The sequence below is a fragment of the Lepidochelys kempii genome, chromosome 16 (assembly GCF_965140285.1).
Source record: "Lepidochelys kempii isolate rLepKem1 chromosome 16, rLepKem1.hap1, whole genome shotgun sequence".
In the NCBI taxonomy this organism is placed as follows: Eukaryota; Metazoa; Chordata; order Testudines; family Cheloniidae; genus Lepidochelys; species Lepidochelys kempii.
Window position 1 is genome coordinate 1,988,120 of NC_136395.1, and position 72,089 is coordinate 2,060,208.

The following is a 72,089-nucleotide window of genomic DNA, read 5'->3' on the forward strand; positions in this document are numbered from 1 at the left end:
ATAGGACCCCTAGTCAGTGAAGCCCCGCCCCCTAATCAGGGCTCAGCTTCTCTCCAAGCACAAAGCCCCGCCAAACCCCTACACATACAGATACTACCAATACAAAACCATACACACACAAATACCATATCCTCCAACAGAAATCCCACTCAAACTCCCCTGTTTACAGCTCTGTTTGCTAGCTCCTGTGCCGCTGCAGCTGTCTGTGCCGCTGCCTGACTGGCTGCTACCTTTACAGGACCCCTAGTCAGTGAAGCCCCGCCCCCTAATCAGGGCTCAGCTTCTCTCCCAGCACAAAGCCCCTCCAAGCCTCTACACATATAGATACTACCAATACAAAACCAAACACACACAAATACCTTCTCCTCCAACAGAACTCCCACTCAAACTCCCCTGTTCACAGCTCTGTTTGCTAGCTCCTGTGCCGCTGCCTGACTGGCTGCTACCTTTATAGGACCCCTAGTCAGGGAAGCCCCGCCCCCTAATCAGGGCTCAGCTTCTCTCCCAGCACAAAGCCCCTGCACATACAGATACTGACAATACAAAACCAAACACACACAAATACCTTCTCCTCCAACAGAACTCCCACTCAAACTCCCCTGTTCACAGCTCTGTTTGCTACCTCCTGTGCCGCTGCCTGACTGGCTGCTACCTTTATAGGACCCCTAGTCAGTGAAGCCCCGCCCCCTAATCAGGGCTCAGCTTCTCTCCCAGCACAAAGCCCCTACACATACAGATACTACCAATACAAAACCAAACACACACAAATACCTTCTCCTCCAACAGAACTCCCACTCCAACTCCCCTGTTTACAGCTCTGTTTGCTAGCTCCTGTGCCGCTGCAGCTGTCTTAGCCGCTGCCTGACTGGCTGCTACCTTTATAGGACCCCTAGTCAGTGAAGCCCCGCCCCCTAATCAGGGCTCAGCTTCTCTCCAAGCACAAAGCCCCTACACATACAGATACTACCAATACAAAGCCAAACACACACAAATACCTTCTCCTCCAACAGAACTCCCACTCAAACTCCCCTGTTTACAGCTCTGTTTGCTAGGTCCTGTGCCGCTGCAGCTGTCTGTGCCGCTGCCTGACTGGCTCCTACCTTTATAGGACCCCTAGGCAGTGAAGCCCCGCCCCCTAATCAGGGCTCAGCTTCTCTCCCAGCACAAAGCCCCTGCACATACAGACACTGACAATACAAAACCAAACACACACAAATACCTTCTCCTCTAACAGAACTCCCACTCAAACTCCCCTGTTTACAGCTCTGTTTGCTAGCTCCTGTGCCGCTGCAGCTGTCTTAGCCGCTGCCTGACTGGCTGCTACCTTCATAGGACCCCTAGTCAGTGAAGCCCCGCCCCCTAATCAGGGCTCAGCTTCTCTCCCAGCACAAAGCCCCTACACATACAGATACTGACAATACAAAACCAAAAACACACAAATACCTTCTCCTCCAACAGAACTCCCAATCAAACTGCCCTGTTTACAGGTCTGTTTGCTAGCTCCTGTGCCGCTGCCTGACTGGCTACTACCTTTATAGGACCCCTAGTCAGTGAAGCCCCGCACCCTAATCAGGGCTCAGCTTCTCTCCCAGCACAAAGCCCCTCCAAGCCTCTACACATACAGATACTAGCAATACAAAACCAAACACACACAAATACCTTCTCCTCCAACAGAACTCCCACTCAAACTCCCCTGTTTAGAGCTCTGTTTGCAAGCTCCTGTGCCGCTGCAGCTGTCTGTGCCGCTGCCTGACTGGCTGCTACCTTTATAGGACCCTTTGTCAGTGAAGCCCCGCCCCCTAATCAGGGCTCAGCTTCTCTCCCAGCACAAAGCCCCTTCAAACCTCTACACATACAGATACTACCAATACAAAAACACACACAAATACCTTCTCCTCCAACAGAACTCCCACTCAAACTCCCCTGTTTAGAGCTCTGTTTGCTAGCTCCTGTGCCGCTGCAGCTGTCTGTGCCGCTGCCTGACTGGCTCCTACCTTTATAAGACCCTTTGTCAGTGAAGCCCCGCCCCCTAATCAGGGCTCAGCTTCTCTCCCAGCACAAAGCCCCTTCAAACCTCTACACATACAGATACTACCAATACAAAAACACACACAAATACCTTCTCCTCCAACAGAACTCCCACTCAAACTCCCCTGTTTACAGCTCTGTTTGCTAGCTCCTGTGCCACTGCAGCTGTCTGTTCCGATGCCTGACTGGCTGCTACCTTTATAGGAGCCCTAGTCAGTGATGCCCCGCCCCCTAATCAGGGCTCAGCTTCTCTCCCAGCACAAAGCCCCTACACATACAGATACTACCAATACAAAACAAACACACACAAATACCTTCTCCTCCAGCAGAACTCCCACTCCAACTCCCCTGTTTACAGCTCTGTTTGCTAGCTCCTGTGCCGCTGCAGCTGTCTGTGCCGCTGCCTGACTGGCTGCTACCTTTATAGGACGCCTAGTCAGTTAAGCCCCGCCCCCTAATCAGGGCTCAGCTTCTCTCGCAGCACCTAGCCCCTCCAAGCCTCTACACATACAGATACTACCAATACAAAAACACACACAAATACCTTCTCCTCCAACAGAACTCCCACTCAAACTCCCCTGTTTACAGCTCTGTTCGCTAGCTCCTGTGCCGCTGCCTGACTGGCTGCCAGTTTTATAGGACCCCTAGTCAGTGAAGCCCCGCCCCCTAATCAGGGCTCAGCTTCTCTCCAAGCACAAAGCCCCGCCAAACCCCTACACATACAGATACTACCAATACAAAACCATACACACACAAATACCATATCCTCCAACAGAAATCCCACTCAAACTCCCCTGTTTACAGCTCTGTTTGCTAGCTCCTGTGCCGCTGCAGCTGTCTGTGCCGCTGCCTGACTGGCTGCTACCTTTACAGGACCCCTAGTCAGTGAAGCCCCGCCCCCTAATCAGGGCTCAGCTTCTCTCCCAGCACAAAGCCCCTCCAAGCCTCTACACATACAGATACTACCAATACAAAACCAAACACACACAAATACCTTCTCCTCCAACAGAACTCCCACTCAAACTCCCCTGTTCACAGCTCTGTTTGCTAGCTCCTGTGCCGCTGCCTGACTGGCTGCTACCTTTATAGGACCCCTAGTCAGGGAAGCCCCGCCCCCTAATCAGGGCTCAGCTTCTCTCCCAGCTCAAAGCCCCTGCACATACAGATACTGACAATACAAAACCAAACACACACAAATACCTTCTCCTCCAACAGAACTCCCACTCAAACTCCCCTGTTCACAGCTCTGTTTGCTAGCTCCTGTGCCGCTGCCTGACTGGCTGCTACCTTTATAGGACCCCTAGTCAGTGAAGCCCCGCCCCCTAATCAGGGCTCAGCTTCTCTCCCAGCACAAAGCCCCTACACATACAGATACTACCAATACAAAACCAAACACACACAAATACCTTCTCCTCCAACAGAACTCCCACTCACACTCCCCTGTTTACAGCTCTGTTTGCTAGCTCCTGTGCCGCTGCAGCTGTCTTAGCCGCTGCCTGACTGGCTGCTACCTTTATAGGACCCCTAGTCAGTGAAGCCCCGCCCCCTAATCAGGGCTCAGCTTCTCTCCCACCACAAAGCCCCTTCAAACCTCTACACATTCAGATACTACCAATACAAAACCAAACACACACAAATACCTTCTCTTCCAACAGAACTCCCACTCAAACTCCCCTGTTTACAGCTCTGTTTGCTAGCTCCTGTGCCGCTGCCTGACTGGCTGCTACCTTTATAGGACCCCTAGTCAGTGAAGCCCCGCCCCCTAATCAGGGCTCAGCTTCTCTCACAGCACCTAGCCCCTCCAAGACTCTACACATACAGATACTACCAATACAAAACCAAACACACACAAATACCTTCTCCTCCAACAGTACTCCCACTCAAACTCCCCTGCTTACAGCTCTGTTTGCTAGCTCCTGTGCCGCTGTCTGACTGGCTGCTACCTTTATAGGACCCCTAGTCAGTGAAGCCCCGCCCCCTAATCAGGGCTCAGCTTCTCTCCAAGCACAAAGCCCCTACACATACAGATACTACCAATAGAAAGCCAAACACACACAAATACCTTCTCCTCCAACAGAACTCCCACTCAAACTCCCCTGTTTACAGCTCTGTTTGCTAGCTCCTTTGTCGCTGCAGCTGTCTGTGCTGCTGCCTGACTGGCTGCTACCTTTATAGGACCCCTAGTCAGTGAAGCCCCGCTCCCTAATCAGGGCTCAGCTTCTCTCCCAGCACAAAGCCTCTACACATACAGATACTCCCAATACAAAACCAAACACACACAAATACCTTCTCCTCCAACAGAACTCCCACTCAAACTCCCCTGTTTACAGGTCTGTTTGCTAGCTCCTGTTCCGCTGCCTGACTGGCTGCTACCTTTATAGGACCCCTAGTCAGTGAAGCCCCGCCCCCTAATCAGGGCTCAGCTTGTCTCCAAGCACAAAGCCCCGCCAAACCCCTACACATACAGATACTACCAATACAAAACCATACACACACAAATACCATCTCCTCCAGCAGAAATCCCACTCAAACTCCCCTGTTTACAGCTCTGTTTGCTAGCTCCTGTGCCGCTGCAGCTGTCTGTGCCGCTGCCTGACTGGCTGCTACCTTTATAGGACACCTAGTCAGTTAAGCCCCGCCCCCTAATCAGGGCGCAGCTTCTCTCGCAGCACAAAGCCCCGCCAAACCCCTACATATACAGATACTACCAATACAAGAACACACACAAATATCTTCTCCTCCAACAGAACTCCCACTCAAACTCCCCTGTTTACAGCTCTGTTTGCTAGCTCCTGTGCCGCTGCCTGACTGGCTGCTACCTTTATAGGACCCCTCGTCAGTGAAGCCCCGCCCCCTAATCAGGGCTCAGCTTCTCTCCCAGCACAAAGCCCGTACACATACAGATACTACCAATACAAAACCAAACACACACAAATACCTTCTCCTCCAGCGGAACTCCCACTCCAACTCCCCTGTTTACAGCTCTGTTTGCTAGCTCCTGTGCCGCTGCAGCTGTCTTAGCAGCTGCCTGACTGGCTGCTACCTTTATAGGACCCCTAGTCAGTGAAGCCCCGCCCCCTAATCAGGGCTCAGCTTCTCTCCCAGCACAAAGCCCCTACACATACAGATACTGACAATACAAAACCAAACACACACAAATACCTTCTCCTCCAACAGAACTCCCAATCAAACTGCCCTGTTTACAGGTCTGTTTGCTAGCTCCTGTGCCGCTGCCTGACTGTCTGCTACCTTTATAGGACCCCTAGTCAGTGAAGCCCCGCCCCCTAATCAGGGCTCAGCTTCTCTCCCAGCACAAAGCCCCTCCAAGCCTCTAAACATACAGATACTACCAATACAAAACCATACACACACAAATAACTTCTCCTCCAACAGAACTCCCACACAAACTCCCCTGTTTACAGCTCTGTTTGCTAGCTCCTGTGTCGCTGCAGCTGTCTGTGCTGCTGCCTGACTGGCTGCTACCTTTATAGGACCCCTAGTCAGTGAAGCCCCGCCCCCTAATCAGGGCCAGCTTCTCTCCCAGCACAAAGCCTTTACACATACAGATACTACCAATACAAAACCAAACACACACACAAAGACGTTCTCCTCCAACTGAACTCCCACTCAAACTCTCCTGTTTACAGCTCTGTTTGCTAGTTCCTGTGCCTCTGCAGCTGTCTGTGCCGCTACCTTTATAGGACCCCTAGTCAGTGAAGCCCCGCCCCCTAATCAGGGCTCAGCTTCTCTCCCAACACAAAGCCCCTACAAGCCTCTACACAAACAGATACCACCAATACAAAGCCAAACACGGACAAATACCTTCTCCTCCAACAGAAAACCCACTCAAACTCCCCTGTTTACAGCTTTGTTTGCTAGCTCCTGTGCCACTGCCTGACTGTCTGCTACCTTTATAGGACCCCTAGTCAGTGAAGCCCCGCCCCCTAATCAGGGCTCAGCTTCTCTCCCAGCACAAAGCCCCTCCAAGCCTCTAAACATACAGGTACTACCAATAGAAAACCAAACACACACAAATACCTTCTCCTCCAACAGAACTCCCACTCAAACTCCCCTGTTTACAGCTCTGTTTGCTAGCTCCTGTGCCGCTGCAGCTGTCTGTGCCCCTGCCTGACTGGCTGCTACCTTCATAGGACCCCTAGTCAGTGAAGCCCCGCCCCCTAATCAGGGCTCAGCTTCTCTCCCAGCACAAAGCCCCTACACGTACAGATACTACCAGTACAAAACCAAACACACACACAAATACCTTCTCCTCCAACAGAACTCCCACTCAAACTCCCCTGTTTACAGCTCTGTTTGCTAGCTACTGTGCCGCTGCAGCTGTCTGTGCTGCTGCCTGACTGGCTGCTACCTTTATAGGACCCCTAGTCAGTGAAGTCCCGCCCCCTAACCAGGGCTCAGCTTCTCTCCCAGCACAAATCCCCTCCAAGCCCTTACACATACAGATACTACCAATACAAAACCAAACACACACAAATAACTTCTCCTCCAACAGAACTCTAACACAAACTCCCCTGTTTACAGCTCTGTTTGCTAGCTCCTGTGCCGCTGCCTGACTGGCTGCTACCTTTATAGGACCCCTAGTCAGAGAAGCCCCGCCCCCTAATCACGGCTCAGCTTCTCTCCCAGCACAAAGCCCCTACATATAAAGATACCACCAATACAAAACCGAACACACACAAATACCTTCTCCTACAACAGAACACCCAATCAAACTCCCCAGTTTACAGATCTGTTTGCTAGCTCCTGTGCCGCTGCAGTTGTCTGTGCCGCTGCCTGACTGGCTGCTACCTTTATAGGACCCCTAGTCAGTGAAGCCCCACCCCCTAATCGGGGCTCAGCTTGTCTCCCAGCACAAAGCCCCTCCAAGCCTTTACACATACAGATACTACCAATACAAAACCAAACACACACAAATACCTTCTCCTCCAACAGAACTCACACTCAAACTGCCCTGTTTACAGCTCTGTTTGCCAGCTCCTCTGCCGCTGCAGCTGACTGTGCCGCTGCCTGACTGGCTGCTCCCTTTATAGGACCCCTAGTCAGTGAAGCCCCGCCCCCTAATCAGGGCTCAGCTTCTAACCCGGCACAAAGCCCCTACACATAGAGATACTACCAATACAAAACCAAACACACACAAATACCTTCTCCTCCAACAGAACTCCCACTCAAACTCCCCTGTTTACAGCTCTGTTTGCTAGCTCCTGTGCCACTGCCTGACTGGCTGCTACCTTTATAGGACCCCTAGTCAGTGAAGCCCCGCCCCCTAATCAGTGCTCAGCTTCTCTCCCAGCACAAAGCCCCTCCAAGCCTCTACACATACAGATACTGACAATACAAATCCAAACACACACAAATACCTTCTCCTCCAACAGAACTCCAACTCCCCTGTTTACAGCTCTGTTTGCTAGCTCCTGTGCCGCTGCAGCTGTCTTAGCCGCTGCCTGACTGGCTGCTACCTTTATAGGACCCCTAGTCAGTGAAGCCCCGCCCCCTAATCAGGGCTCAGCTTCTCTCCCAGCACCTAGTCCCTCCAAACATCTACACATACTGACACTACCAATACAAAAACAGGCACAAATACCTTCTCCTCCATCAGAACTCCCACTGAAACTACGCTGTTCACAGCTCTGTTTGCTAGCTCCTGTGCCGCTGCCTGACTGGCTGCTACCTTTATAGGACCCCTAGTCTGTGAAGCCCCGCCCCCTGATCAGGGCTCAGCTTCTCTCCCAGCACAAAGCCCCTCCAAGCCTCTACACATACAGATACCACCAATACAAAACCAAACACACACAAATACCTTCTCCTCAAGCAGAACTCCCACTCCAACTCCCCTGCTTACAGCTCTGTTTGCTAGCTCCTGTGCCGCTGCAGCTGTCTTAGCCGCTGCCTGACTGGCTGCTACCTTTATAGGACCCCTAGTCAGTGAAGCCCCGCCCCCTAATCAGGGCTCAGCTTCTCTCCCAGCACAAAGCCCCTTCAAACCTCTACACATTCAGATACTACCAATACAAAACCAAACACACACAAATACCTTCTCTTCCAACAGAACTCCCACTCAAACTCCCCTGTTTACAGCTCTGTTTGCTAGCTCCTGTGCCGCTGCCTGACTGGCTGCTACCTTTATAGGACCCCTAGTCAGTGAAGCCCCGCCCCCTAATCAGGGCTCAGCTTCTCTCACAGCAGCTAGCCCCTCCAAGCCTCTACACAGATACTACCAATACAAAACCAAACACACACAAATACCTTCTCCACCAACAGTACTCCCACTCAAACTCCCCTGCTTACAGCTCTGTTTGCTAGCTCCTGTGCCGCTGTGTGACTGGCTGCTACCTTTATAGGACCCCTAGTCAGTGAAGCCCCGCCCCCTAATCAGGGCTCAGCTTCTCTCCAAGCACAAAGCCCCTACACATACAGATACTACCAATACAAAGCCAAACACACACAAATACCTTCTCCTCCAACAGAACTCCCACTCAAACTCCCCTGTTTACAGCTCTGTTTGCTAGGTCCTGTGCCGCTGCAGCTGTCTGTGCCGCTGCCTGACTGGCTCCTACCTTTATAGGACCACTAGGCAGTGAAGCCCCGCCCCCTAATCAGGGCTCAGCTTCTCTCCCAGCACAAAGCCCCTGCACATACAGACACTGACAATACAAAACCAAACACACACAAATACCTTCTCCTCTAACAGAACTCCCACTCAAACTCCCCTGTTTACAGCTCTGTTTGCTAGCTCCTGTGCCGCTGCAGCTGTCTTAGCCGCTGCCTGACTGGCTGCTACCTTCATAGGACCCCTAGTCAGTGAAGCCCCGCCCCCTAATCAGGGCTCAGCTTCTCTCCCAGCACAAAGCCCCTACACATACAGATACTACCAATACAAAAACACACACAAATACCTTCTCCTCCAACAGAACTCCCAATCAAACTGCCCTGTTTACAGGTCTGTTTGCTAGCTCCTGTGCCGCTGCCTGACTGGCTGCCAGTTTTATAGGACCCCTAGTCAGTGAAGCCCCGCCCCCTAATCAGGGCTCAGCTTCTCTCCAAGCACAAAGCCCCGCCAAACCCCTACACATACAGATACTACCAATACAAAACCATACACACACAAATACCATATCCTCCAACAGAAATCCCACTCAAACTCCCCTGTTTACAGCTCTGTTTGCTAGCTCCTGTGCCGCTGCAGCTGTCTGTGCCGCTGCCTGACTGGCTGCTACCTTTACAGGACCCCTAGTCAGTGAAGCCCCGCCCCCTAATCAGGGCTCAGCTTCTCTCCCAGCACAAAGCCCCTCCAAGCCTCTACACATATAGATACTACCAATACAAAACCAAACACACACAAATACCTTCTCCTCCAACAGAACTCCCACTCAAACTCCCCTGTTCACAGCTCTGTTTGCTAGCTCCTGTGCCGCTGCCTGACTGGCTGCTACCTTTATAGGACCCCTAGTCAGGGAAGCCCCGCCCCCTAATCAGGGCTCAGCTTCTCTCCCAGCACAAAGCCCCTGCACATACAGATACTGACAATACAAAACCAAACACACACAAATACCTTCTCCTCCAACAGAACTCCCACTCAAACTCCCCTGTTCACAGCTCTGTTTGCTACCTCCTGTGCCGCTGCCTGACTGGCTGCTACCTTTATAGGACCCCTAGTCAGTGAAGCCCCGCCCCCTAATCAGGGCTCAGCTTCTCTCCCAGCACAAAGCCCCTACACATACAGATACTACCAATACAAAACCAAACACACACAAATACCTTCTCCTCCAACAGAACTCCCACTCCAACTCCCCTGTTTACAGCTCTGTTTGCTAGCTCCTGTGCCGCTGCAGCTGTCTTAGCCGCTGCCTGACTGGCTGCTACCTTTATAGGACCCCTAGTCAGTGAAGCCCCGCCCCCTAATCAGGGCTCAGCTTCTCTCCAAGCACAAAGCCCCTACACATACAGATACTACCAATACAAAGCCAAACACACACAAATACCTTCTCCTCCAACAGAACTCCCACTCAAACTCCCCTGTTTACAGCTCTGTTTGCTAGGTCCTGTGCCGCTGCAGCTGTCTGTGCCGCTGCCTGACTGGCTCCTACCTTTATAGGACCCCTAGGCAGTGAAGCCCCGCCCCCTAATCAGGGCTCAGCTTCTCTCCCAGCACAAAGCCCCTGCACATACAGACACTGACAATACAAAACCAAACACACACAAATACCTTCTCCTCTAACAGAACTCCCACTCAAACTCCCCTGTTTACAGCTCTGTTTGCTAGCTCCTGTGCCGCTGCAGCTGTCTTAGCCGCTGCCTGACTGGCTGCTACCTTCATAGGACCCCTAGTCAGTGAAGCCCCGCCCCCTAATCAGGGCTCAGCTTCTCTCCCAGCACAAAGCCCCTACACATACAGATACTGACAATACAAAACCAAAAACACACAAATACCTTCTCCTCCAACAGAACTCCCAATCAAACTGCCCTGTTTACAGGTCTGTTTGCTAGCTCCTGTGCCGCTGCCTGACTGGCTACTACCTTTATAGGACCCCTAGTCAGTGAAGCCCCGCACCCTAATCAGGGCTCAGCTTCTCTCCCAGCACAAAGCCCCTCCAAGCCTCTACACATACAGATACTAGCAATACAAAACCAAACACACACAAATACCTTCTCCTCCAACAGAACTCCCACTCAAACTCCCCTGTTTAGAGCTCTGTTTGCAAGCTCCTGTGCCGCTGCAGCTGTCTGTGCCGCTGCCTGACTGGCTGCTACCTTTATAGGACCCTTTGTCAGTGAAGCCCCGCCCCCTAATCAGGGCTCAGCTTCTCTCCCAGCACAAAGCCCCTTCAAACCTCTACACATACAGATACTACCAATACAAAAACACACACAAATACCTTCTCCTCCAACAGAACTCCCACTCAAACTCCCCTGTTTAGAGCTCTGTTTGCTAGCTCCTGTGCCGCTGCAGCTGTCTGTGCCGCTGCCTGACTGGCTCCTACCTTTATAAGACCCTTTGTCAGTGAAGCCCCGCCCCCTAATCAGGGCTCAGCTTCTCTCCCAGCACAAAGCCCCTTCAAACCTCTACACATACAGATACTACCAATACAAAAACACACACAAATACCTTCTCCTCCAACAGAACTCCCACTCAAACTCCCCTGTTTACAGCTCTGTTTGCTAGCTCCTGTGCCACTGCAGCTGTCTGTTCCGATGCCTGACTGGCTGCTACCTTTATAGGAGCCCTAGTCAGTGATGCCCCGCCCCCTAATCAGGGCTCAGCTTCTCTCCCAGCACAAAGCCCCTACACATACAGATACTACCAATACAAAACAAACACACACAAATACCTTCTCCTCCAGCAGAACTCCCACTCCAACTCCCCTGTTTACAGCTCTGTTTGCTAGCTCCTGTGCCGCTGCAGCTGTCTGTGCCGCTGCCTGACTGGCTGCTACCTTTATAGGACGCCTAGTCAGTTAAGCCCCGCCCCCTAATCAGGGCTCAGCTTCTCTCGCAGCACCTAGCCCCTCCAAGCCTCTACACATACAGATACTACCAATACAAAAACACACACAAATACCTTCTCCTCCAACAGAACTCCCACTCAAACTCCCCTGTTTACAGCTCTGTTCGCTAGCTCCTGTGCCGCTGCCTGACTGGCTGCCAGTTTTATAGGACCCCTAGTCAGTGAAGCCCCGCCCCCTAATCAGGGCTCAGCTTCTCTCCAAGCACAAAGCCCCGCCAAACCCCTACACATACAGATACTACCAATACAAAACCATACACACACAAATACCATATCCTCCAACAGAAATCCCACTCAAACTCCCCTGTTTACAGCTCTGTTTGCTAGCTCCTGTGCCGCTGCAGCTGTCTGTGCCGCTGCCTGACTGGCTGCTACCTTTACAGGACCCCTAGTCAGTGAAGCCCCGCCCCCTAATCAGGGCTCAGCTTCTCTCCCAGCACAAAGCCCCTCCAAGCCTCTACACATACAGATACTACCAATACAAAACCAAACACACACAAATACCTTCTCCTCCAACAGAACTCCCACTCAAACTCCCCTGTTCACAGCTCTGTTTGCTAGCTCCTGTGCCGCTGCCTGACTGGCTGCTACCTTTATAGGACCCCTAGTCAGGGAAGCCCCGCCCCCTAATCAGGGCTCAGCTTCTCTCCCAGCACAAAGCCCCTGCACATACAGATACTGACAATACAAAACCAAACACACACAAATACCTTCTCCTCCAACAGAACTCCCACTCAAACTCCCCTGTTCACAGCTCTGTTTGCTAGCTCCTGTGCCGCTGCCTGACTGGCTGCTACCTTTATAGGACCCCTAGTCAGTGAAGCCCCGCCCCCTAATCAGGGCTCAGCTTCTCTCCCAGCACAAAGCCCCTACACATACAGATACTACCAATACAAAACCAAACACACACAAATACCTTCTCCTCCAACAGAACTCCCACTCACACTCCCCTGTTTACAGCTCTGTTTGCTAGCTCCTGTGCCGCTGCAGCTGTCTGTGCCGCTGCCTGACTGGCTGCTACCTTTACAGGACCCCTAGTCAGTGAAGCCCCGCCCCCTAATCAGGACTCAGCTTCTCTCCCAGCACAAAGCCCCTACACATACAGATACTACCAAGACAAAACCAAACACACACAAATACCTTCTCCTCCAACAGAACTCCCACTCACACTCCCCTATTTACAGCTCTGTTTGCTAGCTCCTGTGCCGCTGCAGCTGTCTGTGCCGCTGCCTGACTGGCTGCTACCTTTACAGGACCCCTAGTCAGTGAAGCCCCGCCCCCTAATCAGGGCTCAGCTTCTCTCCCAGCACAAAGCCCCGCCAAACCCCTACACATACAGATACTACCAATACAAAACCATACACACACAAATACCATCTCCTCCAGCAGAAATCCCACTCAAACTCCCCTGTTTACAGCTCTGTTTGCTAGCTCCTGTGCCGCTGCAGCTGTCTGTGCCGCTGCCTGACTGGCTGCTACCTTTATAGGACACCTAGTCAGTTAAGCCCCGCCCCCTAATCAGGGCTCAGCTTCTCTCGCAGCACAAAGCCCCGCCAAACCCCTACACATACAGATACTACCAATACAAAACCATACACACACAAATATCTTCTCCTCCAACAGAACTCCCACTCAAACTCCCCTGTTTACAGCTCTGTTTGCTAGCTCCTGTGCCGCTGCCTGACTGGCTGCTACCTTTATAGGACCCCTCGTCAGTGAAGCCCCGCCCCCTAATCAGGGCTCAGCTTCTCTCCCAGCACAAAGCCCGTACACATACAGATACTACCAATACAAAACCAAACACACACAAATACCTTCTCCTCCAGCGGAACTCCCACTCCAACTCCCCTGTTTACAGCTCTGTTTGCTAGCTCCTGTGCCGCTGCAGCTGTCTTAGCAGCTGCCTGACTGGCTGCTACCTTTATAGGACCCCTAGTCAGTGAAGCCCCGCCCCCTAATCAGGGCTCAGCTTCTCTCCCAGCACAAAGCCCCTACACATACAGGTACTACCAATCCAAACCAAACACACACAAATACCTTCTCCTCCAACAGAACTCCCACTCAAACTCCCCTGTTTACAGCTCTCTTTGCTACCTCTTGTGCCGCTGCCTGACTGGCTGCTACCTTTATAGGACCCCTAGTCAGTGAAGCCCCGCCCCCTAATCAGGGCTCAGCTTCTCTCCCAGCACAAAGCCCCTACACATACAGATACTGACAATACAAAACCAAAAACACACAAATACCTTCTCCTCCAACAGAACTCCCAATCAAACTGCCCTGTTTACAGGTCTGTTTGCTAGCTCCTGTGCCGCTGCCTGACTGGCTACTACCTTTATAGGACCCCTAGTCAGTGAAGCCCCGCACCCTAATCAGGGCTCAGCTACTCTCCCAGCACAACGCCCCTCCAAGCCTCTAAACATACACATACTACCAATACAAAACCATACACACACAAATAACTTCTCCTCCAACAGAACTCCCACACAAACTCCCCTGTTTACAGCTCTGTTTGCTAGCTCCTGTGTCGCTGCAGCTGTCTGTGCTGCTGCCTGACTGGCTGCTACCTTTATAGGACCCCTAGTCAGTGAAGCCCCGCCCCCTAATCAGGGCTCAGCTTCTCTCCCAGCACAAAGCCTTTACACATACAGATACTACCAATACAAAACCAAACACACACACAAAGACGTTCTCCTCCAACTGAACTCCCACTCAAACTCTCCTGTTTACAGCTCTGTTTGCTAGTTCCTGTGCCGCTGCAGCTGTCTGTGCCGCTACCTTTATAGGACCCCTAGTCAGTGAAGCCCCGCCCCCTAATCAGGGCTCAGCTTCTCTCCCAACACAAAGCCCCTACAAGCCTCTACACAAACAGATACCACCAATACAAAGCCAAACACGGACAAATACCTTCTCCTCCAACAGAAAACCCACTCAAACTCCCCTGTTTACAGCTTTGTTTGCTAGCTCCTGTGCCACTGCCTGACTGTCTGCTACCGATATAGGACCCCTAGTCAGTGAAGCCCCGCCCCCTAATCAGGGCTCAGCTTCTCTCCCAGCACAAAGCCCCTCCAAGCCTCTAAACATACAGGTACTACCAATAGAAAACCAAACACACACAAATACCTTCTCCTCCAACAGAACTCCCACTCAAACTCCCCTGTTTACAGCTCTGTTTGCTAGCTCCTGTGCCGCTGCAGCTGTCTGTGCCCCTGCCTGACTGGCTGCTACCTTCATAGGACCCCTAGTCAGTGAAGCCCCGCCCCCTAATCAGGGCTCAGCTTCTCTCCCAGCACAAAGCCCCTACACGTACAGATACTACCAGTACAAAACCAAACACACACACAAATACCTTCTCCTCCAACAGAACTCCCACTCAAACTCCCCTGTTTACAGCTCTGTTTGCTAGCTACTGTGCCGCTGCAGCTGTCTGTGCTGCTGCCTGACTGGCTGCTACCTTTATAGGACCCCTAGTCAGTGAAGTCCCGCCCCCTAACCAGGGCTCAGCTTCTCTCCCAGCACAAATCCCCTCCAAGCCCTTACACATACAGATACTACCAATACAAAACCAAACACACACAAATAACTTCTCCTCCAACAGAACTCTGACACAAACTCCCCTGTTTACAGCTCTGTTTGCTAGCTCCTGTGCCGCTGCCTGACTGGCTGCTACCTTTATAGGACCCCTAGTCAGAGAAGCCCCGCCCCCTAATCACGGCTCAGCTTCTCTCCCAGCACAAAGCCCCTACATATAAAGATACCACCAATACAAAACCGAACACACACAAATACCTTCTCCTACAACAGAACACCCAATCAAACTCCCCTGTTTACAGATCTGTTTGCTAGCTCCTGTGCCGCTGCAGTTGTCTGTGCCGCTGCCTGACTGGCTGCTACCTTTATAGGACCCCTAGTCAGTGAAGCCCCACCCCCTAATCGGGGCTCAGCTTGTCTCCCAGCACAAAGCCCCTCCAAGCCTTTACACATACAGATACTACCAATACAAAACCAAACACACACAAATACCTTCTCCTCCAACAGAACTCACACTCAAACTGCCCTGTTTACAGCTCTGTTTGCCAGCTCCTCTGCCGCTGCAGCTGACTGTGCCGCTGCCTGACTGGCTGCTCCCTTTATAGGACCCCTAGTCAGTGAAGCCCCGCCCCCTAATCAGGGCTCAGCTTCTAACCCGGCACAAAGCCCCTACACATAGAGATACTACCAATACAAAACCAAACACACACAAATACCTTCTCCTCCAACAGAACTCCCACTCAAACTCCCCTGTTTACAGCTCTGTTTGCTAGCTCCTGTGCCACTGCCTGACTGGCTGCTACCTTTATAGGACCCCTAGTCAGTGAAGCCCCGCCCCCTAATCAGTGCTCAGCTTCTCTCCCAGCACAAAGCCCCTCCAAGACTCTACACATACAGATACTGACAATACAAATCCAAACACACACAAATACCTTCTCCTCCAACAGAACTCCAACTCCCCTGTTTACAGCTCTGTTTGCTAGCTCCTGTGCCGCTGCAGCTGTCTTAGCCGCTGCCTGACTGGCTGCTACCTTTATAGGACCCCTAGTCAGTGAAGCCCCGCCCCCTAATCAGGGCTCAGCTTCTCTCCCAGCACCTAGTCCCTCCAAACATCTACACATACTGACACTACCAATACAAAAACAGGCACAAATACCTTCTCCTCCATCAGAACTCCCACTGAAACTACGCTGTTCACAGCTCTGTTTGCTAGCTCCTGTGCCGCTGCCTGACTGGCTGCTACCTTTATAGGACCCCTAGTCTGTGAAGCCCCGCCCCCTGATCAGGGCTCAGCTTCTCTCCCAGCACAAAGCCCCTCCAAGCCTCTACACATACAGATACCACCAATACAAAACCAAACACACACAAATACCTTCTCCTCAAGCAGAACTCCCACTCCAACTCCCCTGCTTACAGCTCTGTTTGCTAGCTCCTGTGCCGCTGCAGCTGTCTTAGCCGCTGCCTGACTGGCTGCTACCTTTATAGGACCCCTAGTCAGTGAAGCCCCGCCCCCTAATCAGGGCTCAGCTTCTCTCCCAGCACAAAGCCCCTTCAAACCTCTACACATTCAGATACTACCAATACAAAACCAAACACACACAAATACCTTCTCTTCCAACAGAACTCCCACTCAAACTCCCCTGTTTACAGCTCTGTTTGCTAGCTCCTGTGCCGCTGCCTGACTGGCTGCTACCTTTATAGGACCCCTAGTCAGTGAAGCCCCGCCCCCTAATCAGGGCTCAGCTTCTCTCACAGCAGCTAGCCCCTCCAAGCCTCTACACAGATACTACCAATACAAAACCAAACACACACAAATACCTTCTCCTCCAACAGTACTCCCACTCAAACTCCCCTGCTTACAGCTCTGTTTGCTAGCTCCTGTGCCGCTGTGTGACTGGCTGCTACCTTTATAGGACCCCTAGTCAGTGAAGCCCCGCCCCCTAATCAGGGCTCAGCTTCTCTCCAAGCACAAAGCCCCTACACATACAGATACTACCAATACAAAGCCAAACACACACAAATACCTTCTCCTCCAACAGAACTCCCACTCAAACTCCCCTGTTTACAGCTCTGTTTGCTAGGTCCTGTGCTGCTGCAGCTGTCTGTGCCGCTGCCTGACTGGCTCCTACCTTTATAGGACCCCTAGGCAGTGAAGCCCCGCCCCCTAATCAGGGCTCAGCTTCTCTCCCAGCACAAAGCCCCTGCACATACAGACACTGACAATACAAAACCAAACACACACAAATACCTTCTCCTCTAACAGAACTCCCACTCAAACTCCCCTGTTTACAGCTCTGTTTGCTAGCTCCTGTGCCGCTGCAGCTGTCTTAGCCGCTGCCTGACTGGCTGCTACCTTCATAGGACCCCTAGTCAGTGAAGCCCCGCCCCCTAATCAGGGCTCAGCTTCTCTCCCAGCACAAAGCCCCTTCAAACCTCTACACATTCAGATACTACCAATACAAAACCAAACACACACAAATACCATCTCCTCCAACAGAACTCCCACTCAAACTCCGCTGTTTACAGCTCTGTTTGCTAGCTCCTGTGCCGCTGCCTGACTGGCTGCTACCTTTATAGGACCCCTAGTCAGTGAAGCCCCGCCCCCTAATCAGGGCTCAGCTTCTCTCCCAGCACAAAGCCCCTACACATACAGATACTGACAATACAAAACCAAAAACACACAAATACCTTCCCCTCCAACAGAACTCCCAATCAAACTGCCCTGTTTACAGGTCTGTTTGCTAGCTCCTGTGCCGCTGCCTGACTGGCTACTACCTTTATAGGACCCCTAGTCAGTGAAGCCCCGCCCCCTAATCAGGGCTCAGCTTCTCTCCCAGCACAAAGCCCCTACACATACAGATACTGACAATACAAAACCAAAAACACACAAATACCTTCTCCTCCAACAGAACTCCCAATCAAACTGCCCTGTTTACAGGTCTGTTTGCTAGCTCCTGTGCCGCTGCCTGACTGGCTACTACCTTTATAGGACCCCTAGTCAGTGAAGCCCCGCACCCTAATCAGGGCTCAGCTTCTCTCCCAGCACAAAGCCCCTCCAAGCCTCTACACATACAGATACTAGCAATACAAAAACACACACAAATACCTTCTCCTCCAACAGAACTCCCACTCAAACTCCCCTGTTTAGAGCTCTGTTTGCTAGCTCCTGTGCCGCTGCAGCTGTCTGTGCCGCTGCCTGACTGGCTGCTACCTTTATAGGACCCTTTGTCAGTGAAGCCCCGCCCCCTAATCAGGGCTCAGCTTCTCTCCCAGCACAAAGCCCCTTCAAACCTCTACACATACAGATACTACCAATACAAAAACACACACAAATACCTTCTCCTCCAACAGAACTCCCACTCAAACTCCCCTGTTTAGAGCTCTGTTTGCTAGCTCCTGTGCCGCTGCAGCTGTCTGTGCCGCTGCCTGACTGGCTCCTACCTTTATAGGACCCTTTGTCAGTGAAGCCCCGCCCCCTAATCAGGGCTCAGCTTCTCTCCCAGCACAAAGCCCCTTCAAACCTCTACACATACAGATACTACCAATACAAAAACACACACAAATACCTTCTCCTCCAACAGAACTCCCACTCAAACTCCCCTGTTTAGAGCTCTGTTTGCTAGCTCCTGTGCCGCTGCAGCTGTCTTAGCCGCTGCCTGCCTGGCTGCTACCTTTATAGGACACCTAGTCAGTGATGCCCCGCCCCCTAATCAGGGCTCAGCTTCTCTCCCAGCACAAAGCCCGTACACATACGGACACTACCAATACAAAACCGAACACACACAAATACCTTCTCCTCCAACAGAACTCCCACTCAAACTCCCCTGTTTACAGCTCTGTTTGCTAGCTCCTGTGCCACTGCAGCTGTCTGTTCCGATGCCTGACTGGCTGCTACCTTTATAGGACCCCTAGTCAGTGATGCCCCGCCCCCTAATCAGGGCTCAGCTTCTCTCCCAGCACAAAGCCCCTACACATACAGATACTACCAATACAAAACAAACACACACAAATACCTTCTCCTCCAGCAGAACTCCCACTCCAACTCCCCTGTTTACAGCTCTGTTTGCTAGCTCCTGTGCCGCTGCAGCTGTCTGTGCCGCTGCCTGACTGGCTGCTACCTTTATAGGACGCCTAGTCAGTTAAGCCCCGCCCCCTAATCAGGGCTCAGCTTCTCTCGCAGCACCTAGCCCCTCCAAGCCTCTACACATACAGATACTACCAATACAAAAACACACACAAATACCTTCTCCTCCAACAGAACTCCCACTCAAACTCCCCTGTTTACAGCTCTGTTTGCTAGCTCCTGTGCCGCTGCCTGACTGGCTGCCAGTTTTATAGGACCCCTAGTCAGTGAAGCCCCGCCCCCTAATCAGGGCTCAGCTTCTCTCCAAGCACAAAGCCCCGCCAAACCCCTACACATACAGATACTACCAATACAAAACCATACACACACAAATACCATATCCTCCAACAGAAATCCCACTCAAACTCCCCTGTTTACAGCTCTGTTTGCTAGCTCCTGTGCCGCTGCAGCTGTCTGTGCCGCTGCCTGACTGGCTGCTACCTTTACAGGACCCCTAGTCAGTGAAGCCCCGCCCCCTAATCAGGGCTCAGCTTCTCTCCCAGCACAAAGCCCCTCCAAGCCTCTACACATACAGATACTACCAATACAAAACCAAACACACACAAATACCTTCTCCTCCAACAGAACTCCCACTCAAACTCCCCTGTTCACAGCTCTGTTTGCTAGCTCCTGTGCCGCTGCCTGACTGGCTGCTACCTTTATAGGACCCCTAGTCAGGGAAGCCCCGCCCCCTAATCAGGGCTCAGCTTCTCTCCCAGCACAAAGCCCCTGCACATACAGATACTGACAATACAAAACCAAACACACACAAATACCTTCTCCTCCAACAGAACTCCCACTCAAACTCCCCTGTTCACAGCTCTGTTTGCTAGCTCCTGTGCCGCTGCCTGACTGGCTGCTACCTTTATAGGACCCCTAGTCAGTGAAGCCCCGCCCCCTAATCAGGGCTCAGCTTCTCTCCCAGCACAAAGCCCCTACACATACAGATACTACCAATACAAAACCAAACACACACAAATACCTTCTCCTCCAACAGAACTCCCACTCCAACTCCCCTGTTTACAGCTCTGTTTGCTAGCTCCTGTGCCGCTGCAGCTGTCTTAGCCGCTGCCTGACTGGCTGCTACCTTTATAGGACCCCTAGTCAGTGAAGCCCCGCCCCCTAATCAGGGCTCAGCTTCTCTCCCACCACAAAGCCCCTTCAAACCTCTACACATTCAGATACTACCAATACAAAACCAAACACACACAAATACCTTCTCTTCCAACAGAACTCCCACTCAAACTCCCCTGTTTACAGCTCTGTTTGCTAGCTCCTGTGCCGCTGCCTGACTGGCTGCTACCTTTATAGGACCCCTAGTCAGTGAAGCCCCGCCCCCTAATCAGGGCTCAGCTTCTCTCCAAGCACAAAGCCCCTACACATACAGATACTACCAATAGAAAGCCAAACACACACAAATACCTTCTCCTCCAACAGAACTCCCACTCAAACTCCCCTGTTTACAGCTCTGTTTGCTAGCTCCTTTGTCGCTGCAGCTGTCTGTGCTGCTGCCTGACTGGCTGCTACCTTTATAGGACCCCTAGTCAGTGAAGCCCCGCTCCCTAATCAGGGCTCAGCTTCTCTCCCAGCACAAAGCCTCTACACATACAGATACTCCCAATACAAAACCAAACACACACAAATACCTTCTCCTCCAACAGAACTCCCACTCAAACTCCCCTGTTTACAGGTCTGTTTGCTAGCTCCTGTTCCGCTGCCTGACTGGCTGCTACCTTTATAGGACCCCTAGTCAGTGAAGCCCCGCCCCCTAATCAGGGCTCAGCTTGTCTCCAAGCACAAAGCCCCGCCAAACCCCTACACATACAGATACTACCAATACAAAACCATACACACACAAATACCATCTCCTCCAGCAGAAATCCCACTCAAACTCCCCTGTTTACAGCTCTGTTTGCTAGCTCCTGTGCCGCTGCAGCTGTCTGTGCCGCTGCCTGACTGGCTGCTACCTTTATAGGACACCTAGTCAGTTAAGCCCCGCCCCCTAATCAGGGCTCAGCTTCTCTCGCAGCACAAAGCCCCGCCAAACCCCTACATATACAGATACTACCAATACAAAAACACACACAAATATCTTCTCCTCCAACAGAACTCCCACTCAAACTCCCCTGTTTACAGCTCTGTTTGCTAGCTCCTGTGCCGCTGCCTGACTGGCTGCTACCTTTATAGGACCCCTCGTCAGTGAAGCCCCGCCCCCTAATCAGGGCTCAGCTTCTCTCCCAGCACAAAGCCCGTACACATACAGATACTACCAATACAAAACCAAACACACACAAATACCTTCTCCTCCAGCGGAACTCCCACTCCAATTCCCCTGTTTACAGCTCTGTTTGCTAGCTCCTGTGCCGCTGCAGCTGTCTTAGCAGCTGCCTGACTGGCTGCTACCTTTACAGGACCCCTAGTCAGTGAAGCCCCGCCCCCTAATCAGGGCTCAGCTTCTCTCCCAGCACAAAGCCCCTCCAAGCCTCTACACATATAGATACTACCAATACAAAACCAAACACACACAAATACCTACTCCTCCAACAGAACTCCCACTCAAACTCCCCTGTTCACAGCTCTGTTTGCTAGCTCCTGTGCCGCTGCCTGACTGGCTGCTACCTTTATAGGACCCCTAGTCAGGGAAGCCCCGCCCCCTAATCAGGGCTCAGCTTCTCTCCCAGCACAAAGCCCCTGCACATACAGATACTGACAATACAAAACCAAACACACACAAATACCTTCTCCTCCAACAGAACTCCCACTCAAACTCCCCTGTTCACAGCTCTGTTTGCTACCTCCTGTGCCGCTGCCTGACTGGCTGCTACCTTTATAGGACCCCTAGTCAGTGAAGCCCCGCCCCCTAATCAGGGCTCAGCTTCTCTCCCAGCACAAAGCCCCTACACATACAGATACTACCAATACAAAACCAAACACACACAAATACCTTCTCCTCCAACAGAACTCCCACTCCAACTCCCCTGTTTACAGCTCTGTTTGCTAGCTCCTGTGCCGCTGCAGCTGTCTTAGCCGCTGCCTGACTGGCTGCTACCTTTATAGGACCCCTAGTCAGTGAAGCCCCGCCCCCTAATCAGGGCTCAGCTTCTCTCCCAGCACAAAGCCCCTTCAAACCTCTACACATTCAGATACTACCAATACAAAACCAAACACACACAAATACCTTCTCTTCCAACAGAACTCCCACTCAAACTCCCCTGTTTACAGCTCTGTTTGCTAGCTCCTGTGCCGCTGCCTGACTGGCTGCTACCTTTATAGGACCCCTAGTCAGTGAAGCCCCGCCCCCTAATCAGGGCTCAGCTTCTCTCACAGCAGCTAGCCCCTCCAAGCCTCTACACAGATACTACCAATACAAAACCAAACACACACAAATACCTTCTCCTCCAACAGTACTCCCACTCAAACTCCCCTGCTTACAGCTCTGTTTGCTAGCTCCTGTGCCGCTGTGTGACTGGCTGCTACCTTTATAGGACCCCTAGTCAGTGAAGCCCCGCCCCCTAATCAGGGCTCAGCTTCTCTCCAAGCACAAAGCCCCTACACATACAGATACTACCAATACAAAGCCAAACACACACAAATACCTTCTCCTCCAACAGAACTCCCACTCAAACTCCCCTGTTTACAGCTCTGTTTGCTAGGTCCTGTGCCGCTGCAGCTGTCTGTGCCGCTGCCTGACTGGCTCCTACCTTTATAGGACCCCTAGGCAGTGAAGCCCCGCCCCCTAATCAGGGCTCAGCTTCTCTCCCAGCACAAAGCCCCTGCACATACAGACACTGACAATACAAAACCAAACACACACAAATACCTTCTCCTCTAACAGAACTCCCACTCAAACTCCCCTGTTTACAGCTCTGTTTGCTAGCTCCTGTGCCGCTGCAGCTGTCTTAGCCGCTGCCTGACTGGCTGCTACCTTCATAGGACCCCTAGTCAGTGAAGCCCCGCCCCCTAATCAGGGCTCAGCTTCTCTCCCAGCACAAAGCCCCTACACATACAGATACTGACAATACAAAACCAAAAACACACAAATACCTTCTCCTCCAACAGAACTCCCAATCAAACTGCCCTGTTTACAGGTCTGTTTGCTAGCTCCTGTGCCGCTGCCTGACTGGCTACTACCTTTATAGGACCCCTAGTCAGTGAAGCCCCGCACCCTAATCAGGGCTCAGCTTCTCTCCCAGCACAAAGCCCCTCCAAGCCTCTACACATACAGATACTAGCAATACAAAACCAAACACACACAAATACCTTCTCCTCCAACAGAACTCCCACTCAAACTCCCCTGTTTAGAGCTCTGTTTGCAAGCTCCTGTGCCGCTGCAGCTGTCTGTGCCGCTGCCTGACTGGCTGCTACCTTTATAGGACCCTTTTTCAGTGAAGCCCCGCCCCCTAATCAGGGCTCAGCTTCTCTCCCAGCACAAAGCCCCTTCAAACCTCTACACATACAGATACTACCAATACAAAAACACACACAAATACCTTCTCCTCCAACAGAACTCCCACTCAAACTCCCCTGTTTAGAGCTCTGTTTGCTAGCTCCTGTGCCGCTGCAGCTGTCTGTTCCGATGCCTGACTGGCTGCTACCTTTATAAGACCCTTTGTCAGTGAAGCCCCGCCCCCTAATCAGGGCTCAGCTTCTCTCCCAGCACAAAGCCCCTACACATACAGATACTACCAATACAAAACAAACACACACAAATACCTTCTCCTCCAGCAGAACTCCCACTCCAACTCCCCTGTTTACAGCTCTGTTTGCTAGCTCCTGTGCCGCTGCAGCTGTCTGTGCCGCTGCCTGACTGGCTGCTACCTTTATAGGACGCCTAGTCAGTTAAGCCCCGCCCCCTAATCAGGGCTCAGCTTCTCTCGCAGCACCTAGCCCCTCCAAGCCTCTACACATACAGATACTACCAATACAAAAACACACACAAATACCTTCTCCTCCAACAGAACTCCCACTCAAACTCCCCTGTTTACAGCTCTGTTCGCTAGCTCCTGTGCCGCTGCCTGACTGGCTGCCAGTTTTATAGGACCCCTAGTCAGTGAAGCCCCGCCCCCTAATCAGGGCTCAGCTTCTCTCCAAGCACAAAGCCCCGCCAAACCCCTACACATACAGATACTGCCAATACAAAACCATACACACACAAATACCATATCCTCCAACAGAAATCCCACTCAAACTCCCCTGTTTACAGCTCTGTTTGCTAGCTCCTGTGCCGCTGCAGCTGTCTGTGCCGCTGCCTGACTGGCTGCTACCTTTACAGGACCCCTAGTCAGTGAAGCCCCGCCCCCTAATCAGGGCTCAGCTTCTCTCCCAGCACAAAGCCCCTCCAAGCCTCTACACATACAGATACTACCAATACAAAACCAAACACACACAAATACCTTCTCCTCCAACAGAACTCCCACTCAAACTCCCCTGTTCACAGCTCTGTTTGCTAGCTCCTGTGCCGCTGCCTGACTGGCTGCTACCTTTATAGGACCCCTAGTCAGGGAAGCCCCGCCCCCTAATCAGGGCTCAGCTTCTCTCCCAGCACAAAGCCCCTGCACATACAGATACTGACAATACAAAACCAAACACACACAAATACCTTCTCCTCCAACAGAACTCCCACTCAAACTCCCCTGTTCACAGCTCTGTTTGCTAGCTCCTGTGCCGCTGCCTGACTGGCTGCTACCTTTATAGGACCCCTAGTCAGTGAAGCCCCGCCCCCTAATCAGGGCTCAGCTTCTCTCCCAGCACAAAGCCCCTACACATACAGATACTACCAATACAAAACCAAACACACACAAATACCTTCTCCTCCAACAGAACTCCCACTCACACTCCCCTGTTTACAGCTCTGTTTGCTAGCTCCTGTGCCGCTGCAGCTGTCTGTGCCGCTGCCTGACTGGCTGCTACCTTTACAGGACCCCTAGTCAGTGAAGCCCCGCCCCCTAATCAGGGCTCAGCTTCTCTCCCAGCACAAAGCCCCTCCAAGCCTCTACACATACCGATACTACCAATACAAAACCAAACACACACAAATACCATCTCCTCCAACAGAACTCCCACTCAAACTCCCCTGTTTACAGCTCTGTTTGCTAGCTCCTGTGCCGCTGCCTGACTGGCTGCTACCTTTATAGGACCCCTAGTCAGTGAAGCCCCGCCCCCTAATCAGGGCTCAGCTTCTCTCCAAGCACAAAGCCCCTCCAAGCCTCTACACATACAGATACTACCAATACAAAACCAAACACACACAAATACCTTCTCCTCCAACAGAACTCCCACTCAAACTCCCCTGTTTAGAGCTCTGTTTGCAAGCTCCTGTGCCGCTGCAGCTGTCTGTTCCGCTGCCTGACTGGCTGCTACCTTTATAGGACCCCTTGTCAGTGAAGCCCCGCCCCCTAATCAGGGCTCAGCTTCTCTCCCAGCACAAAGCCCCTTCAAACCTCTACACATACAGATACTACCAATACAAAAACACACACAAATACCTTCTCCTCCAACAGAACTCCCACTCCAACTCCCCTGTTTACAGCTCTGTTTGCTAGTTCCTGTGCCGCTGCAGCTGTCTGTGCCGCTACCTTTATAGGACCCCTAGTCAGTGAAGCCCCGCCCCCTAATCAGGGCTCAGCTTCTCTCCCAACACAAAGCCCCTACAAGCCTCTACACAAACAGATACCACCAATACAAAGCCAAACACACACAAATACCTTCTCCTCCAACAGAAAACCCACTCAAACTCCCCTGTTTACAGCTTTGTTTGCTAGCTCCTGTGCCACTGCCTGACTGTCTGCTACCTTTATAGGACCCCTAGTCAGTGAAGCCCCGCCCCCTAATCAGGGCTCAGCTTCTCTCCCAGCACAAAGCCCCTCCAAGCCTCTAAACATACAGGGACTACCAATAGAAAACCAAACACACACAAATACCTTCTCCTCCAACAGAACTCCCACTCAAACTCCCCTGTTTACAGCTCTGTTTGCTAGCTCCTGTGCCGCTGCAGCTGTCTGTGCCCCTGCCTGACTGGCTGCTACCTTCATAGGACCCCTAGTCAGTGAAGCCCCGCCCCCTAATCAGGGCTCAGCTTCTCTCCCAGCACAAAGCCCCTACACGTACAGGTACTACCAGTACAAAACCAAACACACACACAAATACCTTCTCCTCCAACAGAACTCCCACTCAAACTCCCCTGTTTACAGCTCTGTTTGCTAGCTCCTGTGCCGCTGCAGCTGTCTGTGCCCCTGCCTGACTGGCTGCTACCTTCATAGGACCCCTAGTCAGTGAAGTCCCGCCCCCTAACCAGGGCTCAGCTTCTCTCCCAGCACAAATCCCCTCCAAGCCCTTACACATACAGATACTACCAATACAAAACCAAACACACACAAATAACTTCTCCTCCAACAGAACTCCAACTCCCCTGTTTACAGCTCTGTTTGCTAGCTCCTGTGCCGCTGCAGCTGTCTTAGCAGCTGCCTGACTGGCTGCTACCTTTATAGGACCCCTAGTCAGGGAAGCCCCGCCCCCTAATCAGGGCTCAGCTTCTCTCCCAGCACAAAGCCCCTGCACATACAGATACTGACAATACAAAACCAAACACACACAAATACCTTCTCCTCAAGCAGAACTCCCACTCCAACTCCCCTGTTTACAGCTCTGTTTGCTAGCTCCTGTGCCGCTGTCTGACTGGCTGCTACCTTTATAGGACCCCTAGTCAGTGAAGCCCCGCCCCCTAATCAGGGCTCAGCTTCTCTCCCAGCACAAAGCCGCTACACATACAGATACTACCAATACAAAAACCAACACACACACACAAATACCTTCTCCTCCAGCAGAACTCCCACTCAAACTCCCCTGTTTACAGCTCTGTTTGCTAGCTCCTGTGCCGCTGCAGCTGACTGTGCCGCTGCCTGACTGGCTGCTCCCTTTATAGGACCCCTAGTCAGTGAAGCCCCGCCCCCTAATCAGGGCTCAGCTTCTAACCCGGCACAAAGCCCCTACACATAGAGATACTACCAATACAAAACCAAACACACACAAATAGCTTCTCCTCCAACAGAACTCCCACGCAAACTCCCCTGTTTACAGCTCTGTTTGCTAGCTCCTGTGCCGCTGCCTGACTGGCTGCTCCCTTTATAGGACCCCTAGTCAGTGAAGCCCCGCCCCCTAATCAGGGCTCAGCTTCTCTCCCAGCACAAAGCCCCTACACATACATATACTACCAATACAAAACCAAACACACACAAATAACTTCTCCTCCAACAGAACTCCCACACAAACTCCCCTGTTTACAGCTCTGTTTGCTAGCTCCTGTGTCGCTGCAGCTGTCTGTGCCGCTACCTTTATAGGACCCCTAGTCAGTGAAGCCCCGCCCCCTAATCAGGGCTCAGCTTCTCTCCCAACACAAAGCCCCTGCAAGCCTCTACACAAACAGATACCACCAATACAAAGCCAAACACACACAAATAGCTTCTCCTCCAACAGAAAACCCACTCAAACTCCCCTGTTTACAGCTTTGTTTGCTAGCTCCTGTGCCACTGCCTGACTGTCTGCTACCTTTATAGGACCCCTAGTCAGTGAAGCCCCGCCCCCTAATCAGGGCTCAGCTTCTCTCCCAGCACAAAGCCCCTCCAAGCCTCTAAACATACAGGGACTACCAATAGAAAACCAAACACACACAAATACCTTCTCCTCCAACAGAACTCCCACTCAAACTCCCCTGTTTACAGCTCTGTTTGCTAGCTCCTGTGCCGCTGCAGCTGTCTGTGCCCCTGCCTGACTGGCTGCTACCTTCATAGGACCCCTAGTCAGTGAAGCCCCGCCCCCTAATCAGGGCTCAGCTTCTCTCCCAGCACAAAGCCCCTACACGTACAGATACTACCAGTACAAAACCAAACACACACACAAATACCTTCTCCTCCAACAGAACTCCCACTCAAACTCCCCTGTTTACAGCTCTTTTTGCTAGCTCCTGTGCCACTGCCTGACTGGCTGCTACCTTTATAGGACCCCTAGTCAGTGAAGCCCCGCCCCCTAATCAGGGCTCAGCTTCTCTTCCAACACAAAGCCCCTACAAGCCTCTACACAAACAGATAACACCAATAGAAAACCTAATACACAAAAATACCTTCTCCTACAACAGAACTCCCACTCCAACTCCCCTGTTTACAGCTCTGTTTGCTAGCACCTGTGCTGCTGCAGCTGTCTGTGCCGCTGCATGACTGGCTGCTACCTTCATAGGACCCCTAGTCAGTGAAGCCCCGCCCCCTACTCAGGGCTCAGCTTCTCTCCCAGCACAAAGCCCCTACACATACAGATACTACCAATACAAAACCAAACACACACAAATACCTTCTCCTCCAACAGAACTCCCACTCAAACTCCCCTGTTTACAGCTCTTTTTGCTAGCTCCTGTGCCGCTGCCTGACTGGCTGCTACCTTTATAGGACCCCTAGTCAGGGAAGCCCCGCCCCTAATCAGGGCTCAGCTTTTCTCGCAGCACCTAGCCCCTCCAAGCCTCTACACATACAGATACTACCAATACAAAAACACACACAAATACCTTCTCCTCCAACAGAACTCCCACTCAAACTCCCCTGTTTACAGCTCTGTTTGCTAGCTCCTGTGCCGCTGCCTGACTGGCTGCTACCTTTATAGGACCCCTAGTCAGTGAAGGCCCACCCCCTAATCAGGGCTCAGCTTCTCTCCCAGCACAAAGCCCCTGCACATACAGATACTGACAATACAAATCCAAACACACACAAATACCTTCTCCTCCAACAGAACTCCAACTCCCCTGTTTACAGCTCTGTTTGCTAGCTCCTGTGCCGCTGCAGCTGTCTTAGCCGCTGCCTGACTGGCTGCTACCTTTATAGGACCCCTAGTCAGTGAAGCCCCGCCCCCTAATCAGGGCTCAGCTTCTCTCCCAGCACCTAGTCCCTCCAAGCCTCTACACATACTGACACTACCAATACAAAAACAGACACAAATACCTTCTCCTCCATCAGAACTCCCACTGAAACTACGCTGTTCACAGCTCTGTTTGCTAGCTCCTGTGCCGCTGCCTGACCTGCTGCTACCTTTATAGGACCCCTAGTCAGTGAAGCCCCGCCCCCTGATCAGGGCTCAGCTTCTCTCCCAGCACAAAGCCCCTCCAAGCCTCTACACATACAGATACCACCAATACAAAACCAAACACACACAAATACCTTCTCCTCCAACAGTACTCCCACTCAAACTCCCCTGCTTACAGCTCTGTTTGCTAGCTCCTGTGCCGCTCTCTGACTGGCTGCTACCTTTATAGGACCCCTAGTCAGTGAAGCCCCGCCCCCTAATCAGGGCTCAGCTTCTCTCCAAGCACAAAGCCCCTACACATACAGATACTACCAATACAAAGCCAAACACACACAAATACCTTCTCCTCCAACAGAACTCCCACTCAAACTCCCCTGTTTACAGCTCTGTTTGCTAGCTCCTGTGCCGCTGCAGCTGTCTTAGCAGCTGCCTGACTGGCTGCTACCTTTATAGGACCCCTAGTCAGTGAAGCCCCGCCCCCTAATCAGGGCTCAGCTTCTCTCCCAGCACAAAGCCCCTGCACATACAGATACTGACAATACAAAACCAAACACACACAAATACCTTCTCCTCAAGCAGAACTCCCACTCCAACTCCCCTGTTTACAGCTCTGTTTGCTAGCTCCTGTGCCGCTGTCTGACTGGCTGCTACCTTTATAGGACCCCTAGTCAGTGAAGCCCCGCCCCCTAATCAGGGCTCAGCTTCTCTCCCAGCACAAAGCCGCTACACATACAGATACTACCAATACAAAAACCAACACACACACACAAATACCTTCTCCTCCAACAGAACTCCCACTCAAACTCCCCTGTTTACAGCTCTGTTTGCTAGCTCCTGTGCCGCTGCAGCTGACTGTGCCGCTGCCTGACTGGCTGCTCCCTTTATAGGACCCCTAGTCAGTGAAGCCCCGCCCCCTAATCAGGGCTCAGCTTCTCTCCCAGCACAAAGCCCCTACACATACATATACTACCAATACAAAACCAAACACACACAAATAACTTCTCCTCCAACAGAACTCCCACACAAACTCCCCTGTTTACAGCTCTGTTTGCTAGCTCCTGTGTCGCTGCAGCTGTCTGTGCCGCTACCTTTATAGGACCCCTAGTCAGTGAAGCCCCGCCCCCTAATCAGGGCTCAGCTTCTCTCCCAACACAAAGCCCCTACAAGCCTCTACACAAACAGATACCAACAATACAAAGCCAAACACACACAAATAGCTTCTCCTCCAACAGAAAACCCACTCAAACTCCCCTGTTTACAGCTTTGTTTGCTAGCTCCTGTGCCACTGCCTGACTGTCTGCTACCTTTATAGGACCCCTAGTCAGTGAAGCCCCGCCCCCTAATCAGGGCTCAGCTTCTCTCCCAGCACAAAGCCCCTACACGTACAGATACTACCAGTACAAAACCAAACACACACAAAAATACCTTCTCCTACAACAGAACTCCCACTCCAACTCCCCTGTTTACAGCTCTGTTTGCTAGCACCTGTGCTGCTGCAGCTGTCTGTGCCGCTGCATGACTGGCTGCTACCTTCATAGGACCCCTAGTCAGTGAAGCCCCGCCCCCTACTCAGGGCTCAGCTTCTCTCCCAGCACAAAGCCCCTACACATACAGATACTACCAATACAAAACCAAACACACACAAATAGCTTCTCCTCCAACAGAACTCCCACGCAAACTCCCCTGTTTACAGCTCTGTTTGCTAGCTCCTGTGCCGCTGCCTGACTGGCTGCTACCTTTATAGGACCCCTAGACAGTGAAGCCCCGCCCCCTAATCAGTGCTCAGCTTCTCTCCCAGCACAAAGCCCCTCCAAGCCTCTACACATACAGATACTACCAATACAAAACCCAAAACACACAAATACCTTCTCCTCCAACAGAACTCCCACACAAACTCCCCTGTTTACAGCTCTGTTTGCTAGCTCCTGTGTCGCTGCAGCTGTCTGTGCTGCTGCCTGACTGGCTGCTACCTTTATAGGACCCCTAGTCAGTGAAGCCCCGCCCCCTAATCAGGGCTCAGCTTCTCTCCCAGCACAAAGCCTTTACACATACAGATACTAGCAATACAAAACCAAACACACACACACAAAGACCTTCTCCTCCAACTGAACTCCCACTCAAACTCTCCTGTTTACAGCTCTGTTTGCTAGTTCCTGTGCCGCTGCAGCTGTCTGTGCCGCTACCTTTATAGGACCCCTAGTCAGTGAAGCCCCGCCCCCTAATCAGGGCTCAGCTTCTCTCCCAACACAAAGCCCCTACAAGCCTCTACACAAACAGATACCACCAATACAAAGCCAAACACACACAAATACCTTCTCCTCCAACAGAAAACCCACTCAAACTCCCCTGTTTACAGCTTTGTTTGCTAGCTCCTGTGCCACTGCCTGACTGTCTGCTTCCTTTATAGGACCCCTAGTCAGTGAAGCCCCGCCCCCTAATCAGGGCTCAGCTTCTCTCCCAGCACAAAGCCCCTCCAAGCCTCTAAACATACAGGGACTACCAATAGAAAACCAAACGCACACAAATACCTTCTCCTCCAACAGAACTCCCACTCAAACTCCCCTGTTTACAGCTCTGTTTGCTAGCTCCTGTGCCGCTGCAGCTCTCTGTGCCGCTTCCTGACTGGCTGCTACCTTTATAGGACCCCTAGTCAGTGAAGGCCCACCCCCTAATCAGGGCTCAGCTTCTCTCCCAGCACAAAGCCCCTGCACATACAGATACTGACAATACAAATCCAAACACACACAAATACCTTCTCCTCCAACAGAACTCCAACTCTCCTGTTTACAGCTCTGTTTGCTAGCTCCTGTGCCGCTGCAGCTGTCTTAGCCGCTGCCTGACTGGCTGCTACCTTTATAGGACCCCTAGTCAGTGAAGCCCCGCCCCCTAATCAAAGCTCAGCTTCTCTCCCAGCACCTAGTCCCTCCAAGCCTCTACACATACTGACACTACCAATACAAAAACACACACAAATACCTTCTCCTCCATCAGAACTCCCACTGAAACTACGCTGTTCACAGCTCTGTTTGCTAGCTCCTGTGCCGCTGCCTGACCTGCTGCTACCTTTATAGGACCCCTAGTCAGTGAAGCCCCGCCCCCTGATCAGGGCTCAGCTTCTCTCCCAGCACAAAGCCCCTCCAAGCCTCTACACATACAGATACCACCAATACAAAACCAAACACACACAAATACCTTCTCCTCCAACAGTACTCCCACTCAAACTCCCATGCTTACAGCTCTGTTTGCTAGCTCCTGTGCCGCTGTCTGACTGGCTGCTACCTTTATAGGAACCCTAGTCAGTGAAGCCCCGCCCCCTAATCAGGGCTCAGCTTCTCTCCCAGCACAAAGCCCCTGCACATACAGATACTGACAATACAAAACCAAACACACACAAATACCTTCTCCTCAAGCAGAACTCCCACTCCAACTCCCCTGTTTACAGCTCTGTTTGCTAGCTCCTGTGCCGCTGCCTGACTGGCTGCTACCTTTATAGGACCCCTAGTCAGTGAAGCCCCGCCCCCTAATCAGGGCTCAGCTTCTCTCACAGCACCTAGCCCCTCCAAGACTCTACACATACAGATACTACCAATACAAAACCAAACACACACAAATACCTTCTCCTCCAACAGTACTCCCACTCAAACTCCCCTGCTTACAGCTCTGTTTGCTAGCTCCTGTGCCGCTGTCTGACTGGCTGCTACCTTTATAGGACCCCTAGTCAGTGAAGCCCCGCCCCCTAATCAGGGCTCAGCTTCTCTCCAAGCACAAAGCCCCTACACATACAGATACTACCAATAGAAAGCCAAACACACACAAATAGCTTCTCCTCCAACAGAACTCCCACTCAAACTCCCCTGTTTACAGCTCTGTTTGCTAGCTCCTTTGTCGCTGCAGCTGTCTGTGCTGCTGCCTGACTGGCTGCTACCTTTATAGGACCCCTAGTCAGTGAAGCCCCGCTCCCTAATCAGGGCTCAGCTTCTCTCCCAGCACAAAGCCTCTACACATACAGATACTCCCAATACAAAACCAAACACACACAAATACCTTCTCCTCCAACAGAACTCCCACTCAAACTCCCCTGTTTACAGGTCTGTTTGCTAGCTCCTGTTCCGCTGCCTGACTGGCTGCTACCTTTATAGGACCCCTAGTCAGTGAAGCCCCGCCCCCTAATCAGGGCTCAGCTTGTCTCCAAGCACAAAGCCCCGCCAAACCCCTACACATACAGATACTACCAATACAAAACCATACACACACAAATACCATCTCCTCCAGCAGAAATCCCACTCAAACTCCCCTGTTTACAGCTCTGTTTGCTAGCTCCTGTGCCGCTGCAGCTGTCTGTGCCGCTGCCTGACTGGCTGCTACCTTTATAGGACACCTAGTCAGTTAAGCCCCGCCCCCTAATCAGGGCTCAGCTTCTCTCGCAGCACAAAGCCCCGCCAAACCCCTACATATACAGATACTACCAATACAAAAACACACACAAATATCTTCTCCTCCAACAGAACTCCCACTCACACTCCCCTGTTTACAGCTCTGTTTGCTAGCTCCTGTGCCGCTGCCTGACTGGCTGCTACCTTTATAGGACCCCTCGTCAGTGAAGCCCCGCCCCCTAATCAGGGCTCAGCTTCTCTCCCAGCACAAAGCCCGTACACATACAGATACTACCAATACAAAACCAAACACACACAAATACCTTCTCCTCCAGCGGAACTCCCACTCCAACTCCCCTGTTTACAGCTCTGTTTGCTAGCTCCTGTGCCGCTGCAGCTGTCTTAGCAGCTGCCTGACTGGCTGCTACCTTTATAGGACCCCTAGTCAGTGAAGCCCCGCCCCCTAATCAGGGCTCAGCTTCTCTCCCAGCACAAAGCCCCTACACATACAGGTACTACCAATCCAAACCAAACACACACAAATACCTTCTCCTCCAACAGAACTCCCACTCAAACTCCCCTGTTTACAGCTCTGTTTGCTAGCTCTTGTGCCGCTGCCTGACTGGCTGCTACCTTTATAGGACCCCTAGTCAGTGAAGCCCCGCCCCCTAATCAGGGCTCAGCTTCTCTCCCAGCACAAAGCCCCTACACATACAGATACTGACAATACAAAACCAAAAACACACAAATACCTTCTCCTCCAACAGAACTCCCAATCAAACTGCCCTGTTTACAGGTCTGTTTGCTAGCTCCTGTGCCGCTGCCTGACTGGCTACTACCTTTATAGGACCCCTAGTCAGTGAAGCCCCGCACCCTAATCAGGGCTCAGCTACTCTCCCAGCACAAAGCCCCTCCAAGCCTCTAAACATACAGATACTACCAATACAAAACCATACACACACAAATAACTTCTCCTCCAACAGAACTCCCACACAAACTCCCCTGTTTACAGCTCTGTTTGCTAGCTCCTGTGTCGCTGCAGCTGTCTGTGCTGCTGCCTGACTGGCTGCTACCTTTATAGGACCCCTAGTCAGTGAAGCCCCGCCCCCTAATCAGGGCTCAGCTTCTCTCCCAGCACAAAGCCCCTACACATACAGATACTACCAATACAAACCAAACACACACAAATACCTTCTCCTCCAACAGAACTCCCACTCAAACTCTCCTGTTTACAGCTCTGTTTGCTAGTTCCTGTGCCGCTGCAGCTGTCTGTGCCGCTACCTTTATAGGACCCCTAGTCAGTGAAGCCCCGCCCCCTAATCAGGGCTCAGCTTCTCTCCCAACACAAAGCCCCTACAAGCCTCTACACAAACAGATACCACCAATACAAAGCCAAACACGCACAAATACCTTCTCCTCCAACAGAAAACCCACTCAAACTCCCCTGTTTACAGCTTTGTTTGCTAGCTCCTGTGCCACTGCCTGACTGTCTGCTACCTTTATAGGACCCCTAGTCAGTGAAGCCCCGCCCCCTAATCAGGGCTCAGCTTCTCTCCCAGCACAAAGCCCCTACACGTACAGATACTACCAGTACAAAACCAAACACACACACAAATACCTTCTCCTCCAACAGAACTCCCACTCAAACTCCCCTGTTTACAGCTCTGTTTGCTAGCTCCTGTGCCGCTGCCTGACTGGCTGCTACCTTTATAGGACCCCTAGTCAGTGAAGCCCCGCCCCCTAATCAGGGCTCAGCTTCTCTCCCAGCACCTAGTCCCTCCAAGCCTCTACACATACTGACACTACCAATACAAAAACACACACAAATACCTTCTCCTCCATCAGAACTCCCACTGAAACTACGCTGTTCACAGCTCTGTTTGCTAGCTCCTGTGCCGCTGCCTGACCTGCTGCTACCTTTATAGGACCCCTAGTCAGTGAAGCCCCGCCCCCTGATCAGGGCTCAGCTTCTCTCCCAGCACAAAGCCCCTCCAAGCCTCTACACATACAGATACCACCAATACAAAACCAAACACACACAAATACCTTCTCCTCCAACAGGACTCCCACTCAAACTCCCATGCTTACAGCTCTGTTTGCTAGCTCCTGTGCCGCTGTCTGACTGGCTGCTACCTTTATAGGAACCCTAGTCAGTGAAGCCCCGCCCCCTAATCAGGGCTCAGCTTCTCTCCCAGCACAAAGCCCCTGCACATACAGATACTGACAATACAAAACCAAACACACACAAATACCTTCTCCTCAAGCAGAACTCCCACTCCAACTCCCCTGTTTACAGCTCTGTTTGCTAGCTCCTGTGCCGCTGCCTGACTGGCTGCTACCTTTATAGGACCCCTAGTCAGTGAAGCCCCGCCCCCTAATCAGGGCTCAGCTTCTCTCACAGCACAAAGCCTCTACACATACAGATACTCCCAATACAAAACCAAACACACACAAATACCTTCTCCTCCAACAGAACTCCCACTCAAACTCCCCTGTTTACAGGTCTGTTTGCTAGCTCCTGTTCCGCTGCCTGACTGGCTGCTACCTTTATAGGACCCCTAGTCAGTGAAGCCCCGCCCCCTAATCAGGGCTCAGCTTGTCTCCAAGCACAAAGCCCCGCCAAACCCCTACACATACAGATACTACCAATACAAAACCATACACACACAAATACCATCTCCTCCAGCAGAAATCCCACTCAAACTCCCCTGTTTACAGCTCTGTTTGCTAGCTCCTGTGCCGCTGCAGCTGTCTGTGCCGCTGCCTGACTGGCTGCTACCTTTATAGGACACCTAGTCAGTTAAGCCCCGCCCCCTAATCAGGGCTCAGCTTCTCTCGCAGCACAAAGCCCCGCCAAACCCCTACATATACAGATACTACCAATACAAAAACACACACAAATATCTTCTCCTCCAACAGAACTCCCACTCACACTCCCCTGTTTACAGCTCTGTTTGCTAGCTCCTGTGCCGCTGCCTGACTGGCTGCTACCTTTATAGGACCCCTCGTCAGTGAAGCCCCGCCCCCTAATCAGGGCTCAGCTTCTCTCCCAGCACAAAGCCCGTACACATACAGATACTACCAATACAAAACCAAACACACACAAATACCTTCTCCTCCAGCGGAACTCCCACTCCAACTCCCCTGTTTACAGCTCTGTTTGCTAGCTCCTGTGCCGCTGCAGCTGTCTTAGCAGCTGCCTGACTGGCTGCTACCTTTATAGGACCCTAGTCAGTGAAGCCCCGCCCCCTAATCAGGGCTCAGCTTCTCTCCCAGCACAAAGCCCCTACACATACAGGTACTACCAATCCAAACCAAACACACACAAATACCTTCTCCTCCAACAGAACTCCCACTCAAACTCCCCTGTTTACAGCTCTGTTTGCTAGCTCTTGTGCCGCTGCCTGACTGGCTGCTACCTTTATAGGACCCCTAGTCAGTGAAGCCCCGCCCCCTAATCAGGGCTCAGCTTCTCTCCCAGCACAAAGCCCCTACACATACAGATACTGACAATACAAAACCAAAAACACACAAATACCTTCTCCTCCAACAGAACTCCCAATCAAACTGCCCTGTTTACAGGTCTGTTTGCTAGCTCCTGTGCCGCTGCCTGACTGGCTACTACCTTTATAGGACCCCTAGTCAGTGAAGCCCCGCACCCTAATCAGGGCTCAGCTACTCTCCCAGCACAAAGCCCCTCCAAGCCTCTAAACATACAGATACTACCAATACAAAACCATACACACACAAATAACTTCTCCTCCAACAGAACTCCCACACAAACTCCCCTGTTTACAGCTCTGTTTGCTAGCTCCTGTGTCGCTGCAGCTGTCTGTGCTGCTGCCTGACTGGCTGCTACCTTTATAGGACCCCTAGTCAGTGAAGCCCCGCCCCCTAATCAGGGCTCAGCTTCTCTCCCAGCACAAAGCCCCTACACATACAGATACTACCAATACAAACCAAACACACACAAATACCTTCTCCTCCAACAGAACTCCCACTCAAACTCTCCTGTTTACAGCTCTGTTTGCTAGTTCCTGTGCCGCTGCAGCTGTCTGTGCCGCTACCTTTATAGGACCCCTAGTCAGTGAAGCCCCGCCCCCTAATCAGGGCTCAGCTTCTCTCCCAACACAAAGCCCCTACAAGCCTCTACACAAACAGATACCACCAATACAAAGCCAAACACGCACAAATACCTTCTCCTCCAACAGAAAACCCACTCAAACTCCCCTGTTTACAGCTTTGTTTGCTAGCTCCTGTGCCACTGCCTGACTGTCTGCTACCTTTATAGGACCCCTAGTCAGTGAAGCCCCGCCCCCTAATCAGGGCTCAGCTTCTCTCCCAGCACAAAGCCCCTACACATACAGATACTACCAGTACAAAACCAAACACACACACAAATACCTTCTCCTCCAACAGAACTCCCACTCAAACTCCCCTGTTTACAGCTCTTTTTGCTAGCTCCTGTGCCGCTGCCTGACTGGCTGCTACCTTTATAGGACCCCTAGTCAGGGAAGCCCCGCCCCTAATCAGGGCTCAGCTTTTCTCCCAGCACCTAGCCCCTCCAAGCCTCTACACATACAGATACTACCAATACAAAAACACACACAAATACCTTCTCCTCCAACAGAACTCCCACTCAAACTCCCCTGTTTACAGCTCTGTTTGCTAGCTCCTGTGCCGCTGCCTGACTGGCTGCTACCTTTATAGGACCCCTAGTCAGTGAAGGCCCACCCCCTAATCAGGGCTCAGCTTCTCTCCCAGCACAAAGCCCCTGCACATACAGATACTGACAATACAAATCCAAACACACACAAATACCTTCTCCTCCAACAGAACTCCAACTCCCCTGTTTACAGCTCTGTTTGCTAGCTCCTGTGCCGCTGCAGCTGTCTTAGCCGCTGCCTGACTGGCTGCTACCTTTATAGGACCCCTAGTCAGTGAAGCCCCGCCCCCTAATCAGGGCTCAGCTTCTCTCCCAGCACCTAGTCCCTCCAAGCCTCTACACATACTGACACTACCAATACAAAAACAGACACAAATACCTTCTCCTCCATCAGAACTCCCACTGAAACTACGCTGTTCACAGCTCTGTTTGCTAGCTCCTGTGCCGCTGCCTGACCTGCTGCTACCTTTATAGGACCCCTAGTCAGTGAAGCCCCGCCCCCTGATCAGGGCTCAGCTTCTCTCCCAGCACAAAGCCCCTCCAAGCCTCTACACATACAGATACCACCAATACAAAACCAAACACACACAAATACCTTCTCCTCCAACAGTACTCCCACTCAAACTCCCCTGCTTACAGCTCTGTTTGCTAGCTCCTGTGCCGCTCTCTGACTGGCTGCTACCTTTATAGGACCCCTAGTCAGTGAAGCCCCGCCCCCTAATCAGGGCTCAGCTTCTCTCCAAGCACAAAGCCCCTACACATACAGATACTACCAATACAAAGCCAAACACACACAAATACCTTCTCCTCCAACAGAACTCCCACTCAAACTCCCCTGTTTACAGCTCTGTTTGCTAGCTCCTGTGCCGCTGCAGCTGTCTTAGCAGCTGCCTGACTGGCTGCTACCTTTATAGGACCCCTAGTCAGTGAAGCCCCGCCCCCTAATCAGGGCTCAGCTTCTCTCCCAGCACAAAGCCCCTGCACATACAGATACTGACAATACAAAACCAAACACACACAAATACCTTCTCCTCAAGCAGAACTCCCACTCCAACTCCCCTGTTTACAGCTCTGTTTGCTAGCTCCTGTGCCGCTGCAGCTGACTGTGCCGCTGCCTGACTGGCTGCTCCCTTTATAGGACCCCTAGTCAGTGAAGCCCCGCCCCCTAATCAGGGCTCAGCTTCTCTCCCAGCACAAAGCCGCTACACATACAGATACTACCAATACAAAAACCAACACACACACAAATACCTTCTCCTCCAACAGAACTCCCACTCAAACTCCCCTGTTTACAGCTCTGTTTGCTAGCTCCTGTGCCGCTGCAGCTGACTGTGCCGCTGCCTGACTGGCTGCTCCCTTTATAGGACCCCTAGTCAGTGAAGCCCCGCCCCCTAATCAGGGCTCAGCTTCTCTCCCAGCACAAAGCCCCTACACATACATATACTACCAATACAAAACCAAACACACACAAATAACTTCTCCTCCAACAGAACTCCCACACAAACTCCCCTGTTTACAGCTCTGTTTGCTAGCTCCTGTGTCGCTGCAGCTGTCTGTGCCGCTACCTTTATAGGACCCCTAGTCAGTGAAGCCCCGCCCCCTAATCAGGGCTCAGCTTCTCTCCCAACACAAAGCCCCTACAAGCCTCTACACAAACAGATACCAACAATACAAAGCCAAACACACACAAATAGCTTCTCCTCCAACAGAAAACCCACTCAAACTCCCCTGTTTACAGCTTTGTTTGCTAGCTCCTGTGCCACTGCCTGACTGTCTGCTACCTTTATAGGACCCCTAGTCAGTGAAGCCCCGCCCCCTAATCAGGGCTCAGCTTCTCTCCCAGCACAAAGCCCCTCCAAGCCTCTAAACATACAGGGACTACCAATAGAAAACCAAACACACACAAATACCTTCTCCTCCAACAGAACTCCCACTCAAACTCCCCTGTTTACAGCTTTGTTTGCTAGCTCCTGTGCCACTGCCTGACTGTCTGCTACCTTTATAGGACCCCTAGTCAGTGAAGCCCCGCCCCCTAATCAGGGCTCAGCTTCTCTCCCAGCACAAAGCCCCTACACGTACAGATACTACCAGTACAAAACCAAACACACACAAAAATACCTTCTCCTACAACAGAACTCCCACTCCAACTCCCCTGTTTACAGCTCTGTTTGCTAGCACCTGTGCTGCTGCAGCTGTCTGTGCCGCTGCATGACTGGCTGCTACCTTCATAGGACCCCTAGTCAGTGAAGCCCCGCCCCCTACTCAGGGCTCAGCTTCTCTCCCAGCACAAAGCCCCTACACATACAGATACTACCAATACAAAACCAAACACACACAAATAGCTTCTCCTCCAACAGAACTCCCACGCAAACTCCCCTGTTTACAGCTCTGTTTGCTAGCTCCTGTGCCGCTGCCTGACTGGCTGCTACCTTTATAGGACCCCTAGTCAGTGAAGCCCCGCCCCCTAATCAGTGCTCAGCTTCTCTCCCAGCACAAAGCCCCTCCAAGCCTCTACACATACAGATACTACCAATACAAAACCCAAAACACACAAATACCTTCTCCTCCAACAGAACTCCCACACAAACTCCCCTGTTTACAGCTCTGTTTGCTAGCTCCTGTGTCGCTGCAGCTGTCTGTGCTGCTGCCTGACTGGCTGCTACCTTTATAGGACCCCTAGTCAGTGAAGCCCCGCCCCCTAATCAGGGCTCAGCTTCTCTCCCAGCACAAAGCCTTTACACATACAGATACTAGCAATACAAAACCAAACACACACACACAAAGACCTTCTCCTCCAACTGAACTCCCACTCAAACTCTCCTGTTTACAGCTCTGTTTGCTAGTTCCTGTGCCGCTGCAGCTGTCTGTGCCGCTACCTTTATAGGACCCCTAGTCAGTGAAGCCCCGCCCCCTAATCAGGGCTCAGCTTCTCTCCCAACACAAAGCCCCTACAAGCCTCTACACAAACAGATACCACCAATACAAAGCCAAACACACACAAATACCTTCTCCTCCAACAGAAAACCCACTCAAACTCCCCTGTTTACAGCTTTGTTTGCTAGCTCCTGTGCCACTGCCTGACTGTCTGCTTCCTTTATAGGACCCCTAGTCAGTGAAGCCCCGCCCCCTAATCAGGGCTCAGCTTCTCTCCCAGCACAAAGCCCCTCCAAGCCTCTAAACATACAGGGACTACCAATAGAAAACCAAACGCACACAAATACCTTCTCCTCCAACAGAACTCCCACTCAAACTCCCCTGTTTACAGCTCTGTTTGCTAGCTCCTGTGCCGCTGCAGCTCTCTGTGCCGCTTCCTGACTGGCTGCTACCTTTATAGGACCCCTAGTCAGTGAAGGCCCACCCCCTAATCAGGGCTCAGCTTCTCTCCCAGCACAAAGCCCCTGCACATACAGATACTGACAATACAAATCCAAACACACACAAATACCTTCTCCTCCAACAGAACTCCAACTCTCCTGTTTACAGCTCTGTTTGCTAGCTCCTGTGCCGCTGCAGCTGTCTTAGCCGCTGCCTGACTGGCTGCTACCTTTATAGGACCCCTAGTCAGTGAAGCCCCGCCCCCTAATCAAAGCTCAGCTTCTCTCCCAGCACCTAGTCCCTCCAAGCCTCTACACATACTGACACTACCAATACAAAAACACACACAAATACCTTCTCCTCCATCAGAACTCCCACTGAAACTACGCTGTTCACAGCTCTGTTTGCTAGCTCCTGTGCCGCTGCCTGACCTGCTGCTACCTTTATAGGACCCCTAGTCAGTGAAGCCCCGCCCCCTGATCAGGGCTCAGCTTCTCTCCCAGCACAAAGCCCCTCCAAGCCTCTACACATACAGATACCACCAATACAAAACCAAACACACACAAATACCTTCTCCTCCAACAGTACTCCCACTCAAACTCCCATGCTTACAGCTCTGTTTGCTAGCTCCTGTGCCGCTGTCTGACTGGCTGCTACCTTTATAGGAACCCTAGTCAGTGAAGCCCCGCCCCCTAATCAGGGCTCAGCTTCTCTCCCAGCACAAAGCCCCTGCACATACAGATACTGACAATACAAAACCAAACACACACAAATACCTTCTCCTCAAGCAGAACTCCCACTCCAACTCCCCTGTTTACAGCTCTGTTTGCTAGCTCCTGTGCCGCTGCCTGACTGGCTGCTACCTTTATAGGACCCCTAGTCAGTGAAGCCCCGCCCCCTAATCAGGGCTCAGCTTCTCTCACAGCACCTAGCCCCTCCAAGACTCTACACATACAGATACTACCAATACAAAACCAAACACACACAAATACCTTCTCCTCCAACAGTACTCCCACTCAAACTCCCCTGCTTACAGCTCTGTTTGCTAGCTCCTGTGCCGCTGTCTGACTGGCTGCTACCTTTATAGGACCCCTAGTCAGTGAAGCCCCGCCCCCTAATCAGGGCTCAGCTTCTCTCCAAGCACAAAGCCCCTACACATACAGATACTACCAATAGAAAGCCAAACACACACAAATAGCTTCTCCTCCAACAGAACTCCCACTCAAACTCCCCTGTTTACAGCTCTGTTTGCTAGCTCCTTTGTCGCTGCAGCTGTCTGTGCTGCTGCCTGACTGGCTGCTACCTTTATAGGACCCCTAGTCAGTGAAGCCCCGCTCCCTAATCAGGGCTCAGCTTCTCTCCCAGCACAAAGCCTCTACACATACAGATACTCCCAATACAAAACCAAACACACACAAATACCTTCTCCTCCAACAGAACTCCCACTCAAACTCCCCTGTTTACAGGTCTGTTTGCTAGCTCCTGTTCCGCTGCCTGACTGGCTGCTACCTTTATAGGACCCCTAGTCAGTGAAGCCCCGCCCCCTAATCAGGGCTCAGCTTGTCTCCAAGCACAAAGCCCCGCCAAACCCCTACACATACAGATACTACCAATACAAAACCATACACACACAAATACCATCTCCTCCAGCAGAAATCCCACTCAAACTCCCCTGTTTACAGCTCTGTTTGCTAGCTCCTGTGCCGCTGCAGCTGTCTGTGCCGCTGCCTGACTGGCTGCTACCTTTATAGGACACCTAGTCAGTTAAGCCCCGCCCCCTAATCAGGGCTCAGCTTCTCTCGCAGCACAAAGCCCCGCCAAACCCCTACATATACAGATACTACCAATACAAAAACACACACAAATATCTTCTCCTCCAACAGAACTCCCACTCACACTCCCCTGTTTACAGCTCTGTTTGCTAGCTCCTGTGCCGCTGCCTGACTGGCTGCTACCTTTATAGGACCCCTCGTCAGTGAAGCCCCGCCCCCTAATCAGGGCTCAGCTTCTCTCCCAGCACAAAGCCCGTACACATACAGATACTACCAATACAAAACCAAACACACACAAATACCTTCTCCTCCAGCGGAACTCCCACTCCAACTCCCCTGTTTACAGCTCTGTTTGCTAGCTCCTGTGCCGCTGCAGCTGTCTTAGCAGCTGCCTGACTGGCTGCTACCTTTATAGGACCCCTAGTCAGTGAAGCCCCGCCCCCTAATCAGGGCTCAGCTTCTCTCCCAGCACAAAGCCCCTACACATACAGGTACTACCAATCCAAACCAAACACACACAAATACCTTCTCCTCCAACAGAACTCCCACTCAAACTCCCCTGTTTACAGCTCTGTTTGCTAGCTCTTGTGCCGCTGCCTGACTGGCTGCTACCTTTATAGGACCCCTAGTCAGTGAAGCCCCGCCCCCTAATCAGGGCTCAGCTTCTCTCCCAGCACAAAGCCCCTACACATACAGATACTGACAATACAAAACCAAAAACACACAAATACCTTCTCCTCCAACAGAACTCCCAATCAAACTGCCCTGTTTACAGGTCTGTTTGCTAGCTCCTGTGCCGCTGCCTGACTGGCTACTACCTTTATAGGACCCCTAGTCAGTGAAGCCCCGCACCCTAATCAGGGCTCAGCTACTCTCCCAGCACAAAGCCCCTCCAAGCCTCTAAACATACAGATACTACCAATACAAAACCATACACACACAAATAACTTCTCCTCCAACAGAACTCCCACACAAACTCCCCTGTTTACAGCTCTGTTTGCTAGCTCCTGTGTCGCTGCAGCTGTCTGTGCTGCTGCCTGACTGGCTGCTACCTTTATAGGACCCCTAGTCAGTGAAGCCCCGCCCCCTAATCAGGGCTCAGCTTCTCTCCCAGCACAAAGCCCCTACACATACAGATACTACCAATACAAACCAAACACACACAAATACCTTCTCCTCCAACAGAACTCCCACTCAAACTCTCCTGTTTACAGCTCTGTTTGCTAGTTCCTGTGCCGCTGCAGCTGTCTGTGCCGCTACCTTTATAGGACCCCTAGTCAGTGAAGCCCCGCCCCCTAATCAGGGCTCAGCTTCTCTCCCAACACAAAGCCCCTACAAGCCTCTACACAAACAGATACCACCAATACAAAGCCAAACACGCACAAATACCTTCTCCTCCAACAGAAAACCCACTCAAACTCCCCTGTTTACAGCTTTGTTTGCTAGCTCCTGTGCCACTGCCTGACTGTCTGCTACCTTTATAGGACCCCTAGTCAGTGAAGCCCCGCCCCCTAATCAGGGCTCAGCTTCTCTCCCAGCACAAAGCCCCTACACGTACAGATACTACCAGTACAAAACCAAACACACACACAAATACCTTCTCCTCCAACAGAACTCCCACTCAAACTCCCCTGTTTACAGCTCTGTTTGCTAGCTCCTGTGCCGCTGCCTGACTGGCTGCTACCTTTATAGGACCCCTAGTCAGTGAAGCCCCGCCCCCTAATCAGGGCTCAGCTTCTCTCCCAGCACCTAGTCCCTCCAAGCCTCTACACATACTGACACTACCAATACAAAAACACACACAAATACCTTCTCCTCCATCAGAACTCCCACTGAAACTACGCTGTTCACAGCTCTGTTTGCTAGCTCCTGTGCCGCTGCCTGACCTGCTGCTACCTTTATAGGACCCCTAGTCAGTGAAGCCCCGCCCCCTGATCAGGGCTCAGCTTCTCTCCCAGCACAAAGCCCCTCCAAGCCTCTACACATACAGATACCACCAATACAAAACCAAACACACACAAATACCTTCTCCTCCAACAGGACTCCCACTCAAACTCCCATGCTTACAGCTCTGTTTGCTAGCTCCTGTGCCGCTGTCTGACTGGCTGCTACCTTTATAGGAACCCTAGTCAGTGAAGCCCCGCCCCCTAATCAGGGCTCAGCTTCTCTCCCAGCACAAAGCCCCTGCACATACAGATACTGACAATACAAAACCAAACACACACAAATACCTTCTCCTCAAGCAGAACTCCCACTCCAACTCCCCTGTTTACAGCTCTGTTTGCTAGCTCCTGTGCCGCTGCCTGACTGGCTGCTACCTTTATAGGACCCCTAGTCAGTGAAGCCCCGCCCCCTAATCAGGGCTCAGCTTCTCTCACAGCACCTAGCCCCTCCAAGACTCTACACATACAGATACTACCAATACAAAACCAAACACACACAAATACCTTCTCCTCCAACAGTACTCCCACTCAAACTCCCCTGCTTACAGCTCTGTTTGCTAGCTCCTGTGCCGCTGTCTGACTGGCTGCTACCTTTATAGGACCCCTAGTCAGTGAAGCCCCGCCCCCTAATCAGGGCTCAGCTTCTCTCCAAGCACAAAGCCCCTACACATACAGATACTACCAATAGAAAGCCAAACACACACAAATAGCTTCTCCTCCAACAGAACTCCCACTCAAACTCCCCTGTTTACAGCTCTGTTTGCTAGCTCCTTTGTCGCTGCAGCTGTCTGTGCTGCTGCCTGACTGGCTGCTACCTTTATAGGACCCCTAGTCAGTGAAGCCCCGCTCCCTAATCAGGGCTCAGCTTCTCTCCCAGCACAAAGCCTCTACACATACAGATACTCCCAATACAAAACCAAACACACACAAATACCTTCTCCTCCAACAGAACTCCCACTCAAACTCCCCTGTTTACAGGTCTGTTTGCTAGCTCCTGTTCCGCTGCCTGACTGGCTGCTACCTTTATAGGACCCCTAGTCAGTGAAGCCCCGCCCCCTAATCAGGGCTCAGCTTGTCTCCAAGCACAAAGCCCCGCCAAACCCCTACACATACAGATACTACCAATACAAAACCATACACACACAAATACCATCTCCTCCAGCAGAAATCCCACTCAAACTCCCCTGTTTACAGCTCTGTTTGCTAGCTCCTGTGCCGCTGCAGCTGTCTGTGCCGCTGCCTGACTGGCTGCTACCTTTATAGGACACCTAGTCAGTTAAGCCCCGCCCCCTAATCAGGGCTCAGCTTCTCTCGCAGCACAAAGCCCCGCCAAACCCCTACATATACAGATACTACCAATACAAAAACACACACAAATATCTTCTCCTCCAACAGAACTCCCACTCACACTCCCCTGTTTACAGCTCTGTTTGCTAGCTCCTGTGCCGCTGCCTGACTGGCTGCTACCTTTATAGGACCCCTCGTCAGTGAAGCCCCGCCCCCTAATCAGGGCTCAGCTTCTCTCCCAGCACAAAGCCCGTACACATACAGATACTACCAATACAAAACCAAACACACACAAATACCTTCTCCTCCAGCGGAACTCCCACTCCAACTCCCCTGTTTACAGCTCTGTTTGCTAGCTCCTGTGCCGCTGCAGCTGTCTTAGCAGCTGCCTGACTGGCTGCTACCTTTATAGGACCCCTAGTCAGTGAAGCCCCGCCCCCTAATCAGGGCTCAGCTTCTCTCCCAGCACAAAGCCCCTACACATACAGGTACTACCAATCCAAACCAAACACACACAAATACCTTCTCCTCCAACAGAACTCCCACTCAAACTCCCCTGTTTACAGCTCTGTTTGCTAGCTCTTGTGCCGCTGCCTGACTGGCTGCTACCTTTATAGGACCCCTAGTCAGTGAAGCCCCGCCCCCTAATCAGGGCTCAGCTTCTCTCCCAGCACAAAGCCCCTACACATACAGATACTGACAATACAAAACCAAAAACACACAAATACCTTCTCCTCCAACAGAACTCCCAATCAAACTGCCCTGTTTACAGGTCTGTTTGCTAGCTCCTGTGCCGCTGCCTGACTGGCTACTACCTTTATAGGACCCCTAGTCAGTGAAGCCCCGCACCCTAATCAGGGCTCAGCTACTCTCCCAGCACAAAGCCCCTCCAAGCCTCTAAACATACAGATACTACCAATACAAAACCATACACACACAAATAACTTCTCCTCCAACAGAACTCCCACACAAACTCCCCTGTTTACAGCTCTGTTTGCTAGCTCCTGTGTCGCTGCAGCTGTCTGTGCTGCTGCCTGACTGGCTGCTACCTTTATAGGACCCCTAGTCAGTGAAGCCCCGCCCCCTAATCAGGGCTCAGCTTCTCTCCCAGCACAAAGCCCCTACACATACAGATACTACCAATACAAACCAAACACACACAAATACCTTCTCCTCCAACAGAACTCCCACTCAAACTCTCCTGTTTACAGCTCTGTTTGCTAGTTCCTGTGCCGCTGCAGCTGTCTGTGCCGCTACCTTTATAGGACCCCTAGTCAGTGAAGCCCCGCCCCCTAATCAGGGCTCAGCTTCTCTCCCAACACAAAGCCCCTACAAGCCTCTACACAAACAGATACCACCAATACAAAGCCAAACACGCACAAATACCTTCTCCTCCAACAGAAAACCCACTCAAACTCCCCTGTTTACAGCTTTGTTTGCTAGCTCCTGTGCCACTGCCTGACTGTCTGCTACCTTTATAGGACCCCTAGTCAGTGAAGCCCCGCCCCCTAATCAGGGCTCAGCTTCTCTCCCAGCACAAAGCCCCTACACATACAGATACTACCAGTAAAAAACCAAACACACACACAAATACCTTCTCCTCCAACAGAACTCCCACTCAAACTCCCCTGTTTACAGCTCTGTTTGCTAGCTCCTGTGCCGCTGCCTGACTGGCTGCTACCTTTATAGGACCCCTAGTCAGTGAAGCCCCGCCCCCTAATCAGGGCTCAGCTTCTCTCCCAGCACAAAGCCCCTACACATACAGATACTACCAATACAAACCAAACACACACAAATACCTTCTCCTCCAACAGAACTCCCACTCAAACTCTCCTGTTTACAGCTCTGTTTGCTAGTTCCTGTGCCGCTGCAGCTGTCTGTGCCGCTACCTTTATAGGACCCCTAGTCAGTGAAGCCCCGCCCCCTAATCAGGGCTCAGCTTCTCTCCCAACACAAAGCCCCTACAAGCCTCTACACAAACAGATACCACCAATACAAAGCCAAACACGCACACATACCTTCTCCTCCAACAGAAAACCCACTCAAACTCCCCTGTTTACAGCTTTGTTTGCTAGCTCCTTTGTCGCTGCAGCTGTCTGTGCTGCTGCCTGACTGGCTGCTACCTTTATAGGACCCCTAGTCAGTGAAGCCCCGCTCCCTAATCAGGGCTCAGCTTCTCTCCCAGCACAAAGCCTCTACACATACAGATACTCCCAATACAAAACCAAACACACACAAATACCTTCTCCTCCAACAGAACTCCCACTCAAACTCCCCTGTTTACAGGTCTGTTTGCTAGCTCCTGTTCCGCTGCCTGACTGGCTGCTACCTTTATAGGACCCCTAGTCAGTGAAGCCCCGCCCCCTAATCAGGGCTCAGCTTGTCTCCAAGCACAAAGCCCCGCCAAACCCCTACACATACAGATACTACCAATACAAAACCATACACACACAAATACCATCTCCTCCAGCAGAAATCCCACTCAAACTCCCCTGTTTACAGCTCTGTTTGCTAGCTCCTGTGCCGCTGCAGCTGTCTGTGCCGCTGCCTGACTGGCTGCTACCTTTATAGGACACCTAGTCAGTTAAGCCCCGCCCCCTAATCAGGGCTCAGCTTCTCTCGCAGCACAAAGCCCCGCCAAACCCCTACATATACAGATACTACCAATACAAAAACACACACAAATATCTTCTCCTCCAACAGAACTCCCACTCACACTCCCCTGTTTACAGCTCTGTTTGCTAGCTCCTGTGCCGCTGCCTGACTGGCTGCTACCTTTATAGGACCCCTCGTCAGTGAAGCCCCGCCCCCTAATCAGGGCTCAGCTTCTCTCCCAGCACAAAGCCCGTACACATACAGATACTACCAATACAAAACCAAACACACACAAATACCTTCTCCTCCAGCGGAACTCCCACTCCAACTCCCCTGTTTACAGCTCTGTTTGCTAGCTCCTGTGCCGCTGCAGCTGTCTTAGCAGCTGCCTGACTGGCTGCTACCTTTATAGGACCCCTAGTCAGTGAAGCCCCGCCCCCTAATCAGGGCTCAGCTTCTCTCCCAGCACAAAGCCCCTACACATACAGGTACTACCAATCCAAACCAAACACACACAAATACCTTCTCCTCCAACAGAACTCCCACTCAAACTCCCCTGTTTACAGCTCTGTTTGCTAGCTCTTGTGCCGCTGCCTGACTGGCTGCTACCTTTATAGGACCCCTAGTCAGTGAAGCCCCGCCCCCTAATCAGGGCTCAGCTTCTCTCCCAGCACAAAGCCCCTACACATACAGATACTGACAATACAAAACCAAAAACACACAAATACCTTCTCCTCCAACAGAACTCCCAATCAAACTGCCCTGTTTACAGGTCTGTTTGCTAGCTCCTGTGCCGCTGCCTGACTGGCTACTACCTTTATAGGACCCCTAGTCAGTGAAGCCCCGCACCCTAATCAGGGCTCAGCTACTCTCCCAGCACAAAGCCCCTCCAAGCCTCTAAACATACAGATACTACCAATACAAAACCATACACACACAAATAACTTCTCCTCCAACAGAACTCCCACACAAACTCCCCTGTTTACAGCTCTGTTTGCTAGCTCCTGTGTCGCTGCAGCTGTCTGTGCTGCTGCCTGACTGGCTGCTACCTTTATAGGACCCCTAGTCAGTGAAGCCCCGCCCCCTAATCAGGGCTCAGCTTCTCTCCCAGCACAAAGCCCCTACACATACAGATACTACCAATACAAACCAAACACACACAAATACCTTCTCCTCCAACAGAACTCCCACTCAAACTCTCCTGTTTACAGCTCTGTTTGCTAGTTCCTGTGCCGCTGCAGCTGTCTGTGCCGCTACCTTTATAGGACCCCTAGTCAGTGAAGCCCCGCCCCCTAATCAGGGCTCAGCTTCTCTCCCAACACAAAGCCCCTACAAGCCTCTACACAAACAGATACCACCAATACAAAGCCAAACACGCACAAATACCTTCTCCTCCAACAGAAAACCCACTCAAACTCCCCTGTTTACAGCTTTGTTTGCTAGCTCCTGTGCCACTGCCTGACTGTCTGCTACCTTTATAGGACCCCTAGTCAGTGAAGCCCCGCCCCCTAATCAGGGCTCAGCTTCTCTCCCAGCACAAAGCCCCTACACATACAGATACTACCAGTACAAAACCAAACACACACACAAATACCTTCTCCTCCAACAGAACTCCCACTCAAACTCCCCTGTTTACAGCTCTGTTTGCTAGCTCCTGTGCCGCTGCAGCTGTCTTAGCCGCTGCCTGACTGGCTGCTACCTTTATAGGACCCCTAGTCAGTGAAGCCCCGCCCCCTAATCAGGGCTCAGCTTCTCTCCCAGCACCTAGTCCCTCCAAGCCTCTACACATACTGACACTACCAATACAAAAACAGACACAAATACCTTCTCCTCCATCAGAACTCCCACTGAAACTACGCTGTTCACAGCTCTGTTTGCTAGCTCCTGTGCCGCTGCCTGACCTGCTGCTACCTTTATAGGACCCCTAGTCAGTGAAGCCCCGCCCCCTGATCAGGGCTCAGCTTCTCTCCCAGCACAAAGCCCCTCCAAGCCTCTACACATACAGATACCACCAATACAAAACCAAACACACACAAATACCTTCTCCTCCAACAGTACTCCCACTCAAACTCCCCTGCTTACAGCTCTGTTTGCTAGCTCCTGTGCCGCTCTCTGACTGGCTGCTACCTTTATAGGACCCCTAGTCAGTGAAGCCCCGCCCCCTAATCAGGGCTCAGCTTCTCTCCAAGCACAAAGCCCCTACACATACAGATACTACCAATACAAAGCCAAACACACACAAATACCTTCTCCTCCAACAGAACTCCCACTCAAACTCCCCTGTTTACAGCTCTGTTTGCTAGCTCCTGTGCCGCTGCAGCTGTCTTAGCAGCTGCCTGACTGGCTGCTACCTTTATAGGACCCCTAGTCAGTGAAGCCCCGCCCCCTAATCAGGGCTCAGCTTCTCTCCCAGCACAAAGCCCCTGCACATACAGATACTGACAATACAAAACCAAACACACACAAATACCTTCTCCTCAAGCAGAACTCCCACTCCAACTCCCCTGTTTACAGCTCTGTTTGCTAGCTCCTGTGCCGCTGTCTGACTGGCTGCTACCTTTATAGGACCCCTAGTCAGTGAAGCCCCGCCCCCTAATCAGGGCTCAGCTTCTCTCCCAGCACAAAGCCGCTACACATACAGATACTACCAATACAAAAACCAACACACACACACAAATACCTTCTCCTCCAACAGAACTCCCACTCAAACTCCCCTGTTTACAGCTCTGTTTGCTAGCTCCTGTGCCGCTGCAGCTGACTGTGCCGCTGCCTGACTGGCTGCTCCCTTTATAGGACCCCTAGTCAGTGAAGCCCCGCCCCCTAATCAGGGCTCAGCTTCTCTCCCAGCACAAAGCCCCTACACATACATATACTACCAATACAAAACCAAACACACACAAATAACTTCTCCTCCAACAGAACTCCCACACAAACTCCCCTGTTTACAGCTCTGTTTGCTAGCTCCTGTGTCGCTGCAGCTGTCTGTGCCGCTACCTTTATAGGACCCCTAGTCAGTGAAGCCCCGCCCCCTAATCAGGGCTCAGCTTCTCTCCCAACACAAAGCCCCTACAAGCCTCTACACAAACAGATACCAACAATACAAAGCCAAACACACACAAATAGCTTCTCCTCCAACAGAAAACCCACTCAAACTCCCCTGTTTACAGCTTTGTTTGCTAGCTCCTGTGCCGCTGTCTGACTGTCTGCTACCTTTATAGGACCCCTAGTCAGTGAAGCCCCGCCCCCTAATCAGGGCTCAGCTTCTCTCCCAGCACAAAGCCCCTCCAAGCCTCTAAACATACAGGGACTACCAATAGAAAACCAAACACACACAAATACCTTCTCCTCCAACAGAACTCCCACTCAAACTCCCCTGTTTACAGCTTTGTTTGCTAGCTCCTGTGCCACTGCCTGACTGTCTGCTACCTTTATAGGACCCCTAGTCAGTGAAGCCCCGCCCCCTAATCAGGGCTCAGCTTCTCTCCCAGCACAAAGCCCCTACACGTACAGATACTACCAGTACAAAACCAAACACACACAAAAATACCTTCTCCTACAACAGAACTCCCACTCCAACTCCCCTGTTTACAGCTCTGTTTGCTAGCACCTGTGCTGCTGCAGCTGTCTGTGCCGCTGCATGACTGGCTGCTACCTTCATAGGACCCCTAGTCAGTGAAGCCCCGCCCCCTACTCAGGGCTCAGCTTCTCTCCCAGCACAAAGCCCCTACACATACAGATACTACCAATACAAAACCAAACACACACAAATAGCTTCTCCTCCAACAGAACTCCCACGCAAACTCCCCTGTTTACAGCTCTGTTTGCTAGCTCCTGTGCCGCTGCCTGACTGGCTGCTACCTTTATAGGACCCCTAGTCAGTGAAGCCCCGCCCCCTAATCAGTGCTCAGCTTCTCTCCCAGCACAAAGCCCCTCCAAGCCTCTACACATACAGATACTACCAATACAAAACCCAAAACACACAAATACCTTCTCCTCCAACAGAACTCCCACACAAACTCCCCTGTTTACAGCTCTGTTTGCTAGCTCCTGTGTCGCTGCAGCTGTCTGTGCTGCTGCCTGACTGGCTGCTACCTTTATAGGACCCCTAGTCAGTGAAGCCCCGCCCCCTAATCAGGGCTCAGCTTCTCTCCCAGCACAAAGCCTTTACACATACAGATACTAGCAATACAAAACCAAACACACACACACACAGACCTTCTCCTCCAACTGAACTCCCACTCAAACTCTCCTGTTTACAGCTCTGTTTGCTAGTTCCTGTGCCGCTGCAGCTGTCTGTGCCGCTACCTTTATAGGACCCCTAGTCAGTGAAGCCCCGCCCCCTAATCAGGGCTCAGCTTCTCTCCCAACACAAAGCCCCTACAAGCCTCTACACAAACAGATACCACCAATACAAAGCCAAACACACACAAATACCTTCTCCTCCAACAGAAAACCCACTCAAACTCCCCTGTTTACAGCTTTGTTTGCTAGCTCCTGTGCCACTGCCTGACTGTCTGCTTCCTTTATAGGACCCCTAGTCAGTGAAGCCCCGCCCCCTAATCAGGGCTCAGCTTCTCTCCCAGCACAAAGCCCCTCCAAGCCTCTAAACATACAGGGACTACCAATAGAAAACCAAACGCACACAAATACCTTCTCCTCCAACAGAACTCCCACTCAAACTCCCCTGTTTACAGCTCTGTTTGCTAGCTCCTGTGCCGCTGCAGCTCTCTGTGCCGCTTCCTGACTGGCTGCTACCTTTATAGGACCCCTAGTCAGTGAAGGCCCACCCCCTAATCAGGGCTCAGCTTCTCTCCCAGCACAAAGCCCCTGCACATACAGATACTGACAATACAAATCCAAACACACACAAATACCTTCTCCTCCAACAGAACTCCAACTCTCCTGTTTACAGCTCTGTTTGCTAGCTCCTGTGCCGCTGCAGCTGTCTTAGCCGCTGCCTGACTGGCTGCTACCTTTATAGGACCCCTAGTCAGTGAAGCCCCGCCCCCTAATCAAAGCTCAGCTTCTCTCCCAGCACCTAGTCCCTCCAAGCCTCTACACATACTGACACTACCAATACAAAAACACACACAAATACCTTCTCCTCCATCAGAACTCCCACTGAAACTACGCTGTTCACAGCTCTGTTTGCTAGCTCCTGTGCCGCTGCCTGACCTGCTGCTACCTTTATAGGACCCCTAGTCAGTGAAGCCCCGCCCCCTGATCAGGGCTCAGCTTCTCTCCCAGCACAAAGCCCCTCCAAGCCTCTACACATACAGATACCACCAATACAAAACCAAACACACACAAATACCTTCTCCTCCAACAGTACTCCCACTCAAACTCCCATGCTTACAGCTCTGTTTGCTAGCTCCTGTGCCGCTGTCTGACTGGCTGCTACCTTTATAGGAACCCTAGTCAGTGAAGCCCCGCCCCCTAATCAGGGCTCAGCTTCTCTCCCAGGACAAAGCCCCTGCACATACAGATACTGACAATACAAAACCAAACACACACAAATACCTTCTCCTCAAGCAGAACTCCCACTCCAACTCCCCTGTTTACAGCTCTGTTTGCTAGCTCCTGTGCCGCTGCCTGACTGGCTGCTACCTTTATAGGACCCCTAGTCAGTGAAGCCCCGCCCCCTAATCAGGGCTCAGCTTCTCTCACAGCACCTAGCCCCTCCAAGACTCTACACATACAGATACTACCAATACAAAACCAAACACACACAAATACCTTCTCCTCCAACAGTACTCCCACTCAAACTCCCCTGCTTACAGCTCTGTTTGCTAGCTCCTGTGCCGCTGTCTGACTGGCTGCTACCTTTATAGGACCCCTAGTCAGTGAAGCCCCGCCCCCTAATCAGGGCTCAGCTTCTCTCCAAGCACAAAGCCCCTACACATACAGATACTACCAATAGAAAGCCAAACACACACAAATAGCTTCTCCTCCAACAGAACTCCCACTCAAACTCCCCTGTTTACAGCTCTGTTTGCTAGCTCCTTTGTCGCTGCAGCTGTCTGTGCTGCTGCCTGACTGGCTGCTACCTTTATAGGACCCCTAGTCAGTGAAGCCCCGCTCCCTAATCAGGGCTCAGCTTCTCTCCCAGCACAAAGCCTCTACACATACAGATACTCCCAATACAAAACCAAACACACACAAATACCTTCTCCTCCAACAGAACTCCCACTCAAACTCCCCTGTTTACAGGTCTGTTTGCTAGCTCCTGTTCCGCTGCCTGACTGGCTGCTACCTTTATAGGACCCCTAGTCAGTGAAGCCCCGCCCCCTAATCAGGGCTCAGCTTGTCTCCAAGCACAAAGCCCCGCCAAACCCCTACACATACAGATACTACCAATACAAAACCATACACACACAAATACCATCTCCTCCAGCAGAAATCCCACTCAAACTCCCCTGTTTACAGCTCTGTTTGCTAGCTCCTGTGCCGCTGCAGCTGTCTGTGCCGCTGCCTGACTGGCTGCTACCTTTATAGGACACCTAGTCAGTTAAGCCCCGCCCCCTAATCAGGGCTCAGCTTCTCTCGCAGCACAAAGCCCCGCCAAACCCCTACATATACAGATACTACCAATACAAAAACACACACAAATATCTTCTCCTCCAACAGAACTCCCACTCACACTCCCCTGTTTACAGCTCTGTTTGCTAGCTCCTGTGCCGCTGCCTGACTGGCTGCTACCTTTATAGGACCCCTCGTCAGTGAAGCCCCGCCCCCTAATCAGGGCTCAGCTTCTCTCCCAGCACAAAGCCCGTACACATACAGATACTACCAATACAAAACCAAACACACACAAATACCTTCTCCTCCAGCGGAACTCCCACTCCAACTCCCCTGTTTACAGCTCTGTTTGCTAGCTCCTGTGCCGCTGCAGCTGTCTTAGCAGCTGCCTGACTGGCTGCTACCTTTATAGGACCCCTAGTCAGTGAAGCCCCGCCCCCTAATCAGGGCTCAGCTTCTCTCCCAGCACAAAGCCCCTACACATACAGATACTGACAATACAAAACCAAAAACACACAAATACCTTCTCCTCCAACAGAACTCCCAATCAAACTGCCCTGTTTACAGGTCTGTTTGCTAGCTCCTGTGCCGCTGCCTGACTGGCTACTACCTTTATAGGACCCCTAGTCAGTGAAGCCCCGCACCCTAATCAGGGCTCAGCTACTCTCCCAGCACAAAGCCCCTCCAAGCCTCTAAACATACAGATACTACCAATACAAAACCATACACACACAAATAACTTCTCCTCCAACAGAACTCCCACACAAACTCCCCTGTTTACAGCTCTGTTTGCTAGCTCCTGTGTCGCTGCAGCTGTCTGTGCTGCTGCCTGACTGGCTGCTACCTTTATAGGACCCCTAGTCAGTGAAGCCCCGCCCCCTAATCAGGGCTCAGCTTCTCTCCCAGCACAAAGCCCCTACACATACAGATACTACCAATACAAACCAAACACACACAAATACCTTCTCCTCCAACAGAACTCCCACTCAAACTCTCCTGTTTACAGCTCTGTTTGCTAGTTCCTGTGCCGCTGCAGCTGTCTGTGCCGCTACCTTTATAGGACCCCTAGTCAGTGAAGCCCCGCCCCCTAATCAGGGCTCAGCTTCTCTCCCAACACAAAGCCCCTACAAGCCTCTACACAAACAGATACCACCAATACAAAGCCAAACACGCACAAATACCTTCTCCTCCAACAGAAAACCCACTCAAACTCCCCTGTTTACAGCTTTGTTTGCTAGCTCCTGTGCCACTGCCTGACTGTCTGCTACCTTTATAGGACCCCTAGTCAGTGAAGCCCCGCCCCCTAATCAGGGCTCAGCTTCTCTCCCAGCACAAAGCCCCTACACATACAGATACTACCAGTACAAAACCAAACACACACACAAATACCTTCTCCTCCAACAGAACTCCCACTCAAACTCCCCTGTTTACAGCTCTGTTTGCTAGCTCCTGTGCCGCTGCCTGACTGGCTGCTACCTTTATAGGACCCCTAGTCAGTGAAGCCCCGCCCCCTAATCAGGGCTCAGCTTCTCTCCCAGCACAAAGCCCCTACACATACAGATACTACCAATACAAACCAAACACACACAAATACCTTCTCCTCCAACAGAACTCCCACTCAAACTCTCCTGTTTACAGCTCTGTTTGCTAGTTCCTGTGCCGCTGCAGCTGTCTGTGCCGCTACCTTTATAGGACCCCTAGTCAGTGAAGCCCCGCCCCCTAATCAGGGCTCAGCTTCTCTCCCAACACAAAGCCCCTACAAGCCTCTACACAAACAGATACCACCAATACAAAGCCAAACACGCACACATACCTTCTCCTCCAACAGAAAACCCACTCAAACTCCCCTGTTTACAGCTTTGTTTGCTAGCTCCTGTGCCACTGCCTGACTGTCTGCTACCTTTATAGGACCCCTAGTCAGTGAAGCCCCGCCCCCTAATCAGGGCTCAGCTTCTCTCCCAGCACAAAGCCCCTACACGTACAGATACTACCAGTACAAAACCAAACACACACACAAATACCTTCTCCTCCAACAGAACTCCCACTCAAACTCCCCTGTTTACAGCTCTGTTTGCTAGCTCCTGTGCCGCTGCCTGACTGGCTGCTACCTTTATAGGACCCCTAGTCAGTGAAGCCCCGCCCCCTAATCAGGGCTCAGCTTCTCTCCCAGCACCTAGTCCCTCCAAGCCTCTACACATACTGACACTACCAATACAAAAACACACACAAATACCTTCTCCTCCATCAGAACTCCCACTGAAACTACGCTGTTCACAGCTCTGTTTGCTAGCTCCTGTGCCGCTGCCTGACCTGCTGCTACCTTTATAGGACCCCTAGTCAGTGAAGCCCCGCCCCCTGATCAGGGCTCAGCTTCTCTCCCAGCACAAAGCCCCTCCAAGCCTCTACACATACAGATACCACCAATACAAAACCAAACACACACAAATACCTTCTCCTCCAACAGTACTCCCACTCAAACTCCCATGCTTACAGCTCTGTTTGCTAGCTCCTGTGCCGCTGTCTGACTGGCTGCTACCTTTATAGGAACCCTAGTAAGTGAAGCCCCGCCCCCTAATCAGGGCTCAGCTTCTCTCCCAGCACAAAGCCCCTGCACATACAGATACTGACAATACAAAACCAAACACACACAAATACCTTCTCCTCAAGCAGAACTCCCACTCCAACTCCCCTGTTTACAGCTCTGTTTGCTAGCTCCTGTGCCGCTGCCTGACTGGCTGCTACCTTTATAGGACCCCTAGTCAGTGAAGCCCCGCCCCCTAATCAGGGCTCAGCTTCTCTCACAGCACCTAGCCCCTCCAAGACTCTACACATACAGATACTACCAATACAAAACCAAACACACACAAATACCTTCTCCTCCAACAGTACTCCCACTCAAACTCCCCTGCTTACAGCTCTGTTTGCTAGCTCCTGTGCCGCTGTCTGACTGGCTGCTACCTTTATAGGACCCCTAGTCAGTGAAGCCCCGCCCCCTAATCAGGGCTCAGCTTCTCTCCAAGCACAAAGCCCCTACACATACAGATACTACCAATAGAAAGCCAAACACACACAAATAGCTTCTCCTCCAACAGAACTCCCACTCAAACTCCCCTGTTTACAGCTCTGTTTGCTAGCTCCTTTGTCGCTGCAGCTGTCTGTGCTGCTGCCTGACTGGCTGCTACCTTTATAGGACCCCTAGTCAGTGAAGCCCCGCTCCCTAATCAGGGCTCAGCTTCTCTCCCAGCACAAAGCCTCTACACATACAGATACTCCCAATACAAAACCAAACACACACAAATACCTTCTCCTCCAACAGAACTCCCACTCAAACTCCCCTGTTTACAGGTCTGTTTGCTAGCTCCTGTTCCGCTGCCTGACTGGCTGCTACCTTTATAGGACCCCTAGTCAGTGAAGCCCCGCCCCCTAATCAGGGCTCAGCTTGTCTCCAAGCACAAAGCCCCGCCAAACCCCTACACATACAGATACTACCAATACAAAACCATACACACACAAATACCATCTCCTCCAGCAGAAATCCCACTCAAACTCCCCTGTTTACAGCTCTGTTTGCTAGCTCCTGTGCCGCTGCAGCTGTCTGTGCCGCTGCCTGACTGGCTGCTACCTTTATAGGACACCTAGTCAGTTAAGCCCCGCCCCCTAATCAGGGCTCAGCTTCTCTCGCAGCACAAAGCCCCGCCAAACCCCTACATATACAGATACTACCAATACAAAAACACACACAAATATCTTCTCCTCCAACAGAACTCCCACTCACACTCCCCTGTTTACAGCTCTGTTTGCTAGCTCCTGTGCCGCTGCCTGACTGGCTGCTACCTTTATAGGACCCCTCGTCAGTGAAGCCCCGCCCCCTAATCAGGGCTCAGCTTCTCTCCCAGCACAAAGCCCGTACACATACAGATACTACCAATACAAAACCAAACACACACAAATATCTTCTCCTCCAGCGGAACTCCCACTCCAACTCCCCTGTTTACAGCTCTGTTTGCTAGTTCCTGTGCCGCTGCAGCTGTCTGTGCCGCTACCTTTATAGGACCCCTAGTCAGTGAAGCCCCGCCCCCTAATCAGGGCTCAGCTTCTCTCCCAACACAAAGCCCCTACAAGCCTCTACACAAACAGATACCACCAATACAAAGCCAAACACGCACAAATACCTTCTCCTCCAACAGAAAACCCACTCAAACTCCCCTTTTTACAGCTTTGTTTGCTAGCTCCTGTGCCACTGCCTGACTGTCTGCTACCTTTATAGGACCCCTAGTCAGTGAAGCCCCGCCCCCTAATCAGGGCTCAGCTTCTCTCCCAGCACAAAGCCCCTACACATACAGATACTACCAGTACAAAACCAAACACACACACAAATACCTTCTCCTCCAACAGAACTCCCACTCAAACTCCCCTGTTTACAGCTCTGTTTGCTAGCTCCTGTGCCGCTGCCTGACTGGCTGCTACCTTTATAGGACCCATAGTCAGTGAAGCCCCGCCCCCTAATCAGGGCTCAGCTTCTCTCCCAGCACAAAGCCCCTTCAAACCTCTACACATTCAGATACTACCAATACAAAACCAAACACACACAAATACCATCTCCTCCAACAGAACTCCCACTCAAACTCCCCTGTTTACAGCTCTGTTTGCTAGCTCCTGTGCCGCTGCCTGACTGGCTGCTACCTTTATAGGACCCCTAGTCAGTGAAGCCCCGCCCCCTAATCAGGGCTCAGCTTCTCTCCCAGCACAAAGCCCCTACACATACAGATACTGACAATACAAAACCAAAAACACACAAATACCTTCTCCTCCAACAGAACTCCCAATCAAACTGCCCTGTTTACAGGTCTGTTTGCTAGCTCCTGTGCCGCTGCCTGACTGGCTACTACCTTTATAGGACCCCTAGTCAGTGAAGCCCCGCACCCTAATCAGGGCTCAGCTTCTCTCGCAGCACCTAGCCCCTCCAAGCCTCTACACATACAGATACTACCAATACAAAAACACACACAAATACCTTCTCCTCCAACAGAACTCCCACTCCAACTCCCCTGTTTACAGCTCTGTTTGCTAGCTCCTGTGCCGCTGCAGCTGTCTGTGCCCCTGCCTGACTGGCTGCTACCTTCTTAGGACCCCTAGTCAGTGAAGCCCCGCCCCCTAATCAGGGCTCAGCTTCTCTCCCAGCACAAAGCCCCTACACGTACAGATACTACCAGTACAAAACCAAACACACACACAAATACCTTCTCCTCCAACAGAACTCCCACTCAAACTCCCCTGTTTAGAGCTCTGTTTGCTAGCTCCTGTGCCGCTGCAGCTGTCTGTGCCCCTGCCTGACTGGCTGCTACCTTCATAGGACCCCTAGTCAGTGAAGTCCCGCCCCCTAACCAGGGCTCAGCTTCTCTCCCAGCACAAATCCCCTCCAAGCCCTTACACATACAGATACTACCAATACAAAACCAAACACACACACAAATACCTTCTCCTCCAACAGAACTCCCACTCAAACTCCCCTGTTTACAGCTCTGTTTGCTAGCTCCTGTGCCACTGCCTGACTGGCTGCTACCTTTATAGGACCCCTAGTCAGTGAAGCCCCGCCCCCTAATCAGGGCTCAGCTTCTCTTCCAACACAAAGCCCCTACAAGCCTCTACACAAACAGATAACACCAATAGAAAACCTAACACACAAAAATACCTTCTCCTACAACAGAACTCCCACTCCAACTCCCCTGTTTACAGCTCTGTTTGCTAGCACCTGTGCTGCTGCAGCTGTCTGTGCCGCTGCATGACTGGCTGCTACCTTCATAGGACCCCTAGTCAGTGAAGCCCCGCCCCCTACTCAGGGCTCAGCTTCTCTCCCAGCACAAAGCCCCTACACATACAGATACTACCAATACAAAACCAAACACACACAAATACCTTCTCCTCCAACAGAACTCCCACTCAAACTCCCCTGTTTACAGCTCTTTTTGCTAGCTCCTGTGCCGCTGCCTGACTGGCTGCTACCTTTATAGGACCCCTAGTCAGGGAAGCCCCGCCCCCTAATCAGGGCTCAGCTTTTCTCGCAGCACCTAGCCCCTCCAAGCCTCTACACATACAGATACTACCAATACAAAAACACACACAAATACCTTCTCCTCCAACAGAACTCCCACTCAAACTCCCCTGTTTACAGCTCTGTTTGCTAGCTCCTGTGCCGCTGCCTGACTGGCTGCTACCTTTATAGGACCCCTAGTCAGTGAAGGCCCACCCCCTAATCAGGGCTCAGCTTCTCTCCCAGCACAAAGCCCCTGCACATACAGATACTGACAATACAAATCCAAACACACACAAATACCTTCTCCTCCAACAGAACTCCAACTCCCCTGTTTACAGCTCTGTTTGCTAGCTCCTGTGCCGCTGCAGCTGTCTTAGCCGCTGCCTGACTGGCTGCTACCTTTATAGGACCCCTAGTCAGTGAAGCCCCGCCCCCTAATCAGGGCTCAGCTTCTCTCCCAGCACCTAGTCCCTCCAAGCCTCTACACATACTGACACTACCAATACAAAAACAGACACAAATACCTTCTCCTCCATCAGAACTCCCACTGAAACTACGCTGTTCACAGCTCTGTTTGCTAGCTCCTGTGCCGCTGCAGCTGTCTGTGCCGCTGCCTGACTGGCTGCTACCTTTATAGGACGCCTAGTCAGTTAAGCCCCGCCCCCTAATCAGGGCTCAGCTTCTCTCGCAGCACCTAGCCCCTCCAAGCCTCTACACATACAGATACTACCAATACAAAAACACACACAAATACCTTCTCCTCCAACAGAACTCCCACTCAAACTCCCCTGTTTACAGCTCTGTTTGCTAGCTCCTGTGCCGCTGCCTGACTGGCTGCCAGTTTTATAGGACCCCTAGTCAGTGAAGCCCCGCCCCCTAATCAGGGCTCAGCTTCTCTCCAAGCACAAAGCCCCTCCAAGCCTCTACACATACAGATACTACCAATACAAAACCAAACACACACAAATACCTTCTCCTCCAACAGAACTCCCACTCAAACTCCCCTGTTTAGAGCTCTGTTTGCAAGCTCCTGTGCCGCTGCAGCTGTCTGTGCCGCTGCCTGACTGGCTGCTACCTTTATAGGACCCCTTGTCAGTGAAGCCCCGCCCCCTAATCAGGGCTCAGCTTCTCTCCCAGCACAAAGCCCCGCCAAACCCCTACACATACAGATACTACCAATACAAAACCATACACACACAAATACCATCTCCTCCAACAGAAATCCCACTCAAACTCCCCTGTTTACAGCTCTGTTTGCTAGCTCCTGTGCCGCTGCAGCTGTCTGTGCTGCTGCCTGACTGGCTGCTACCTTTACAGGACCCCTAGTCAGTGAAGCCCCGCCCCCTAATCAGGGCTCAGCTTCTCTCCCAGCACAAAGCCCCTCCAAGCCTCTACACATACAGATACTACCAATACAAAACCAAACACACACAAATACCTTCTCCTCCAACAGAACTCCCACTCAAACTCCCCTGTTCACAGCTCTGTTTGCTAGCTCCTGTGCCGCTGCCTGACTGGCTGCTACCTTTATAGGACCCCTAGTCAGGGAAGCCCCGCCCCCTAATCAGGGCTCAGCTTCTCTCCCAGCACAAAGCCCCTGCACATACAGATACTGACAATACAAAACCAAACACACACAAATACCTTCTCCTCCAACAGAACTCCCACTCAAACTCCCCTGTTCACAGCTCTGTTTGCTAGCTCCTGTGCCGCTGCCTGACTGGCTGCTACCTTTATAGGACCCCTAGTCAGTGAAGCCCCGCCCCCTAATCAGGGCTCAGCTTCTCTCCCAGCACAAAGCCCCTACACATACAGATACTACCAATACAAAACCAAACACACACAAATACCTTCTCCTCCAACAGAACTCCCACTCACACTCCCCTGTTCACAGCTCTGTTTGCTAGCTCCTGTGCCGCTGCCTGACTGGCTGCTACCTTTATAGGACCCCTAGTCAGGGAAGCCCCGCCCCCTAATCAGGGCTCAGCTTCTCTCCCAGCACAAAGCCCCTGCACATACAGATACTGACAATACAAAACCAAACACACACAAATACCTTCTCCTCCAACAGAACTCCCACTCAAACTCCCCTGTTTACAGCTCTGTTTGCTAGCTCCTGTGCCGCTGCAGCTGTCTGTGCCGCTGCCTGACTGGCTGCTACCTTCATAGGACACCTAGTCAGTTAAGCCCCGCCCCCTAATCAGGGCTCAGCTTCTCTCGCAGCACCTAGCCCCTCCAAGCCTCTACACATACAGATACTACCAATACAAAAACACACACAAATACCTTCTCCTCCAACAGAACTCCCACTCAAACTCCCCTGTTTACAGCTCTGTTTGCTAGCTCCTGTGCCGCTGCCTGACTGGCTGCTACCTTTATAGGACCCCTAGTCAGTGAAGCCCCGCCCCCTAATCAGGGCTCAGCTTCTCTCCCAGCACAAAGCCCCTACACATACAGGTACTACCAATCCAAACCAAACACACACAAATACCTTCTCCTCCAACGGAACTCCCACTCAAACTCCCCTGTTTACAGCTCTGTTTGCTAGCTCCTGTGCCGCTGCAGCTGTCTGTGCCGCTGCCTGACTGGCTGCTACCTTCATAGGACCCCTAGTCAGTGAAGCCCCGCCCCCTAATCAGGGCTCAGCTTCTCTCCCAGCACAAAGCCCCTTCAAACCTCTACACATTCAGATACTACCAATACAAAACCAAACACACACAAATACCATCTCCTCCAACAGAACTCCCACTCAAACTCCCCTGTTTACAGCTCTGTTTGCTAGCTCCTGTGCCGCTGCCTGACTGGCTGCTACCTTTATAGGACCCCTAGTCAGTGAAGCCCCGCCCCCTAATCAGGGCTCAGCTTCTCTCCCAGCACAAAGCCCCTACACATACAGATACTGACAATACAAAACCAAAAACACACAAATACCTTCTCCTCCAACAGAACTCCCAATCAAACTGCCCTGTTTACAGGTCTGTTTGCTAGCTCCTGTGCCGCTGCCTGACTGGCTACTACCTTTATAGGACCCCTAGTCAGTGAAGCCCCGCACCCTAATCAGCGCTCAGCTTCTCTCCCAGCACAAAGCCCCTCCAAGCCTCTACACATACAGATACTACCAATACAAAACCAAACACACACAAATACCTTCTCCTCCAACAGAACTCCCACTCAAACTCCCCTGTTTAGAGCTCTGTTTGCAAGCTCCTGTGCCGCTGAAGCTGTCTGTGCCGCTGCCTGACTGGCTGCTACCTTTATAGGACCCCTTGTCAGTGAAGCCCCGCCCCCTAATCAGGGCTCAGCTTCTCTCCCAGCACAAAGCCCCTTCAAACCTCTACACATACAGATACTACCAATACAAAAACACACACAAATACCTTCTCCTCCAACAGAACTCCCACTCACACTCCCCTGTTTACAGCTCTGTTTGCTAGCTCCTGTGCCGCTGCAGCTGTCTGTGCCGCTGCCTGACTGGCTGCTACCTTTACAGGACCCCTAGTCAGTGAAGCCCCGCCCCCTAATCAGGGCTCAGCTTCTCTCCCAGCACAAAGCCCCTACACATACAGATACTACCAATACAAAACCAAACACACACAAATACCTTCTCCTCCAACAGAACTCCCACTCAAACTCCCCTGTTCACAGCTCTGTTTGCTAGCTCCTGTGTCGCTGCCTGACTGGCTGCTACCTTTATAGGACCCCAGTCAGGGAAGCCCCGCCCCCTAATCAGGGCTCAGCTTCTCTCCCAGCACAAAGCCCCTGCACATACAGATACTGACAATACAAAACCAAACACACACAAATACCTTCTCCTCCAACAGAACTCCCACTCAAACTCCCCTGTTTACAGCTCTGTTTGCTAGCTCCTGTGCCGCTGCAGCTGTCTGTGCCGCTGCCTGACTGGCTGCTACCTTCATAGGACACCTAGTCAGTTAAGCCCCGCCCCCTAATCAGGGCTCAGCTTCTCTCGCAGCACCTAGCCCCTCCAAGCCTCTACACATACAGATACTACCAATACAAAAACACACACAAATACCTTCTCCTCCAACAGAACTCCCACTCAAACTCCCCTGTTTACAGCTCTGTTTGCTAGCTCCTGTGCCGCTGCCTGACTGGCTGCTACCTTTATAGGACCCCTAGTCAGTGAAGCCCCGCCCCCTAATCAGGGCTCAGCTTCTCTCCCAGCACAAAGCCCCTACACATACAGGTACTACCAATCCAAACCAAACACACACAAATACCTTCTCCTCCAACGGAACTCCCACTCAAACTCCCCTGTTTACAGCTCTGTTTGCTAGCTCCTGTGCCGCTGCAGCTGTCTGTGCCGCTGCCTGACTGGCTGCTACCTTCATAGGACCCCTAGTCAGTGAAGCCCCGCCCCCTAATCAGGGCTCAGCTTCTCTCCCAGCACAAAGCCCCTTCAAACCTCTACACATTCAGATACTACCAATACAAAACCAAACACACACAAATACCATCTCCTCCAACAGAACTCCCACTCAAACTCCCCTGTTTACAGCTCTGTTTGCTAGCTCCTGTGCCGCTGCCTGACTGGCTGCTACCTTTATAGGACCCCTAGTCAGTGAAGCCCCGCCCCCTAATCAGGGCTCAGCTTCTCTCCCAGCACAAAGCCCCTACACATACAGATACTGACAATACAAAACCAAAAACACACAAATACCTTCTCCTCCAACAGAACTCCCAATCAAACTGCCCTGTTTACAGGTCTGTTTGCTAGCTCCTGTGCCGCTGCCTGACTGGCTACTACCTTTATAGGACCCCTAGTCAGTGAAGCCCCGCACCCTAATCAGCGCTCAGCTTCTCTCCCAGCACAAAGCCCCTCCAAGCCTCTACACATACAGATACTACCAATACAAAACCAAACACACACAAATACCTTCTCCTCCAACAGAACTCCCACTCAAACTCCCCTGTTTAGAGCTCTGTTTGCAAGCTCCTGTGCCGCTGAAGCTGTCTGTGCCGCTGCCTGACTGGCTGCTACCTTTATAGGACCCCTTGTCAGTGAAGCCCCGCCCCCTAATCAGGGCTCAGCTTCTCTCCCAGCACAAAGCCCCTTCAAACCTCTACACATACAGATACTACCAATACAAAAACACACACAAATACCTTCTCCTCCAACAGAACTCCCACTCACACTCCCCTGTTTACAGCTCTGTTTGCTAGCTCCTGTGCCGCTGCAGCTGTCTGTGCCGCTGCCTGACTGGCTGCTACCTTTACAGGACCCCTAGTCAGTGAAGCCCCGCCCCCTAATCAGGACTCAGCTTCTCTCCCAGCACAAAGCCCCTACACATACAGATACTACCAAGACAAAACCAAACACACACAAATACCTTCTCCTCCAACAGAACTCCCACTCACACTCCCCTGTTTACAGCTCTGTTTGCTAGCTCCTGTGCCGCTGCAGCTGTCTGTGCCGCTGCCTGACTGGCTGCTACCTTTACAGGACCCCTAGTCAGTGAAGCCCCGCCCCCTAATCAGGGCTCAGCTTCTCTCCCAGCACAAAGCCCCTCCAAGCCTCTACACATACAGATACTACCAATACAAAACCAAACACACACAAATACCTTCTCCTCCAACAGAACTCCCACTCAAACTCCCCTGTTCACAGCTCTGTTTGCTAGCTCCTGTGCCGCTGCCTGACTGGCTGCTACCTTTATAGGACCCCTAGTCAGGGAAGCCCCGCCCCCTAATCAGGGCTCAGCTTCTCTCCCAGCACAAAGCCCGTACACATACGGACACTACCAATACAAAACCGAACACACACAAATACCTTCTCCTCCAACAGAACTCCCACTCAAACTCCCCTGTTTACAGCTCTGTTTGCTAGCTCCTGTGCCACAGCAGCTGTCTGTTCCGATGCCTGATTGGCTGCTACCTTTATAGGACCCCTAGTCAGTGATGCCCCGCCCCCTAATCAGGGCTCAGCTTCTCTCGCAGCACCTAGCCCCTCCAAGCCTCTGCACATACAGATACTACCAATACAAAAACACACACAAATACCTTCTCCTCCAACAGAACTCCCACTCAAACTCCCCTGTTTACAGCTCTGTTTGCTCGCTCCTGTGCCGCTGCCTGACTGGCTGCCAGTTTTATAGGACCCCTAGTCAGTGAAGCACCGCCCCCAATCAGGGCTCAGCTTCTCTCCCGGCACAAAGCCCCTCCAAGCCTCTACACATACAGATACTACCAATACAAAAAAACACAAATACCTTCTCCTCCAACAGAACTCCCACTCAAACTCCCCTGCTTACAGCTCTGTTTTCTAGCTCCTGTGCCGCTGTCTGACTGGCTGCTACCTTTATAGGACCCCTAGTCAGTGAAGCCCCGCCCCCTAATCAGGGCTCAGCTTCTCTCCCAGCACAAAGCCCCTACACATACAGATACTACCAATACAAAACCAAACACACACAAATACCTTCTCCTCCAACAGAACTCCCACTCACACTCCCCTGTTTACAGCTCTGTTTGCTAGCTCCTGTGCCGCTGCAGCTGTCTGTGCCGCTGCCTCACTGGCTGCTACCTTTACAGGACCCCTAGTCAGTGAAGCCCCGCCCCCTAATCAGGGCTCAGCTTCTCTCCCAGCACAAAGCCCCTTCAAACCTCTACACATACAGATACTACCAATACAAAAACAAACACAAATACCTTCTCCTCCAACAGAACTCCCATTCAAACTCCCCTGCTTACAGCTCTGTTTGCTAGCTCCTGTGCCACTGCCTGACTGGCTGCGACCTTTATAGGACCCCTTGCCGTGAAGCCCCGCCCCCTAATCAGGGCTCAGCTTCTCTCGCAGCACCTAGCCCCTCCAAGCCTCTACACATACAGATACTACAAATACAAAAACACACACAAATACCTTCTCCTCCAACAGAACTCCCACTCAAACTCCCCTGTTTACAGCTCTGTTTGCTAGCTCCTGTGCCGCTGCCTGACTGGCTGCCAGTTTTATAGGACCCCTAGTCAGTGAAGCACCGCCCCCAATCAGGGCTCAGCTTCTCTCCCAGCACAAAGCCCCTCCAAGCCTCTACACATACAGATACTACCAATACAAAAAAAAAATACCTTCTCCTCCAACAGAACTCCCACTCAAACTCCCCTGCTTACAGCTCTGTTTGCTAGCTCCTGTGCCGCTGCAGCTGTCTGTGCCGCTGCCTGACTGGCTGCTACCTTTACAGGACCCCTAGTCAGTGAAGCCCCGCCCCCTAATCAGGGCTCAGCTTCTCTCCCAGCACAAAGCCCCTTCAAACCTCTACACATACAGATACTACCAATACAAAAACAAACACAAATACCTTCTCCTCCAACAGAACTCCCACTCAAACTCCCCTGTTTACAGCTCTGTTTGCTAGCTCCTGTGCCACTGAAGCTGTCTGTTCCGCTGCCTGACTGGCTGCTACCTTTATAGGACCCCTAGTCAGTGAAGCCCCGCCCCCTAATCAGTGCTCAGCTTCTCTCCCAGCACAAAGCCCGTACACATACAGACACTACCAATACAAAACCGAACACACACAAATACCTTCTCCTCCAACAGAACTCCCACTCAAACTCACCTGTTTACAGGTCTGTTTGCTAGCTCCTGTGCCGCTGCCTGACTGGCTGCTAGCTTTATAGGACCCCTAGTCAGTGAAGCACCGCCCCCAATCAGGGCTCAGCTTCTCTCCCAGCACAAAGCCCCTCCAAGCCTCTACACATACAGATACTACCAATACAAAAAAACACAAATACCTTCTCCTCCAACAGAACTCCCACTCAAACTCCCCTGTTTACAGCTCTGTTTGCTAGCTCCTGTGCCGCTGCCTGACTGGCTGCTACATTTATAGGACCCCTAGTCAGGGAAGCACCGCCCCCTAATCAGGGCTCAGCTTCTCTCCCAGCACAAAGGCCCTACACATACAGATACTACCAATACAAAACCAAACACACACAAATACCTTCTCCTCCAACAGAACTCCCACTCACACTCCCCTGTTTACAGCTCTGTTTGCTAGGTCCTGTGCCGCTGCAGCTGTCTGTGCCGCTGCCTGACTGGCTGCTACCTTTACAGGACCCCTAGTCAGTGAAGCCCCGCCCCCTAATCAGGACTCAGCTTCTCTCCCAGCACAAAGCCCCTCCAAGCCTCTACACATACAGATACTACCAATACAAAACCAAACACACACAAATACCTTCTCCTCCAACAGAACTCCCACTCAAACTCCCCTGTTCACAGCTCTGTTTGCTAGCTCCTGTGCCGCTGCCTGACTGGCTGCTACCTTTATAGGACCCCTAGTCAGGGAAGCCCCGCCCCCTAATCAGGGCTCAGCTTCTCTCCCAGCACAAAGGCCCTACACATACAGATACTACCAATACAAAACCAAACACACACAAATACCTTCTCCTCCAGCAGAACTCCCACTCCAACTCCCCTGTTTACAGCTCTGTTTGCTAGCTCCTGTGCCGCTGCAGCTGTCTGTGCCGCTGCCTGACTGGCTGCTACCTTTATAGGACGCCTAGTCAGTTAAGCCCCGCCCCCTAATCAGGGCTCAGCTTCTCTCGCAGCACCTAGCCCCTCCAAGCCTCTACACATACAGATACTACCAATACAAAAACACACACAAATACCTTCTCCTCCAACAGAACTCCCACTCCAACTCCCCTGTTTACAGCTCTGTTTGCTAGCTCCTGTGCCGCTGCCTGACTGGCTGCCAGTTTTATAGGACCCCTAGTCAGTGAAGCCCCGCCCCCTAATCAGGGCTCAGCTTCTCTCCAAGCACAAAGCCCCTCCAAGCCTCTACACATACAGATACTACCAATACAAAACCAAACACACACAAATACCTTCTCCTCCAACAGAACTCCCACTCAAATTCCCCTGTTTAGAGCTCTGTTTGCAAGCTCCTGTGCCGCTGCAGCTGTCTGTGCCACTGCCTGACTGGCTGCTACCTTTATAGGACCCCTTGTCAGTGAAGCCCCGCCCCCTAATCAGGGCTCAGCTTCTCTCCCAGCACAAAGCCCCTTCAAACCTCTACACATACAGATACTACCAATACAAAAACACACACAAATACCTTCTCCTCCAACAGAACTCCCACTCCAACTCCCCTGTTTACAGCTCTGTTTGCTAGCTCCTGTGCCGCTGCAGCTGTCTTAGCCGCTGCCTGACTGGCTGCTACCTTTATAGGACACCTAGTCAGTGATGCCCCGCCCCCTAATCAGGGCTCAGCTTCTCTCCCAGCACAAAGCCCGTACACATACGGACACTACCAATACAAAACCGAACACACACAAATACCTTCTCCTCCAACAGAACTCCCACTCAAACTCCCCTGTTTACAGCTCTGTTTGCTCGCTCCTGTGCCGCTGCCTGACTGGCTGCCAGTTTTATAGGACCCCTAGTCAGTGAAGCACCGCCCCCAATCAGGGCTCAGCTTCTCTCCCAGCACAAAGCCCGTACACATACGGACACTACCAATACAAAACCGAACACACACAAATACCTTCTCCTCCAACAGAACTCCCACTCAAACTCCCCTGTTTACAGCTCTGTTTGCTAGCTCCTGTGCCACAGCAGCTGTCTGTTCCGATGCCTGATTGGCTGCTACCTTTATAGGACCCCTAGTCAGTGAAGCCCCGCCCCCTAATCAGGACTCAGCTTCTCTCCCAGCACAAAGCCCCTACACATACAGATACTACCAAGACAAAACCAAACACACACAAATACCTTCTCCTCCAACAGAACTCCCACTCACACTCCCCTGTTTACAGCTCTGTTTGCTAGCTCCTGTGCCGCTGCAGCTGTCTGTGCCGCTGCCTGACTGGCTGCTACCTTTACAGGACCCCTAGTCAGTGAAGCCCCGCCCCCTAATCAGGGCTCAGCTTCTCTCCCAGCACAAAGCCCCTCCAAGCCTCTACACATACAGATACTACCAATACAAAAAAACACAAATACCTTCTCCTCCAACAGAACTCCCACTCAAACTCCCCTGCTTACAGCTCTGTTTTCTAGCTCCTGTGCCGCTGTCTGACTGGCTGCTACCTTTATAGGACCCCTAGTCAGTGAAGCCCCGCCCCCTAATCAGGGCTCAGCTTCTCTCCCAGCACAAAGCCCCTACACATACAGATACTACCAATACAAAACCAAACACACACAAATACCTTCTCCTCCAACAGAACTCCCACTCACACTCCCCTGTTTACAGCTCTGTTTGCTAGCTCCTGTGCCACTGCCTGACTGGCTGCGACCTTTATAGGACCCCTTGCCGTGAAGCCCCGCCCCCTAATCAGGGCTCAGCTTCTCTCGCAGCACCTAGCCCCTCCAAGC